Below are 72,089 nucleotides of genomic sequence, written 5' to 3' on the forward strand. Positions count from 1 at the left end.
AGAAAACTCTTCTCTTCGGTTCATTAGATATGTGGGATGTTTGAGTTTATATAGAACTCAAGCCACCCCTTTTGAAACATTGTGACTGTTGGCTAAAGTTCCAACGAACAAACGTAACTCATGAATTTGAATTCAACTATGACACATGACTCTTATTTTTCATTCATATAAAAATTAAATATTATAATATTAATTATAATATAACAAATAGGCTTTTGTTGGCTGTGTGAGAAGGTGAAAGTTTGTCGTGATTTAAATGTTTTTTCTTGGTAGGCTTACATCAAACAATATTAACAAATAGACGTTTGTCGTAGTCGTCGTGTCGGTACCCACATAATGACTTTGGACATTATTAAATGGGATGGTAGGTATTGGTCTCTCCGCCTTTTTTATTTGTGTATTTTATATTGGCAAATGGGAACAATGGGGTTGTACGAAGAAAAGATAGATGGTCAACATGGTAGTCCCGGTTTTATTATAGAAACAATAAATAAATATAAATATACACTTTTGTATTGTGTTATGATTTGTTGTATAGAGAATTGAGAAAAAAGTTAAAGACAATTCCGTGTTTTTGAGTTATAGCAATTAGTAAATATATAATGACATTGATTAGTTTACTTAAGAGTTTAACCTTTCGTTGGTTTATTTGTATTATGTGCTTGAGAATGAAAGCAATGGATACACTATAGAATTGATTTTCCTTATAATATTCATATAGATAAGGAATTGTTCATTTTATTAGCAATTATATGAAGTAGGCATATTATGCAATACAAGTTCTACATTCATTTAGTAAATATTGAGTTTATTTTTATCGAATAGTGACATTTGATTCAGGTATAAGTTTTTTAAATGTTTGTATTTTGAAAATTGATTTCAATGGCCTTTTATGATTTTTTTTTTTTTTTTTTTTTTTTGTGCTTACATAATTATGTGTTGCTTCAGGGACACCTACTGCAGTGGGCACAACTTATGAGACTTAGAAGGAATGACGACTGCTCCTTCCTCTTCCAGATGATCCCATGCTTAATGATTGTGAGTTTGAAAATCTTTGGCAATGATTTCAAAACAAAGAAAATTTTTGTTGTTAGTATTCCATCGACAGTTAACAAAGGTTTGTTGTAATTTTTTTTCCTCTGTTTGACGTGTTCTAATGCTATGTTTTCCATTGCACAATTGATGAATTGCTCTCTTATCTTTCAAACATAATCTTCCATACAATTTTCAATCCCGCAGCAGAGCGCAGATTGAAGTTTCAAGTTGAAACTAAATTTCAAAAACTAAAATCTATCGATCAGTTCTTCAAGTTTGAAATGTCGAAGTTTTTGGAGGAGGCATTGTGTCACGCCCCGATCCCGAGATAGGTCTAGTATCTACATGTGACGTCATCCATGCCCTTTCACCGGAATCATTGTGTCAATAGTAGTAATTTTTCTTTTATCATATGGTTGCATCTAACCTCTGTGTTAGATTGCATACGTACCCGAAGACGGGATCAAGCCATTCGTAATTCCCTAACATACCTCACTCTAATAAGAATTCCATCTCATATCAAAGCAAGCCATAATCACACCAATAGGCATCCAACAAAAGCATTAATTCAATTACCATTCATGTAATCCAATTATGTACACAAGTAATCAACCAATGAGATGAATAATAAGATAACATTCCACGAAGTTTACTATAATCAAACTCCGAAAATGTCTGTCGTATTTCCTCTACAAGAATTCCTAAGCATTGCTCTCAGTTACTAATACAAGGATCCACCAACATGGCCAAATCCATTTTCACAATATAAGACATTACTAAATGCGAGACATGAACTTTAACCCTAGTCAAAGTACTTGGAATACTAATTAAACAAACCCCAATTCAAATGCCATTTTGGTTGACCTAATATAGCTTCATCATTACCAATACGTTTGAATGGAAATAATTCTAGACTATAAGTGATTATGTGTTTCTGTAGGCATAAGTGCACCAATACATTAGGTCATTGAGCTTATAATTGTATAAGAAAATGGTTCTTTGAAACCCAATACATGCCATATAAAGTGATTTAATAAACTCAATATCGATAAGTAAATTAGAATTAAAATTTAGAGAAGAACGAACATTGCAAAGCCGCAACCTCTTCTCCACAAAAGTTGCAGAAAAGCAGTTTTAGTCAATCAAGATTAACCTGATTTTGAACACTCATAACTATACCGGTTGATGCAAACTTACATGGGTTTCGAAACTTGTTTTGTGTACTTCAAAAGCATAAAAGATTTTTAGAAAACGGTGTTCTAAGTTGAAAGTAATGCAAATTACAAAATAGAGTCTCGAAACTGGAAACCCAGTATTTGCTGCTATCTGTCAGTTTCAGGACTTAAGTTTGAATAAGATTTTGACATATCAATACTCAATGGAATTAAGTGAAATCAGATGGGTTTTGATCACGGACATGTCTAGTTTTAAACCACATAATATTGGCTCAAAAGGAATCCATGAGGACATAGAAATCAAGAGCCAAAATAGGCTACTTGAAACTTAGTTTTTCTGTGAAGAATTAATAAATTTTCTGCAATTTAGAACCTATACTCTTATAATCCAAATTACAATTTCAGAATGCTTCCACACAATTCAGAATTCATGTTTATAACTTCAATTTCAATTATATTCAACAATTAACAAGACTTGACCTTTTAATCCAAACCCTGAACAAGATATTTGATCACAACACCCAAAGTATAAAATTGAAAATAAAAAGAAAGATTGATACAAAGCAGCTATCGAGGGAATAAAGAGAGATAGGAATCGTTACCCATGCTGCGGTAACGATTAATTATTATACATGGATATGAAATTAGCAATTAGCAATTATTATACATGGGAATAAAAAAAAAAGGACTACTGTTTCTTCACAACCAATACAAACAGGGAGAACCAAAGGTATAAAAACCCTGTATACATCATGTCCTTTCGTTTTTGTATATGATGTACGGTTTTAAATCCAGATTAAATTTTCTAATTATTTTCAATTGTATTCATGTTATGTTTTCTATTTAGTTGATTGTGAATATAGTTATCAAATTGAATTACATATTCCAATCCAGTAATGAGTCGTGGCTTGATTTTGCAGAAATTCGTAGGGCTATGGTTTCAAAGTTTGGCATTTTTGAGGTAACCAGTTTAAACTTTTAAAATGCTAGCTTTAAATTTTTAATATTTGTTATTACTGTAATTTGGTTTTTAATACATCTTATAATTTTGTTTTTGTTGTAAGCCTATTTGATTGAACGATCTAGGGTTCAGAGAGAGAGAGGGGTTTGGCAATATTGAGAGAGAAGAAAGATTGATTTAATTGTGAGGTGTGTTTGATTCACCCCGTTGTGTCTTTATTTGTAGTAGTAGGATAGGTAAAAACCTTTCCCTTGAGGATTAAAACATTTAATAGGTAATCTACTCCTAATAGGAATATAAGATATATTCCCAGATTCCCTAGGATTTACACAATCATATTCCTATTCTAAATATGACTGCAACACTCCCCCTTGAGTGTGTAAATACTCAATAAACCATCGCATCAAATCTTTGGCAGATAAGATAGAATAGTTGATGAAGTCATCGGCATAACAACTTATCGCGAGTCTCAATTTTAAGTGAAGTATGCATTTATAGTAAAACTCACAAAACCTCGCTATGGTAAAACCCAAGGCGTGGGGAAAACTCATAGACTAAGGAGTGAGAAGTATGCATAATGTCTAAAAACAAACGTCAAATTGGATGAATGTAGTGAACTCAACGGAGTATGATCATCCCAGGATGGGTGCCTCATTAAAACCTTGTTAGGTAGCAAAAACCCAGTGGGAAAAATGCTCCTAATCGTAGGAAAAATAGTGCATTAAGATCATGTGAGTATGCTTCTAGATACTCCCCCTGAGTTAGACATAACTTCTAAATAAGAGAACTACAAGCGATTCAACTCAGATAATTTACGCATACCGATTCCTTGGACGAGCTTCTAAAATGTAGACTTGGGCAATGACTTGGTGAAGAGATCAGCCAGGTTGTCCTGGGAACGGATTTGCTTGACTTCAATGTTCTGATGCTGCTGTTGTTGGTGTGAGTAAAAGAACTTCGCCGCTATGTGCTTGGTGTTATCTCCCTTGATGTATCCCTTCTTTAATTGCTCGATACATGCTGCATTGTCTTCAAAGATCGTCGTAGGAAATTCAACAACTAATGTAAGACCACTAGTGCTTCAAATATGTTCCATAACTTCTCTCAGCCAAAAGCACTCACGCGATGCTTCATGTAGGGTGAGAATTTGAGCATGGTTAGACGAAGTCGCAACTAGCGTTTGCTTGGTAGACCTCCAAGATATAGCGGTGTCTCCAACGGTAAAGACATAGCCTGTTTGAGAACGTGCCTTATGTGGGTCAGACAGATATCCAGCATCTGCGTAACCAACAAGGCGAGAATCAATCCGAGGGCTATAGGGGGCGGCAACACTTGGAGATTCGCAAGTATAGAACAAGCCCAAATCCATAGTACCTTTGAGGTAGCTAAAAATGTCTTTAACACCATTCCAGTGCCTGCGTGTGGGCGCATTGCTGTATCTAGCCAATATATTCAGAGTGAATGAGATGTCAGGTCTAGTGCACTGAGCCAAGTATAATAAAGCCCCAATTGCACTTAGGTGAGGAACTTCGGGTTCCAAAATATCTTCCTCATCCTCCTTTGGACGGAAGGGATCTCGTTTAGCATCTAGAGTCCAAACGACCATGGGTGTACTCGAAGGCTTTGTTTTATCCTCATTAAAACGACGTAACATATTTTGGGTGTAGTTCAATTGATGTACTAGGATTCCATCCGAACAATGTTCGATCTCCAGGCCAAGACAGTATCGAGTTTTCCTAAGATCCTTCATCTCAAATTCCGATTTCAAGTGTGCAGCAATTTCCTCAAGCTTTGCAGGAGTTCCAATGAGGTTCATGTCATCGACATAAACTGCAACGATTGCAAATCCAGAATGTGACTTCTTTATGAACACGCATGGGCATATTTCGTTGTTCACATAACCCTGACTTGTCAAATATTCACTCAGACGGTTATACCACATCCGCCCGGATTGTTTCAATCCGTAGAGTGACCTCTTCAACCTAATTAAGAGAGTGTTCTGTAGTCTAGAACTATTTGAACCAGTCAATGGAGACCTTTTAAGATAAAACTCAACTTTAATTAGACTAGCACTAGCAAGTGGTTAAGTTGAAGCGATGTTGGAACATTGACTCATGACAACTTATTTACAAACTCATGTACCTAAATTTAATACACACACACACACACACACACACACACACACACACATATATATATATATATATTTTACTAGAATTCTCAACAATGAATATAATTAAAAAATAATAATAAAATAGTTAATCAACTTGATCAATGATCGATGTTAATGTTCATAGTGTATGTATAAGTACTAAGAACACATATTTTTGTGTATATAATTGATTTGTTAAAGTCAAAGCTTCTAAAGTGCTTATGTATATAATTAAAGAATTAAATATAATCCCAACTTACGAAACTATAGTTCATCTCATCCTCTATAAAATTAAAAACAGAGCAGTTTTTTTTTTTTTTTTTCAATCCAAAGGCCTTTCAGTATACTAAGAACACGAGTGTCACAAAACAATTGGTTCAATACTTGAAAAAAAAACTTTCAATTAATTATTTTATGACACTTGGTGTTTCGAACTGTGTTTCTGAGTACACTAAAAAATTTCTCCTTTCCCAGACTCAAGTGATCGATGATGGCACGCGATGCGACTTTTCGCACTTTTATAAAAAATTTCCTTCAAATATTAAAAATGAGTGGGTGAGATGATGAGTGTCACATCCCGGTCCGGGCTCCCATCACATCCCGAACTCGACTTCACCGTAGTACGATATTGTCCACTTTGGGCCTCGACCACACCCTCACGGTTTTGTTTCTGGGAACTCACATGAGAACTTCCCAGTTGTCCCAGTGGGTCACCCATCCTGGTGGGATTGCTCTCACGCGCTACTCGCTTAACTTCAGAGTTCCTACGGAACCCGAAGCCAGTTAGCTCTTAAAAGGCCTCGTGCTAGGTAGAGATGAGAATATACATATAAGGCTTACAGGATCCACTTCTCTAGACGATGTGGGATGTTACAACGAGATCAAAGATTGTCCATCTTTCCAATTAGAAGTGCGTTGAAATTTTTACTAAAAATTTAAAGTGTTTCTTCAAAACCAATTTATGCTCAAAAATACTTTTAGTAAAAGTACTTCTAGTAGAAGTATATTGAAACTTTTACTAAAAATGCAAATGGCTTTTTAACTCTACTTCTAGTATAGTTAGAATTGTCTTTGGTAATCTGCAAACGTTTTTAGTTATTAAAAGCACATTTAAACATATCCTTAACTCCATGTATAATTTACCTAGAAAAACTATATAACCAAATATTTGCATGATCAAATTTATGACCTAAATTAGCAAAGTCGTCTATCTATTGTTCATCGTTCATATTTTCTATTTTGTGGTTTTTTTTTTAATTTTAATTTTTATCTATGACCTTTCGCTCACGTCACCATCACCTAGGCATAAACCTGCTGGGAGCTGGAGTCAACTGTTCACATTAATATGTTGATATTGACCAGGAAGAAAATGACCACAACAATTAAGCTTTGCTATAACAATTGGATAGCTTTCATTTTCAACAAACGTAAGGGGGAAGTTAGGGCTCGTTTAGAAATGTTTTTACAATGACTGAAAATGTTTCTTAGTGAAAATAAATCTGAAACTAATCTCAGTAAAAATCTAAGTAGATTCTAGAAAAACACTTAAAGTGTTTTTCTGCAAGAAGCACATATCTGGTGCTTCCTAAAAAAACAATTGAAGTGCTTTTGACAGCCAAAATCAATTTACAAAAACACTTTCAATTATTCAAAAAGTAGTTTCAACGAGCGCAATTCAGACGCTCTTGACAAATTGAAAAAAAATATACAAAATCCTTGTATTTGGTTTTCTAGTCCTCCTCATATAGTGACCCTTGTATTTGGTTTTCTAATCCTCCTCATGGAGCGACTTCGAAAGTGTTCTTTGACTTAGTTCACTAGGAATCCCAAGTGAATCCAAGTTGTAATTTCTTATGTTTCTTAAAAAAAAAAAAAAAAAAAAAAAAAAAAAAAAATGATCGCAATTCAGCACAATCCCTAATGGGCTAATTTATTAATTAACACTTTGGGTCAAAAAGCCCAAAACGAGCTTGAACTTTATGGGCTTTAACAGAAATTGGACTGCCGAATCAGCCCCGAATTATATCGTAGACTAAAACCATGTGCAAAACCTCTTTATTTGTACTCATTTAGTCATTCTTGGCTTCAGCTATACTTCCGGAATTTCCAAAATTTGGAATTAGCTTAAAGCAATACATAGAACTTGGGTGTGAATATTTTTCACCATGACCAGCATTTGGAAATTCTGCTGAAAGTGTTGCCAAAGAAATGATGTGAAATCGAAGGTAGCTTGCTACTTGTTATTTTCTTTCAAGAATATACCAGACTTTTGCTCTCAGAAGTTTTGGCTTAGACTGGGCCTTAGGCATGCTGGGAGTTTATTCTTGACAAATATTCGCGAGTCTATTGGTTGATAGTCTAGATGAACTGATGATCCTAAATCTATAGGAAGCTAGAAGTGATGAACCATTGACAAACAAAAACAACTGGACTTATTTTCTCCATTGTTTCCAACAGTTAGACTTATTTTCTCCTTTCCATTTGCAGGTTTATTGATGATACATACAAGGAAGGGATACCTGTGGTTGTACTGACAACTTATAGTAAGAGTGGGGATCGAATTGCCAGGTAATAACAACCATTTTATCCTTTGTTTTTATGCCCTTTTTTTTGTTGAGTTTCCAGACAGTTATGAACAGTAGCTATGACTATAATTGGACAGTAGTTTCTTTTGATGTGGTCATAAAGGACTCAGCCACTGACATAGCTGCAACTTTATATTTTATTTTTTCATTCCAAATTTCTGCAATAGCACAGATTCTAGTGTCACTTGACAGCATATGCGATTTCCATTGTGGAAAATAGTACATAGAATTATGATAAGTTTTAATGCGACTGATTGATCTATTAATCATTCTTAAGCAACTTGTCATTAGCTCTTTGTTTGCAAGTTAAATACAATAAAAGTATGCTAAAAAATGTAGTTAAGTACACAGAAAAGCACATATACACATACATATTTGTGTGCATATAATATTGAGCCAAAAGCTGCAGTTAAGTACTCTCTATTAATCCTTACCACCACATACCAGTTTTAGTTCATTATGTTCCTTATGGATGGTATAGGACTGTGCTAATACTCCATTTAACACTTTATAAATGTCAGATCAGTTGTTGGAAAGCTTGGCGAGGAAAGAATTTCAAAGCTAAAGATTGTCGGAGATAAGGAAATTGAACAGAGTTTGTATACCCAACTAGTAAATGATACAGGATTATCGTCTGGTATGGATGAGCAACTAGCTAAGGAGGCAATAAAAGCAGGTAGACTCTTCATCTTGGGTTGATAGTCATGTATATTTTTTGTGATATACATTTTTCCAGTGCAGAAGGTTGGGTACTAAGGGGCTCTGTTATTGGTTTATGGATCAGTTTCTGCTGAGAAACAAAGGATTGCAGAGGAGGTTGCATCTATGCTAAAGCTGAGTGTAGATATTGATACTAGCCCGTCTGAAAGGTTGGCACGTTTCATTGATTTTTATTGTTTGTTAATGTTAATTCGGTGCTTTCAGGGTTTGTGTGTGTCCACTGATTATTTTTGTTTTGTGGGTTTTCTGAAGTTCAGGGTTTAAGAGACTTATGATTTTATCATGTTTATATATGATTCTGCTTACATTAGACTAGGAAGAGATTATATGCCAATTTTGAACCGTTTGTGCGATTATGTATGATTCAGCGCTGAACTTAAAGAGTGATTTCATATATCTGGTATTTAATTCTTTGCTCTTATGGTCGGCAAACGCTGTGCAAGTTCTTGTCCTTGTTTTCTTTGCTACGGTATTTACTTTTCTTGATCGCAATTTAATATTTCAGCGTCATATTAGTTGTCTTAATAACTGAGTAGAGTACTAGGCTGTCTATTCTATGACCGAATTTCTTGTTCGCTTGGGCTGATTCCAACTTTTGACTTGACGTGTTAGTTGTTTTGTGCCAGCTTAGAGAAGATAATTGCTGCATTGAGAGCTGTATGCGATTGTGTTCTTGTTGCAGGAAGCCAGTCTGGTGTGGCTGGAGCTGAGCGAGTGGGCATGCCGTGTGTTGTTTTAAGAAGCAGGTGAAGGCTCTTTTTGCTTCATTAATATGTTCCTGCTGCAGATTCTCACCTACATTTTACGTGCTTCATTTTTGAATTGCTCAAAACAAATCTCTCAAACAATTTTTATCCGTGTTGTTTACAATTGCTTTTTCCTGTGTTCATGTAGTTTGACAGCTTAGAGCTGTTTTAAAATTGTAAAAGTTCTCAAGAAAGAAGGAAATACATTAAAACTTTTTGTACCTTCAACAAGAAGCAAACTATTTTATTTTTACACAAATGATATTGGAGAGGTGGATTCAAATTCATGTTCTTAACCAATTTAACTACAAGTCAAACAAATTTAACGGACATAAAACAAAAATATCGTGTACAAGAAATAAAATCCGGCATTAAACTAGTATTGATCAAGGACTAGGTGATAATCCTAAAATTGCGAGACCCACATTAAACGCAGTCGCTGCCGTACCAAGTGCTAATTTTGTAGCTATTTTCCTTTTACGGTGCTTACAAGCCTCCTGAAAATACAAAGTAGCAAAGAATTATAAAAGCTTCACGATATAATCTAGGAATTAAATTAAATTAAATGTAAGATAAGAGGTGATCCGTTATAAAATATACCACGTCTGAAGTAGCTTTCTTGATATGTTTCTGAGTCTTTTCTTTGAACTTGTCCCACAATTGTTGGCATTGTGCCGATGTGAATAAAGCATCCTTCAATGAAACCTAGTTCGGAGTTAATTCAGTTATATATATATATATATATATATCTATAATTCTTGTTTTATCTGATCTATATCTATACTTCTAACTATCTATTAATAGAATGTCTTTGCCAATTAAAAATCAATAAAAATATTATTATACCCTTCCATGCATAATTAAAAGAAAACCAACGAAATTACTATTACCTTATACATAAACTACATATTAATAAAACCAGATTTGTCAAACAAAAAGCAATAAAATTACTATTATACCCTTTATGCATAACTGAAAATAATAAAAAATAAAAAATATGGGCATTAAAGTAATTTCGCACGAACAGGTTTTTGCTGTATTTTTTTTCCTTCCTCACCCACATATGACCATAGTTTTACTCCTCTACTTCTCTCTCCCGCTTCCTACTTTTTTCTTTTTTTAATTTTAATTCCAATTTCTTAATTTTTTTAAATTGTCATATATTTAAACACACAGATAATACTAGGGAGACTAAATTTGTAAAATTTGCAAATTAAATGATGTGTTACCAATAAGAATGAGCACGTTTATCAACGCTTAAGTAATAATCAAATAATCAAATTTCATGTCTTTTGTTTAAAAAATTTTGTTTATAAATTTAGTCTTCCTAACATTATCCTTAAACACATACATAGTGTATGACTTTTATCTAGAGGGGATACCAAATTTGAAGACTAAATTTCGTAAACTAAATGATATAGAAGTTGATTAGATTATTACTTAAGTCTTGATTAACGTGCATTTTTTTTTTATTAATAACATATAATTTAGTTTGCAAATTTAGTTAACCTAACATTACTTATTATATAAATTAAGCAAAACACATTAAATGAGTAAATACCTTTTGCCAGCTCGAGGGAAGAGCGTCTTCAGTCTCTTTCATTAAACAAGAAAAGAGAATTTCTTCAACATAATTCGGCTTCTCGTCCAAGTCAATGGCAGACATAACCGCCAAAATCTTAAGACACTGCACAAAAAAGAGATGAAAAAAAAGGTTACAAATTAAACAAAAACACAATAATGTAATGTTAATGTTAATCTTCCGTTGATTAACATTAAATTAAGTTGTTCTCAGTGATTACAGCAGAGCGGGCTTCTTTTGTAGCAGCTGTGATTTGCTTCGTCTTTTTCCAAATCCTAGGCTGTGAATGGCTATCGTAACAGAAGACGCTTGCAAACCTGAAAATTGTTAACCAATTAAATTAGGCAACCAGAAAATGACAAGAGTATTATATACAGTGACAAATTTGCTTTACCTCAGTTTCATTTGGGTCAAAACTTTATCAGCAACAATATTGTCTCTTGCTTTTTGCTCCACCACGTTTCTGGCAAAGTGGCGTAAATCTTGCCCCATTGCGCTGAATTCTTTTTCGTTCAACTCAAAACGAACTTTTATAGTTGATAACCTTGCTATTGCATTTTCGGTCTCAAGCATAAGAATTCTTCTTATTGAAACCCACATGTCTTCTCCACCATGCCCAAACGCTGGGTCTGCTTGACTAGTTAAACATGCAACAAGTTGTTCCTACAGTCAACATTATACAAAGTTTCCCAAATAAGTAATTTTCTTTTATTCTTAATACAACGATATGATTTACGTTGAGGGGTGGGGAGATTTTTCGGCTAAGCCTAAGCCCCACAATGACGAAGTCATGATAAATTGATAACGAACTTGTCATTCAAGGGAGTCTAACCTAAGAATTTCCATTTATAAACGAAGAGAAAATAGCATTATAACGTAGTACTAGGTGCTCCTAATTAAGTAATTTAAGTAATAATATATAATCAACATATAATTTATTTAATAATTCTATATATTGAATGAAGCACATATAACTGACTACATTGAGTTTAGTCTCTAAGACGTTAACCCTATCATTGCTCATACACTATCTATTAGTCTCTAAGAAATCAACAAGTTACTGGTATACGGTCTCTAATATGGAGATTAACTCTATCATTGTATGTGCGACTAACATATATTAGACAGTGTGGAACGAAATTAGTTTTGTGTAGAAATATTACCTCATATTTGTCCTTCAATTCTGACAACTTTGCACTACGGACACATAATGCATGTCATTTATATCACGTTGAAGCTTTTCTACAATGCTTGAGAAACTCCAATTACTATGTTGTACGGCAGCATCTGCACGGATAGCTTGCATGGTTAATTCAGGAGAGTTTTAACGAAAAACTTACGATATTGTTCATTTTAACGAAAAATTATATTTTTATACTAAAAAGTCATATCTGGTACTGTTCACTTTACCCTTTATTTTGTCCTTATCGTTAAAACTCCAAGTTGTCAAGTCATTTTCATTAGTTTTCCTTTAATTCAATTCATCCAATTAAGTAGATGAAATGCCAACAATGATGTAAGTTTAAAGAAATTTGTGTCTTGAGAAACAATTAACAGAATGACAAAGGATATTATATATACCAGCACATCCTCGGCGAAATTCATGCATGGAAGAAAGAATACAGGCACGAAGAGACGCAGCAAATCCTTTTTCTGGGTCCAGTGACGTCACCCCCGCTTTAAACCCTTCAAATGCATTAGAGCTTAAGTGTCCCAACATGGTATTGCACACAGCCTGGGCACACTGTACAGTCCAGAAGAAAGCAAGATTACGAATAGGAATGGTAATAAATAAAAATAAAATAAAAGGGTGATTGACATGGAATTATGGTTCGGTTGAATATTTCATATATACATATATTATATAGGCGAAACTCTTATTTTTCAAATAACGACCTACCTAAATTTAAACATTCAAATAAAACCCAAATTTCAAATACCCTGTCATGTAGACAAATTTATGACCAACTATTACAATACATTTACAACTTATGCCACAAAATCCTAATTTGGTCAATAAATGTTATTGCTCATCCTAATTATGATGAGCAATTAAATCCATATGGATATTTTACCTTTCTTGCATCATAAAATTAGCAACATGTATAAATTAATTTACCAAATTAAAAAAAAGGCATATCTTGTACGGAAAAAATAATATTGTTTGAATTATGTAATTACCTATATACAAATTAATTTACCTACTTATAAAATATTATACTAATTTTCCTGCATTTTGAATCATGTAATTACCTACACACAAATATTATACTAATTACCTACATTTAAATTAATTTACCTATTCCAAAAAAAAAAAAAATAGTGATATTAGATAATGTTCGAATGTTGTGGGTTTGTGCTTGTACGCAATCAAATAAACTTTTAATCTAATTTACATAAATCATGTAGGTAAATTAGACCATTTTGGAATTAAATTAGACCCTTTAAATTTGGTTTGATGGAATAGGTAAATTAGACTATTTTGTAGGTAAAAATTGTGCGGAACATATAGCTTTTGTTTTGTGTATTAGGGATTGGAGTATTAGCCGAAGTTGTTTAGGTTTAATGTTGTGTTGGTAGGTAAATTAACTTATATATTTAATGCACAAAATTATGAAATTAGTATTATTATTTTTCAATTGGCACGTTAAAACAATTTGAAAGTTAATACATTGAATATAGTCAATATACAATGAATGGCATGAATTATTTTGTAAAATATAATATAACAAGTCACTGATCCAAAAATCCCATCCAAGTATTAATAGGGGTAGTTTAGGTATTCGGAAAATACACAATTTGAAAAGTCAAACTTAATTAAAGAAATTGTTTAGTTGGAGGCTAATCAATGTGCTTTATTCAAGAAAACAAAAGGAGATGGATTTTAGTAGAGGAAAATATAGTTTCAAGGGGTAATATCAAATTTTCAGTATTATATATCGTATCTCTTGAACATGCATTCCTCATACATAGAACTGCGTAAGAAACTGAACCTGTATATTTACCAAGAACATGAACTTACAAGCACAAATATCATACTGCTGTGCCCCTATTTTCTTGAACTGCAGTATGCAGACCTAACTAAAATTTTTGTTAACTACACTATTAGAAAAATACTCGTAGAGCACAAACTTACAAGCACAAATATCATACTGTGCCCCTATTTTCTAACATTAAGAACAATTTAGTTCTATTCGTATTCTTTTGTTTTGAGGCAAAAATACTTACTCAGTACAAGTTTACATTGGGCACAAAGAACCGTCCTAACCTGTAAACAATAAGTCTTTGACACAAAACAATTAGCCAGAGAGGAAGATAAAGTAGCCATACCTGCAATGCTCTCGACTCCAACATGTGTCGTTTCGTCTTCCTTACACCTTCGTCATAGTACACGACCTCCTTGTCATATCTGTATGTGATGCACAAATAAGCAAGATATATATTTCTCAAGGCATACAAATAAAGTCATAAGCAGTAAAGCTAGAGTGGAACTTACTCAGAAAGATAGTTGTATAGAATTGAGCTGACCCTTCTACCGAAATCTGGTACAGGACCAGTTTCAGCAGCTTTTTGCAATGCCAACCAGCCCTAAATTATGTTCATGTAAGACTTTGTTCATGGTATAGAATTAAGTAGAAGAATTTCAAAGCATCAAATGGATTATAGTTAAGTATAAGATACATACTTTATTTTCCATCAACTGTTTGAATATATCGGTGGAAATCTCTTCACACCGCAAAGTGGCAACCATAACCTAATTAAGGTACAGTGTATGCATAAGAGAGGTGATGGCCACAAATGAATTAAATTCTTTAACTGGGAATTGAGGAAACTAATAAACCTTGTGAGCAGGAAGGTCCAGGTCCTTGTTCAGTTTGATTACTCTCCACATCTCCTGTGTACTAAGAGAAAATCCTGAGGCAGGGACAACGCTCCTTTTATCACCAACAAGGCCTCCTGGAGAAATAGAATTGACAAAGCGCTGCCTCAGTTGAGCAACCTGCATGATATATGCAGGCCATACTTGTAAGTATCTATCTACTAAACTCTAACAATGAATGAATTTACTTAAGGCTGTTTGACAACAGTTTTCGGCTTTCAATTTAACAAAAATAAAAACATATATACTATTCGTTTGGTAACTAATTAATTCAAAATTTCGGGGAGGTGAAATTTTGAACCCATGCATGGGTACAACCCTACACCCTATGTGGATTCATACTCTCAGCACGCCCCCTCACATATGGTAAATTTCTTAGCCTAATGCAGGGGCGGCTTTCGAACAGATGCTAAAACACACCCCAGGAATTAAAACCCAAGAAAAAAGAAAATGGAATGGGCAATATTATGATTTTAGGACATGGTGAATTGCTTCTGATATATATAGTGTAAGGGTTACCTCCTCCTTGAACTTCTCCTCCTTCTCTTGATAGTTGGACAAAGCAACTACTTGTACCTTTATTTCAAAAATGTTAAAATCAGAGACAAAGAACACACAGGCTGTCAGACTGTCAGCGAGCAGTGGAAGGTGTAAGAGATCGAACTCACATTAAAAAACACAGTGAGCGGGGAATTTTTATGGGCTTGGGGCTTTGAAACTGCATTCCACATCTGCAGAGTGTAGAATATAGATATATATGAGCAGATACAAAAGAGGAAAAAAAAAAAAAAAAAAAAAAAAGAATAAAAAGGGAACCGACAAAACTACCTTCTCTGCGTCTTCCCTTAAGCGCTTCTCCAGCAGTACAAAAGGGGCCTAAACGAACACCGGCAAACAAGACAGTTAATATGTAAACAAATGTAGAATTTTTCCCACGCACTCTTTTTATCCTCTTACACACTTTTCTTTTATTTCTGACTATCAAACTGAAACAACTAACAAAAATTAATCAAAGGTGTCTAAAGGAAAGAAAATTGACGTGCATTTTCTATCATTTCTCTATATTTTCTATTTAAAAAACATCATCCTTTTGATATGTTTCTCAGTACCTTTGATGGCTTGTCACGCACAACAAACATTAGCGTCGTTTTCTTAGGGGGATCGCTGAATAAGCGCATCATAACCTTTTACATATTCACAAACATTGACAAAAACCAAAAAGAAGATTCAAAAACCAGAAAATGTCAAATAATAACAATGAATGTTGAGATATAAGTACATGGTTACAGTTAAGATGAGCACCTGAAAAATAGTTTTTAGTAAAGGTTTGCTCGCAGCATGCTCCCGACCAATATCATGGTACCACCTGTATATATATAATATCCAAATAAGTACAAAAGATTTGATCTCTGTATATGGCTAAGATTGTCCATCAGTCAAGTAATTCCTGGGTTATCTAGTTAATGAGCTTACATATTTATGAGCAAAATGTCTGAAACTGCCAGCGCAAATAGGGCGATCCGTTTCTCGAATGTATTGTCATCCTGATTAAACCAAATTGCAGAGGAAGAAGTACGAAGAGTGAATATATACGAGGATTTGAGCTGTATTTGCCATATATATTGTGATCACTTATAATTACATGAATTTGTTCCAAATTAATTTCGTTTAAAATGTTGCTTTTTTTTATTTTTTTTATTTTAGAGTAATGTTAGGTATATCAACTTTTTAGATCCAATTTATAAACTATGTCTCAGTGTCACTAATAAAAAATAAGGACTTTAATCAATATTAAACCCTATACTTAAATAATAAGTCAATCATCAACAATCATGTCATATCCCTAGATTTGATATTTGATGTGCTCTTTGAAGTTCTGCAAGCACATGAAATCGAATGAAGATTCTCTGTGGATCCTCTTTATGAGGATATCCTCTACGGATTCTCTTTGTAAGGATCCTTGGGATCTGTAAATCGTGTCCGTTCATCATACATCGTGTGGTTAGAAATCATTTTAAGTTTTATTATTCAAAATTGAACACAAATAGTACCTAAAGAAAATTGACCACATAATGTACGATGAACGGATACGATTCACATATTTCCGAAATTCTCACAAAGAGGATTTAGAGAGGATTTGGATTCGATGAAATCAGCCTCATTTTTGTGCGGCTACATTAATTATGGTTAGTGTCCATATATGGTGAAACGGGTGACCTGATATGTGACCACGTTAATAGTGTACGACAATTTAGCGTTTTAAATAGTGGGAATTATTTAGAAAAACGCCCATGAGTTTTTCTTCTGCTTTCCAAAAATAACATTAGTATAAGGGTTTAAATTATTTTCAAAAAAATAAAAAGAGAAATTTTATTTGAACCCATATAATCTCTTTCTACATTCAACTTATTCTTTATACCCATATAGTTTTTAATTAAATTATCAATATCTCTTTAAACCCAATTTTACTACCTAAACTACCCTCACAAACCTAATATAATATGCAAATTTATCTTTACACCCATTTTAAAAATAAAAATCCAAAATCAGTGTTCTACAACTACTTTTCCACAACTCGTTGATTGAGAGTGTAATGTCCATACATATATGGAGTCGTGTTTGATGAATTGGTCAAACAAGCAATTTGGAATCGTGAAGTTATATGAGCAGACAAGATTAGATGAAGTAATGTTATGGTGTTCTTGTGCTTATTTGAGATTGAAATGTTAAAACAATATGCTTATTTCTCTTACAATAGAAATCGAGTTGGTTTTAATCCTTGTGTGCTTTATCTGAATTGCATTCCCATTGTTTTTATCCCATAGCCGCTTCATAAACAAATGCAGTAGCGTTTTTCAAATGCTTTAATCTCAAGTTTTTACCTTGGTTTTAAGATTAGTTGTATTGGGTGGTGGAATTGTAATCTGTAAATCCATATTCTTAGGCATCACTTGGGTTTTAGCCACAATAATTCAAATCTGCATGAATTATAGGACTCAAAATCATTTTATACATACACATACACTAGTAATAATAATTAACTTAGGCCCTCAGTTGTCATTGGAACTGGAAGTGGGTATATTGATTAGTGGGTTTATTGATAAATTTTAGTTTGATTTCTGATTTCATCTTGTATTTGATGGTAATTATAGAATAGGGTAAAACTGACAACTCACATTTTATTTTAAGTTAGGTGTAGAGTGAGGTTATATGGGTTCAAATAAAATTTCTCAAAAAAAAATCATTGTGTTAGTTTTTCCATCTAAAAACTGAGATGTCATGATAAATTTTCACCAAATGATAAATTTTAGGGAGTTTTACTGATAGGGGGTGGGTGGGAGAGAGAGGGGGTGGTGACAATCGGGTAGAGAGGGAGAAAAGGCTGGTTTTCACATGAATCGTTTTTAATCTTATATATATTTTCTAAATTCGATTTTAATCGCTCATCAAAAGTCATATATATAGCCATGTGATTATGTGAAGATGGTAAAAGTATGGTGGGAAATAATGCCACAGAAGCAAAGACCAGAACAGCAAGCCCTGGATTACTGAATGTTTTTGTTTCCCATTTTGCAGAAACCCCAGCCATCAACCCTAAGCACATGACCAGCAATACCAGCCTAACCCAATACCACAAAGACGCTAACTTTCTTGGAGAAAAGGGCTCAGCCACCGCCCCAAACCCCTCCGCCCCCTTTCCTTTTAATTTTTATACTATGCTACAAAATTTATTTTCTTTATTTAATCCACATGGCATTACACAATTGGTTTTATCCTCACATGAATGCCACGTCAGCATCCTAACAGACTTTCTAATGGAAGTGGACGGCAAGGACAATTTTAATGACCAAGCCAATACATAAATGACTAAACTGAAGAGCTTGAAACATAAAAAACTACGCTGATGAGTTGCAAAAATATAAAGGCCATTTTTGATAGTCCGACTAAACATAAGAGTAATGCTAGAGAGATTAAAGTTGTAGATTAAATTTTGTAAACTAAATGACATGGAAGTTAATTATTGGATTATTATTTAAACGTTGATAAACGTGCTCATTTTTTATTAGTGACACATAATTTAGTTTGCAAATTTAATCTTCTTAACATTACTTTAAACATAAAGATGATTACCTCGCCTCTCTCGCTGCTATCGCTACCCTCCAAATCCATGGCGATGGTGCAAGGCTCAATGTCGACACACTTGGCTATCCAAATGCCCTTCGTTGTTTGGCTCCTGAATATTTAATTAATTATACACAAATACTGATTACATATATATAAACTAGCATATGTTTACACACTTTATGTGTATTAACACTTTTTATTTTTGTTTTTAAAATGGAAAATAGAGAGGCAGAGAGAGAACGTAGGTGGGAGTGGGAATGAGAGGATTTTGTTTTTTTATTTTTTAATTTCTAATATTCGATATATCTTAACGTCACCCATAGGTGATGCTTCTATAAAAAACAGTAAAATATGGTTAAGTGAAATTACATTATACTCATCATTTTTTGTGAGAGAGAGAGAGAGCGAGAGAGAGAGTAGTGCACATATGAGTGATCATGTGGAAACAAAGCATGCATGCTAAATGCAAAGTCAAAACTAACTAACTTTCCGCATTCTATTTTCATCTCCTGAAAGCCGGTGGCGAAAAGATGGTTCATCAAAGTGCTTTTCCCTGTGAGCCAAGCCAGCCAATTTCAGAAAACTATATATCATTTGTATTCAACAAATTAAAATTTAATTGATTGAAGTAAAAGGCTTTAGTACCTCCACTTTGAGGACCCATGATGGCAACAACAGCATAGGAGTTCCCGCACTTTTCAAACTTAACTTTCTGTAAGAAGCTATTGAGCCCATCAACATTGAATTCGTTGTTGCCACAGATGAGTTGTGTGGCGCAGATATCTTCCTTCATCATGACTTTGAGAGTCCAATCTAGCTTCTAAGAGAGAGAGAGAGAGAGAGAGAGAGAGAGAGAGAGAGAGAGAGAGATGATAGAAGCTGTAATAAACCTTGATTATCTATGATGTATGAATATGAAATTAGCAATTAGCAAGGTTTACAAAGTTACATACATACATACATATATATATATAGGCTTACGTTACCCTTGCCAATTCTTAATTTGTTATGATTTAAATTCATAATTGATATCGTGAATAAATTTAATCTTTGTAGTTTGTATTGTTGCTAAAAAAGATTATGACTAAAAAGTTGGTAGTTTATTGTGTAATTTTTATTTTCGTCTAATTTTTTGGGGTTTTTATATTGGGACCAACTGACGCTAAAATCCTGGATTTGCCAATTGATGCATATGCAAGACTAGCTCAACTCAAACCGATCTAATTAGCCAAAATCGAAGACTAAGAGCATCTCCAAAGGAGATGTCAAATTTTAAACATAAAATTTGAATTTGACAGCCTATGTGGCATTTTGACATCTTTCAAAATTTTGCTCTCCACCTAATATGTCAAATTAAATATTATTTTATTACACTATTTCTTTTTCTTTTATTTTATTAAACTATTATTTTATTACACATTTTGACATCTTTCAAAACCCAATTTCTTCACTTCACACCTTCATGGAAGCTCTGCAAGCTTCCCTCCCGCAAGTCTCTCAAGAAAGCCATATAAACTTTTTTCCGGTCAACACTTTCATAAAAGCAAAAAAAACTTCAGCCATGAAAGCTCTGCAGGCTTCTCTCCTGCAAGCTTTCTGCTTTTCTTCTCTCTTTTCTCTCTCTGGTTTTCCAAAATTCAAGCTTCGATCTTTCGGCTTCTTCGTTTGCTTCAGTTTCAGCGTTTCCCATAAAAAATATTAATAAAAAAAATATTTGAAGCTGCTATCAAATTTGACAGCAACTTCTTTGCTGCCAATCCACATTAGCGCCACATAGGAATTGATATTTCGGTTGAAGAATATTAGTGTAGTCTTTTATAACTGTTATAGCTGGAGATGTCAAATTTTAAACTTAAAATTTAAATTTGAAGGGTTACGTGGTACTTTGGCATTTTTTAAACTTTTGATCTCCAACCGATATATCAAATTTTAAACATAAAATAATAATTCATATGTATTTTCTTTGCATTGGGAATGAAAAGAAACAAAAGGATAATGGTTTAAACTAATAAAAAACTAATAAAAAGCATTTAATAATTAATTAAAAAAATCTGAATGTGCTGTCAAATTTGGCAGTAAGGAGGAGAGATGTCAATCCATGTCATGCCACATCAGATTTGACTTCTCGGTTGGAAAACATTAATGTTGTCTTTTGTTACTGTTATTGATGATTTGGACATTTTGACATCTCCTTTGGGAGAAAAACTTATGTGGGGCTTAGATTGCCACTAGACTTTGCTGAGTGACACTACAATCCACTCAAAACTTGGCATGTGGCTAATCTTAAATATAATCTTTTATTATTCTTTTATATTTAAAATTTTCATAATTATTTTTTCTACTAATAATATATATTAATCTAATGTTTCCTCTTTTTTTCTTCTTTCCCCCTATTTTTTCTATTCCCAAATTCCCCTCCACTTTGTTTTGCCATAGGTCTTCAGTACGCTCTCCCAGTTCTTTCTCTTCCAATTTTGTTTCTTGCTTTCCTTGAAAAAAAATTTGCACCCACTCCAATTTTATCATGGAAAGCAACTAAGAATCTGTACGTTTCTTTTCGTTCTTTATAGAACTTGACATGAATAACCCATATATAAAGGTTTTTTTTCTTAAATATATTTGGTAAATATGTACTTTCTTGCAAATAGAAAGCTACTACAATAAAAAAAAAAAGTGAAAGATAACAAATAGGTTATGAAAAAACTAACTCGATAATCTGGAGTGTGCACTTTTGTATTTATGGAGAGAAGGGAAACAATGGGGGAATAAGAAAGATTTGTATTAGAGAGAAACAATGGGGGGAAAGAAAGCAAAGAAGTTTTGTGAAGAAAAAAGTGCAGAATTTCATAAAAAGCAAGAACCACAACCGGGAGAGAGAGAAGGACAAAACAAAGTGGAGGGAAATTTGGGAAGAAAAAAAAGAGGAAAGGAGAAAAAAAAAAGGTGAAAGAAGAAAAAAAAAACATTAGATTGATATACATGTGTGTGTATATATATAATTAATTAGTAAAAAAATAATTATAAGAATTTTAAATATAAAAGAATAATAAAAGATTATATATTTAAGACTTACCATGTGACAAGTTTTGAATGGATTGTAGTGTCACAGTGTCACTCAACAAAGTTCAGTTGCAAGTCAAGCCTCACACAAGTTTTTCTCCTTCTTTAGAGATGCTCTAACACATTATTAATGTTAATTATGTACCCTTATCGCATTTAACAATTCTGTCAATTGGAAATTGTATATGATGGTTAGTTGCATATATATATATATATACACACACACACACACTCAGCAGTTGGCACGTAGTTGCCTATAATATATATACTCAGATATATATATATAGATATACACACACACACTCAGCTGCCTATAATATATGTACTCAGCAATTGGCTCGCAGTTGCCTATAATATATATACTCAGCACCTATAATATATGTACTCAGCAATTGGCTCGCAGTTGCCTATAATATATATACTCAGCAATTGGCTCGTAGTTGCCTATAATATATGTACTCAGCAATTGGCTCGCAGTTGCCTATAATATATATACTCAGCAATTGGCTCGCAGTTGCTGTTGGAGCAATATTAAAAAAAATATGAAAATAACAGCAAGAATTATAATAATTATTATTATAAAAAGATTCACAACATCACATGTGTATAAAATTAATATAAACAACTAGACAGAAAGTTTGAAAAATTGACAAACTTAGAGATTGAGGCTTGCATAAATGCAATGTCCTAAAGACAAAATTTAATCCCTACTCTTGTGCTTGTAGTTCGGTAGACGTCCATCTCCTAGGATTCAACAATCTATAATCCGAAGTCAAAGTACTTCAATCTTTGAACTCTGACGAACTTCATATATTCTGTACTTTCAAGACACGACTCGTATTTTTACTAAGACATTGGAGAAAACTCTTCTCTTCGGTTCATTAGATATGTGGGATGTTTGAGTTTATATAGAACTCAAGCCACCCCTTTTGAAACATTGTGACTGTTGGCTAAAGTTCCAACGAACAAACGTAACTCATGAATTTGAATTCAACTATGACACATGACTCTTATTTTTCATTCATATAAAAATTAAATATTATAATATTAATTATAATATAACAAATAGGCTTTTGTTGGCTGTGTGAGAAGGTGAAAGTTTGTCGTGATTTAAATGTTTTCTTGGTAGGCTTACATCAAACAATATTAACAAATAGACGTTTGTCGTAGTCGTCGTGTCGGTACCCACATAATGACTTTGGACATTATTAAATGGGATGGTAGGTATTGGTCTCTCGGCCTTTTTTATTTGTGTATTTTATATTGGCAAATGGGAACAATGGGGTTGTACGAAGAAAAGATAGATGGTCAACATGGTAGTCCCGGTTTTATTATAGAAACAATAAATAAATATAAATATACACTTTTGTATTGTGTTATGATTTGTTGTATAGAGAATTGAGAAAAAAGTTAAAGACAATTCCGTGTTTTTGAGTTATAGCAATTAGTAAATATATAATGACATTGATTAGTTTACTTAAGAGTTTAATCTTTCGTTGGTTTATTTGTATTATGTGCTTGAGAATGAAAGCAATGGATACACTATAGAATTGATTTTCCTTATAATATTCATATAGATAAGGAATTGTTCATTTTATTAGCAATTATATGAAGTAGGCATATTATGCAATACAAGTTCTACATTCATTTAGTAAATATTGAGTTTATTTTTATCGAATAGTGACATTTGATTCAGGTATAAGTTTTTTAAATGTTTGTATTTTGAAAATTGATTTCAATGGCCTTTTATGATTTTTTTTTTTTTTTTTTTTGTGCTTACATAATTATGTGTTGCTTCAGGGACACCTACTGCAGTGGGCACAACTTATGAGACTTAGAAGGAATGACGACTGCTCCTTCCTCTTCCAGATGATCCCATGCTTAATGATTGTGAGTTTGAAAATCTTTGGCAATGATTTCAAAACAAAGAAAATTTTTGTTGTTAGTATTCCATCGACAGTTAACAAAGGTTTGTTGTAATTTTTTTCCTCTGTTTGATGTGTTCTAATGCTATGTTTTCCATTGCACAATTGATGAATTGCTCTCTTATCTTTCAAACATAATCTTCCATACAATTTTCAATCCCGCAGCAGAGCGCAGATTGAAGTTTCAAGTTGAAACTAAATTTCAAAAACTAAAATCTATCGATCAGTTCTTCAAGTTTGAAATGTCGAAGCTTTTGGAGGAGGCATTGTGTCACGCCCCGATCCCGAGATAGGTCTAGTATCTACATGTGACGTCATCCATGCCCTTTCATCGGAATCATTGTGTCAATAGTAGTAATTTTTCTTTTATCATATGGTTGCATCTAACCTCTGTGTTAGATTGCATACGTACCCCAAGACGGGATCAAGCCATTCGTAATTCCCTAACATACCTCACTCTAATAAGAATTCCATCTCATATTAAAGCAAGCCATAATCACACCAATAGGCATCCAACAAAAGCATTAATTCAATTACCATTCATGTAATCCAATTATGTACACAAGTAATCAACCAATGAGATGAATAATAAGATAACATTCCACGAAGTTTACTATAATCAAACTCCGAAAATGTCTGTCGTATTTCCTCTACAAGAATTCCTAAGCATTGCTCTCAGTTACTAATACAAGGATCCACCAACATGGCCAAATCCATTTTCACAATATAAGACATTACTAAATGCGAGACATGAACTTTAATCCTAGTCAAAGTACTTGGAATACTAATTAAACAAACCCCAATTCAAATGCCATTTTGGTTGACCTAATATAGCTTCATCATTACCAATACGTTTGAATGGAAATAATTCTAGACTATAAGTGATTATGTGTTTCTGTAGGCATAAGTGCACCAATACATTAGGTCATTGAGCTTATAATTGTATAAGAAAATGGTTCTTTGAAACCCAATACATGCCATATAAAGTGATTTAATAAACTCAATATCGATAAGTAAATTAGAATTAAAATTTAGAGAAGAACGAACATTGCAAAGCCGCAACCTCTTCTCCACAAAAGTTGCAGAAAAGCAGTTTTAGTCAATCAAGATTAACCTGATTTTGAACACTCATAACTATACCGGTTGATGCAAACTTACATGGGTTTCGAAACTTGTTTTGTGTACTTCAAAAGCATAAAAGATTTTTAGAAAACGGTGTTCTAAGTTGAAAGTAATGCAAGTTACAAAATAGAGTCTCGAAACTGGAAACCCAGTATTTGCTGCTATCTGGCAGTTTCAGGACTTAAGTTTGAATAAGATTTTGACATATCAATACTCAATGGAATTAAGTGAAATCAGATGGGTTTTGATCACGGACATGTCTAGTTTTAAACCACATAATATTGGCTCAAAAGGAATCCATGAGGACATAGAAATCAAGAGCCAAAATAGGCTACTTGAAACTTAGTTTTTCTGTGAAGAATTAATAAATTTTCTGCAATTTAGAACCTATACTCTTATAATCCAAATTACAATTTCAGAATGCTTCCACACAATTCAGAATTCATGTTTATAACTTCAATTTCAATTATATTCAACAATTAACAAGACTTGACCTTTTAATCCAAACCCTGAACAAGATATTTGATCACAACACCCAAAGTATAAAATTGAAAATAAAAAGAAAGATTGATACAAAGCAGCTATCGAGGGAATAAAGAGAGATGGGAATCGTTACCCATGCTGCGGTAACGATTAATTATTATACATGGATATGAAATTAGCAATTAGCAATTATTATACATGGGAATAAAAAAAAAAGGACTACTGTTTCTTCACAACCAATACAAACAGGGAGAACCAAAGGTATAAAAACCCTGTATACATCATGTCCTTTCGTTTTTGTATATGATGTACGGTTTTAAATCCAGATTAAATTTTCTAATTATTTTCAATTGTATTCATGTTATGTTTTCTATTTAGTTGATTGTGAATATAGTTATCAAATTGAATTACATATTCCAATCCAGTAATGAGTCGTGGCTTGATTTTGCAGAAATTCGTAGGGCTATGGTTTCAAAGTTTGGCATTTTTGAGGTAACCAGTTTAAACTTTTAAAATGCTAGCTTTAAATTTTTAATATTTGTTATTACTGTAATTTGGTTTTTAATACATCTTATAATTTTGTTTTTGTTGTAAGCCTATTTGATTGAACGATCTAGGGTTCAGAGAGAGAGAGGGGTTTGGCAATATTGAGAGAGAAGAAAGATTGATTTAATTGTGAGGTGTGTTTGATTCACCCCGTTGTGTCTTTATTTGTAGTAGTAGGATAGGTAAAAACCTTTCCCTTGAGGATTAAAACATTTAATAGGTAATCTACTCCTAATAGGAATATAAGATATATTCCCAGATTCCCTAGGATTTACACAATCATATTCCTATTCTAAATATGACTGCAACACTCCCCCTTGAGTGTGTAAATACTCAATAAACCATCGCATCAAATCTTTGGCAGATAAGATAGAATAGTTGATGAAGTCATCGGCATAACAACTTATCGCGAGTCTCAATTTTAAGTGAAGTATGCATTTATAGTAAAACTCACAAAACCTCGCTATGGTAAAACCCAAGGCGTGGGGAAAACTCATAGACTAAGGAGTGAGAAGTATGCATAATGTCTAAAAACAAACGTCAAATTGGATGAATGTAGTGAACTCAACGGAGTATGATCATCCCAGGATGGGTGCCTCATTAAAACCTTGTTAGGTAGCAAAAACCCAGTGGGAAAAATGCTCCTAATCGTAGGAAAAATAGTGCATTAAGATCATGTGAGTATGCTTCTAGATACTCCCCCTGAGTTAGACATAACTTCTAAATAAGAGAACTACAAGCGATTCAACTCAGATAATTTACGCATACCGATTCCTTGGACGAGCTTCTAAAATGTAGACTTGGGCAATGACTTGGTGAAGAGATCAGCCAGGTTGTCCTGGGAACGGATTTGCTTGACTTCAATGTTCTGATGCTGCTGTTGTTGGTGTGAGTAAAAGAACTTCGCCGCTATGTGCTTGGTGTTATCTCCCTTGATGTATCCCTTCTTTAATTGCTCGATACATGCTGCATTGTCTTCAAAGATCGTCGTAGGAAATTCAACAACTGATGTAAGACCACTAGTGCTTCAAATATGTTCCATAACTTCTCTCAGCCAAAAGCACTCACGCGATGCTTCATGTAGGGTGAGAATCTGAGCATGGTTAGACGAAGTCGCAACTAGCGTTTGCTTGGTAGACCTCCAAGATATAGCGGTGTCTCCAACGGTAAAGACATAGCCTGTTTGAGAACGTGCCTTATGTGGGTCAGACAGATATCCAGCATCTGCGTAACCAACAAGGCGAGAATCAATCCGAGGGCTATAGGGGGCGGCAACACTTGGAGATTCGCAAGTATAGAACAAGCCCAAATCCATAGTACCTTTGAGGTAGCTAAAAATGTCTTTAACACCATTCCAGTGCCTGCGTGTGGGCGCATTGCTGTATCTAGCCAATATATTCAGAGTGAATGAGATGTCAGGTCTAGTGCACTGAGCCAAGTATAATAAAGCCCCAATTGCACTTAGGTGAGGAACTTCGGGTTCCAAAATATCTTCCTCATCCTCCTTTGGACGGAAGGGATCTCGTTTAGCATCTAGAGTCCAAACGACCATGGGTGTACTCGAAGGCTTCGTTTTATCCTCATTAAAACGACGTAACATATTTTGGGTGTAGTTCAATTGATGTACTAGGATTCCATCCGAACAATGTTCGATCTCCAGGCCAAGACAGTATCGAGTTTTCCTAAGATCCTTCATCTCAAATTCCGATTTCAAGTGTGCAGCAATTTCCTCAAGCTTTGCAGGAGTTCCAATGAGGTTCATGTCATCGACATAAACTGCAACGATTGCAAATCCAGAATGTGACTTCTTTATGAACACGCATGGGCATATTTCGTTGTTCACATAACCCTGACTTGTCAAATATTCACTCAGACGGTTATACCACATCCGCCCGCATTGTTTCAATCCGTAGAGTGACCTCTTCAACCTAATTAAGAGAGTGTTCTGTAGTCTAGAACTATTTGAACCAGTCAATGGAGACCTTTTAAGATAAAACTCAACTTTAATTAGACTAGCACTAGCAAGTGGTTAAGTTGAAGCGATGTTGGAACATTGACTCATGACAACTTATTTACAAACTCATGTACCTAAATTTAATACACACACACACACACACACACACACACACACACACAGATATATATATATATATATATATATTTTACTAGAATTCTCAACAATGAATATAATTAAAAAATAATAATAAAATAGTTAATCAACTTGATCAATGATCGATGTTAATGTTCATAGTGTATGTATAAGTACTAAGAACACATATTTTTGTGTATATAATTGATTTGTTAAAGTCAAAGCTTCTAAAGTGCTTATGTATATAATTAAAGAATTAAATATAATCCCAACTTACGAAACTATAGTTCATCTCATCCTCTATAAAATTAAAAACAGAGCAGTTTTTTTTTTTTTTTTTCAATCCAAAGGCCTTTCAGTATACTAAGAACATGAGTGTCACAAAACAATTGGTTCAATACTTGAAAAAAAAACTTTCAATTAATTATTTTCTGACGGAATATTCCTGACGCCGTTAACGGAATCTGTCAGTTTTGACGGAATATTCCTAGCGGCGTCAGTTGACGCCGTCCGTGTGCACCGCACGTGCCTGCGCGTGGCCGGCGCGTGTGGCCATGCCTTGGCCGGCGCGTGGCAGCGCGTGCGGCGGAGGAAAATTTTTCTAAAAATATGGTTGTGATCCTGAGGTTGTGTAGAGCACGTTGGTATATTCATTTGTCCATTTTGAGCAATGTATGAGAAGTTATTACGAAAGGAAGGTTATGTGCTTTATAATTAATGTTTTTATAGTTATTTCGCATATAGGTGATTCCTATCCCGAGGACAAGCGTGCGCACTCGAGACAGGGGGGCTACGACCCTTCCACATACCAGTGAGTGGGCTTTTGGTTTTCCGTTTATACCTATATACATTTATATTCCCAGAAATTGTTAAAAAGGGTTATTTGTTTTATGCCATGCACCATATCCTTATTGTTTATGCATTATCATATGCATTAGTAGTGGCATACATATACATATTTATATTTGGTGCTGCGGAGGCCTAGGTAAGTGCCAGGTAAGCGTTGTTTAACATTTGCATTAAATAGTGATTAGAGGTGCTTAGAGAGCTCATAACCTGCACCCCCGGTGTTAGTGCTCCCGCCCAGAGTAGGGCACAGTCCTTCACGTGTCGTTCACCTCCCGCACCATACGCTCAGCTTGGATCCAAGTTAGGTGCACAGTCTTGTCGTACAGACCACTATAGGTGGTTCCGACTCGTAGGTGACCCGCGATTATTCGCACAGCCTTCACGTGATCATAGCACTAGAGCGTTTATATGTATTACACCCAGGCCTGTCGTACAGACCACTATAGGTGGTTCCGACTCGTGGGCAGGTTTAGTTATTGAGATTGAGATTTGAGCTCTAGATTCAGCCGTACAGGTCACTTTAGGTGACTCCGGCTGCGAGTCATATGTTATTGATGTGATTTATACCTGAGCACTTGCATATCTTTACGAGGCTTTAAGATGGCATACCTTTGAGCATGATTGGCATACTCTTGAGCATGATTGGCATATTTGTACATACGTATATATGTTTATGTTCTGGGAAGTATACAGGTTTTACGGCAAGGGGTTAGAATGTATTTTATGAAATGGTTTTCAAAGAGCTTTGTTTTTGCCCACTCACGCTTTTGTTTTGCGCCCCTCCAGGTTCTAGTAGCCAGCATTTTCGGTGGTTTTCCCAGAGGGCGTCCCGGCATTTCTGACAGACACTTATCGATGTAGGGTCACCTTCGGGTGTACTAATGTCGTATCATTTTCTTTGGACTGCTGTAGTCTTTATGCTCTGAATTCAGCGTCTCACTTATGCTAGCACTTATCTTATCACTTGTTGTATGCTAGTTTTTTTAAATTATTCGTACTTTTATATTACTTCTTTTAGCTTCCGCACTGTGCACATGGCTACGTCACTTCCACGTGACGGCCAGCATGCCCTGATCTCGGTCGGGGTGTGTCAGTTTGGTATCAGAGCCTAGGTTTGGCAGTCCTGTGTCTATGTGAGTATTCTAATGGTTTTGGTGTCTCCTGTCAGAATTATGCCGCCTCGTCGGGAACCACGTCGCTCCGATGAGTCTAGTTTCCCCGATATCACTCAGCTGGGGGAAGCTATTGCTACCGCTATCCAGTCAGCTATCCGCCCTCCCCAGAGGACTCCTCTGGAGACTATGTACAATCTGAAATTGGATAAGTTCCACGGTCACGAGGGGCACGAGGGCGCAGAGCATTGGTTAGAGCATATTGAGAAGACTTTCCGAGTATTGAATAATCAGGGGAATCTTCTTGTTGAGAGATGGGTCGAGACGACCTCATGGTTTCTGGGTACGGAGTCTGCGTCCTAGTGGGAGCAGGAGCTTCGTCGTTTGACTCCAGTAGAGAAGACTGACTGGAATGTTTTCGTTAGGTTATTCAAGAGAAGGTTTGTGCCCCCAGAGTACATCGACCGCAAGAAGCAGGAATTCACTGAGCTGAAACAGCGAAAGATGACAGCGAACGAGTATTATCGGAAGTTCACCGACTTGTCTCGCTACCACCCTGAGATTGCTGGTAATCCAGCAGAGATGCTTCGTCGATTTCGCGTAGGCACTAAGAAGAAGTGGCGTTCGATGGCGACCTCTACACATTGTGATACCTATCAGGAGTTCTACGAGGTTTTGCTGAGAGTTGAGGACTCTGAGAACATGACGAGCGAGAGTGATGAGGATGAGAAGAATGGTAACCAGAAGAAGGATGTCAAGGGTAAAGGTCAAGCGTCGCTCGGGCCTCGTCAGACTTAAAACTTCAAGAGGGGTGGTAATAGCTCTAGCTCTTCTAGTGGTGGTTTCAGTGCCACTGGCCAGGGACGAGGAGGTAGATTTACTGGTGGCGCTCGAGGCCAGAGACAGGGTGATGGTGGCCGAGGTAGGGCCCCATTTTGCCGAAGGTGTAATAATCGGCACACTGGCGAGTGTAGGCGGGGCAGTAGTGGTTGTTTTACTTGCGGGCAGATGGGACATCGAGCCGCGCAATGCCCCCAGAGTCAGCAGCAGAAGCCGCAGCAGACTTTCCTGCCACCACCTGCCCCTATCCAGCAGATTCAGGGTCCGAGTAGTTATGGGCAGGCAGGTCGGGGTGGTGCCTACCACTATCAGGGTGATGCTGTTCCTTATGCCCCGGGACAATATCAGTATCCCCAGGACCCCTATTCCCAGGGTCGTTACCCTCAGTATTCTGGCGGCTATATGCCGTACCCTCCAGCTCCAGCAGGCGGTTCTCAGTGGTATCAGGGAGGACAGTTTCAGCTAGGAGAGATCGCTACCAGTAGTGCAGGGTCTTCGAGACAGACCGGTCAGCCCAGTCAGGGGCGTGGTACGCAGGGCCGCGGTGTTCAGGCGAGCAGAGGTCGCGGCGGACGACAGCAGGGCTAGGGGCGTATTCACAACATTTCTCTGCAGGATGCTCAGAACAACCCGGATCTGATCATGGGTACGTTAAACATTCTTGGTTATTTTGCTAGAGTTTTAATTGATTGTGGAGCTACACATTCTGTGATTTCTCATACATTTGCTCAAGTGACGCAACCTCGCCCCACACCTCTAGGGTATGATTTAGAGTTCGCTATGCCTAGAGGGGAGAGATGTACGGTAGATTGTGTGTACCCAGGATGTCTAGTGATAGTTGAGGGTGTTGTTATGCCAGCTGATCTTATCCCGTTAGATATTGTTGATTTCGATGTGATTTTGGGCGCGGATTGGTTGCACCCCAATCGTGCCAATATTGATTGTTACGGGAAAATAGTTACGTTTCGCCGTCCTGGACTACCTGTGGGTGAGCAGAGTGGGGTGAGACATGGCGTTATTTCGGCTTTACGAGCGAAAAAGTTGTTGTCTAAAGGTTGTCAGGGGTACTTAGCCCATGTGGTGTTGGATGAGGCTCTTCCTAGCAGTGTTGAGGATGTGAGGGTAGTCCGACACTTTCCAGATGTTTTCCCCGAGGATTTTCCTGGATTACCACCAGATCGAGATTTGGAGTTCACTATTGAGTTGCTTCCAGGTACTAATCCTATTTCTTTGACTCCTTATCGTATGGCACCTGCTGAATTAAGGGAATTGAAGGTACAGCTGCAGGAATTAGTGGATAAGGGTTTCATTCAGCCTAGTACTTCTCCGTGGGGAGCTCCAGTATTGTTTGTGAGGAAGAAAGACGGAACTTTGAGGCTGTGTATTGATTACAGGCAATTGAATCGGGTAACGATTAAAAACCGTTATCCGTTGCCACATATCGATGATTTGTTTGATCAGCTTAGAGGTGCTTGTGTATTCTCCAAGATTGACTTGAGGTCTGGGTATTATCAGTTGAAGATTAATAGGGATGACGTTCCTAAGACGGCGTTCAGGACTCATTATGGTCATTACGAGTTTCTGGTTATGCCGTTTGGGTTAACGAATGCACCAGCTGCTTTCATGGATTTAATGAATCGGGTGCTAATCCCCGGCAACGGCACCAAAATTTGATGCGAACATTATACGCACACAAATTAAACCCTCTTTTTGTCAATTGTAGTGAAGAATGTAAGTAGGGATCGTTCTGGACCGGGGATTAGGAGGGATTGTTAATCACTTGGATTCGACTCAAAAACGTAAAAATAAGTTTAAAACACTATATTAGACTCAAAGAATGCAAAACTCAAAATAAGATAGATTAAGACTAAGACTAAACAAAATATGGGGGGGATTGAGGTTTTGACGACGTTAAACTAAAATGCACACTTTGTAATTAAGGGCAAAATGTAAATATGAATGCGATGAAAATATGGATGAATGCTAGCTAGAAGGTTCTTCTCCACACATGTTACACTTGCATACAAGATGATTTTCGGTTGGTCTTTCGATGAATTATGAAACTCAACACCCCGGGTTAATTAGGTCCGCTTAAATTAACCGTCAAGTTTTCCTTAAGTTAATGAATTGGATGATTGCATACGACAACCCAAAGCATTCCCCACAAGTTCCCTACATGAATTGCATAATAGAGATACAAGCAAGAATCATTAAGCATCATGAAAACTATAAGTGTTGACGAGACATTCGTTACTATGATTGCATGAAACTTATACCAAGAATTTATTTAACGCGATTGTTTATAAGCAACCTCCACTACTTGTGAATATAAGTTCATAACTATTAGGTGAAACTCACTTATATTCTAGCGTCATATTCATGCATGAAAATTAAGCGTGCACTCTCAATAAACATACATAAATAGGTTATCAATCAAATAGTTAAACAAATTGAATCCACAACTCATGAAATTCCAACCAAAGGTAATCAATTCATATTGCAAGCATAAACATGTATTTCGAATCCCCCACTAGCCAAGGGGGTTTAGTTCCTCATACGTACAAAACAACGATAAGTAAATTTAACCATTGAAATCGAGGAAAAGAAACACCTAAACATTCCAACAACTCAAACTTGAATTGTATGAACGTTTAGGCACTCTTCTCCTCCTCTTTGTTGTAGCATAAGGTCTAAGGGATGTTGGTGTGTATTGTGTATGAATGGGAATGGTTGGGTAGTGTTTTGGAGGGATGGGGAGTGGTGGAAATGAAAGGGGGAATTGCTGGAATTGGAAGGAAGTGCACGGCAATGGATGAATGGATGTGTTTTTGTGTTGGTTTGAGGTGTATGAATGGAGGTGAGGAATGAATGAATTGTGTGATGGAATTGCATGGTTTTATAGGGAGAGAATGGGTGAGAATGTGAGAGAATGTGGCTGCAATGATGAAGGGAATGCATGTGAAAAACAGCTAGGTTGGTTGGTGGAAAGCTGGAATTGCATGTGGGAGTGCATGTGCACGGCAAAGGGGAAGTTTTGGGTGATGGGTGCATGTGTTGGCTGATTTATTTGTTGGGAACGCATGTGAGGGAAGGATTATGATGATGAATGCATGTGGAAGTGTGGCTGAAATGATGGAATGGGAAGCTAGAAATGCATGTGATGCAAGGCAATGAATGTGTTTTGGTGTTGGTATGGGAATTTCTGGTTCTAAGGCTTTGTTTGATTGGGCTAGGCCCTTTGTTTTATGTCCTAAAGTGCATACAAGGCTTCAATTTTGTCCAACACTTTGGCTCCAAGCATAAGCTATCCATTCTAAGCCCAATTTTGCTCCAAAATGCTCCAAAATGCACCTTATTGCTTCCTTAGCCATATGAACCTAGAAACACACGAAAATGGCATAAAGGACTAAAATAACTAAAGAAACACAACGTAAATGCACGAGAACAAGCCAATTAAGTCGCATAAATATGCTCCTATCAAATTCCCCCACACTTAGCTTTTGCTAGTCCTCGAGCAAAACAGAAAAACAAAACAAAACGAAACAAAACACAACCTATACCTTCCAACATTTGCCTCAGGGATTTCCAATGCACATGACATGTTAAAAATCATCATTCCCACAGATTTTAGTCATCTTCATACTTAAGTACATTCTTAATCATAGTCACCACATACTAGTTCACAATTAAGCATTTAAAACCATGTTTTGAATGTAGTAACATGCTTTAGAGAATTTGCTCAATTCCTTACAAGATATGCACTCAATTTTCACTCAGATTTTCTGACTACATACCCTACAGTAGTTATATGTGAGAAGATTGATGTAAACATGAAAGACTAGTACTCACATATGTTATACAAAGAACGCAATTTCTGGAGTAATTAAACGTGTTTAGATATGATCTCATGAATGGAATGCTACTACTTAGATGCGAGAACCAGTGACACCATATGCTCATACCAAATTCAAACTCCACAATTGAAATGCACAACACTCAAGATAGAAGTCAAGGGTTGTAACGGGGCTTGGGGTATTGGCTCACAAGGAAAGGTAGGGATAAACAAAAGTTCTTTAAACAATAGCAAGCAAAGTAATGAAATTAAGACTTAGAATTCACTTGGCATGCAGAAATCAACTTTTAGACATAAGGGGGAGATTTAACAACTCTTAGGGCCTAATTCATTGTTTTGGGCCCTTACTTCAACAAACAATACTTTTCAACTCTTTTTTTTCATTTTTCTTTTCTTTCTTTCTTTTTTTTTTTTTATTTCTTTTTAGCCGTGCCTATGGCACATCACTCACATAAATACTCTTTCCCCCACACTTATTTTCTGCAACACCATAATCAAAAGGAATTCATTCATGCTTACTATGCTTCAAGAACAAGGGTACGGATGGTCCTAATCTAGGCTAGGTGAGGATGATATGGGTTAACAAGGAACATGGCTAACACGGCTCAATGGGGTTAAACTTAAACACAAAATGAGTTAAGGGCACATGGCTATTTGGCTTTTGGTGGTGGTCACTACACAACTTTATCTTGAATACGTGTTATGCAAATCAATGACATGCTTTGAATGAAATGGGCATGAGTTCTAGCATTTGGAACTAAGTGATGAAACGCCTTCTAAGTAGTAACCTTGAAAGAATAATGAGATCATGCAACGACTTTAGAAACAATAATGCACAAATTTTAACTCTCCAAATAACGTTTAGGCTCAAGTCTCACAAGGTTGTAGCGTTTGTTTGAGTTCCTTCCTTCAAGCATGTTACAAAAACTAATTTTTCTTTTATGATTGCATGTGAAGTCATACATTATAACCATAACCAAGCATATACCAAGAGTAAATCAAACTTTTCTCCATGTTTATAACTCTTTTTAACAGTCATGCAATTAAAAACCAAATCCGTATTATTGTGTTGGAAGGTGACCTACGACACAAACACACAAAAACGACTCAAAACACTCTTTTTAGGCTTTTCAAAACATGTTTTTCAAATTTTTATGTGATTTTCGGAGTTATAAAACAAAACACACTAAAACACTCCAAATCAGCTTAAAAACATTTTAAAACAGCAAGGAACAACACTTGCAGTTATGGGTGATAAAATCCAACGAATTTGCATCAACATACTTAGTTACCCCCCCACACTTCAATTAAACATTGTCCTCAATGTTTTAAGCTTTAAAACACACCAAACAAAAGTAAACACATAAACAGCAACTAAACATACTAAACATGGCAGAATGTATCTAATAAAGAGAAGAGTTTAGGGATGCAAATCTGGTTATGGAGTGTAAATTCCATCTTCTTCTTGGTGATTGCATTGAGGCTTGATCGTGAGTTTTTCTTGGTGATTGCATTGAGGCTTGATCGTGAGTTTTTCCACAGGCTAATCTTGAACTGGGCTGGAGGGTTCTGACACATGGCAGGCAAACACGAGGTGGAGGTGATGACCTGTTTCTTTGTTCAATCTTTCTAATTCGTACTGAAGAGCACGAATTAGAAAGATTGATTTTTCATTGTCACTCGTCTTTCTCCAAGCAGATGTGGTCCCTTCTCTGGAAGTGTATCAACCTTTGAAGATGACTACTCGAGAGCAACGCTAGGTAAGCAACTAGGGAATAGATTCCAGGTTGCTTACTTCACTTTGCCATGCGAGTAATAACAAGGACAAAGGAAAAGTCAGGGAAAGATCATGATATGAGATACCTTTGCTTTCGCCCTTGATGATATGAGATACTTTTGCTTTTGAAGAAGCAGCGAATGAATCAGCACATATATTTGTTGCGCTTGTCTCCACATGCTTCGATCCACTGTTTCCTCTTGCCTCATCTGTACTCCAGGCATCTGGTATCGTCTTTGGGGGATACATCAATGGTTGAATATGTGTTCTCAAGAGAAGAAGAAAACTGAGCATGTTTGAGAGGTCTTGGTTGGAGCTACATTCTCGGCCGAGAAGGAAAGTTATGCGTTTTTGGGTGTATGCCTTGCCATGAATGTTGATGTATATAGGATTTGTAATGGCAAGTAGTAGTGCGGATGCGGCTTTGTCAGAGCTCTTTTGACAAAGTTGCACGCGTTTTCTGAAAAGCCAGGATTTCGGCTTTGTCACCCACGCTTGTCGGCAAAAGTGTGCAACTGCTTTCTCGGCCTCCACGCGTCTTCAACTTTGTCAGAAATCTTTTGACAAAGTTGCACGCTTTATCTGAAAAGCCAGGATTTCGGCTGAAGATTTGGCGAACTTTACGCAGGAAAATCCGGCTTTGGAGAGTGGTGTCTCTTCAATTCTGAATCGGTGATTGTGTCGCCTCTCCTTTTATAGAGGTGATCGATCACCTCTAACATGCACACTTTGAAGATTGCCCATTCGTGAAATCGTCTCCGGCCCTTTGAGATTTTACTCCATCCAACCCTTCTCTTTTAACTTCTTGAAAATGGCTAACTCTTCTAACCCATCTAACCTTTGCTTAGATTTGAGTCTCAGCAGTGATCCGGTCGCGCCGCGTCAGGCTAAGGTATGGTGCCCGTCTTTCTTATCTTCTAATGGCCCTCTTACAGGTGAGGACTCTGTGATGACGGATGCAACAACAGCTACGATAGTAGCTCGAAACCTCCTCACTCCTAAAGATAGTCAGCTGCTTTCAGGACGGTCCGATGAGTTGGCCGTTCAAGAGTCCCTAGCTCTCAGTGTTCAGTGCGCGGGCTCTGTGTCCAACATGGGCCAACGCCTACTTGCTCGCTCCCGTCAGGTTGAATCATTGATGGCGGAGGTGGAGAATCTCAAGCAAGAGATCAAACAACTTAAGCACGAGAATAGAAGTTTGCACGTGCTTGCAAATAATTATTCCACAGGCATGAAGAGGAAGCTTGATGAGATGCAAGAATCTCAAGGTCGCATTCAAAGTGACCGTCAAAGGCTTGCGGCTTTCTTCCAGCGGCACCTTTTTCCTGTGTCATCTAGCGTTCCACCAAGTATTGAGGCCTCGAATGATCTATCTTCGATGCCTCCCGCTCCGATGCCTCTTGCTCCGATGTCTTCCGCTCCGATGCCTTCCGCTCCCAGAGTTTTGCCACGTAGTGGGGCTTCACGCAAACAAAAACAACCGTTGTGAAGGCTCCATCTTTCTCTTTCTTTGTTAGATACATTTTTTTTTTTTTTTTTTTTTTTTTTTTCGCACTTGTAATTCCTCGAAAATTAATAAACATGCTTTGTTTTATTCAGTGTATTGGGTTGCCTCCCAAGTAGCGCTTTCTTTTACGTCTTGCAGCCGGACGAAGAACTTCTTTTCTCACTTAGGACCCACGACATGGAATTGATCTTTGAATGGGGGGTGATACTTGAGATGATCCGGTAATGGTTTAAATTCTAGAGTGGGTGCCTGAATCATCAACAACCTGTTAGTATAAAAGGAAATTGAAATTCGGGGAAGTGGCTTACCTGTGTGCTCCAATAAGAACTCAAGGATAAACACATCTTCTTTGAACGTTTTAGGGACTTTACACTCGGCCAGATGTGGTGTGAGGATTGGTCCTTGTCCTGTGTCATAAAATTCAACTTCTTTGGGGTTGTTTGCCTCAAGAACATCCTCTTTGACGAATTCTTGATATTCCCCAGTCACATCTTGCTCTTGATTCTTTGGAAAGGATTCGAAGATGCCTTTCTCACCCTCTTCTTCCTTGGATTGCATGATTCTGCAAGGAACAGGGACATTCGGTGGAACGGGGTTAGAAATAATTAAATTTTGAACAACCTTACCTGAATTGGATGGCGTAGGAGCAATAGGTGTCTGCGGCAAAGGTGTTTCCACCCTTTCCGTGTGTTGGGTGTGTTCCTCTTCCTCAAATTGCAATCTTTCATCTTCCTTGTGGTTTGATTTTGATGGTTGAGGGTCCGTTCCAACCTCCTTGCTACTTCTCAAGATGATTTCCTTGGCAGTTTCAAATCCTTCCTTCGGATTTGCAATGGTTGAAATAGGGAGTTTGCCTTGGTCTTGAAATTGTCCTACGAACTCCGCTATCTGCCTAATTTGCTTCTCCAAGTTGTCCAACCTTTTGTCTTGATTTTGCCTTGCTTTGTTTTGATCTTTTTGCCCCTGAGACAAATTGGTGAGTAACTTACTAACCGTATCATTATACAAAGACTTACTTGAATTTGTTTGGGCAGGTTGTGGTGGCTGCATAGGTGTTGTATAGAACTCCTCATATGGTTGCCAATATTCTCCTTGTTGAGCCTCCTCGATTTGGTTTTGTGAGCCCTGCACCAAAGAAATTAATTCATTAAGAACTTGATTATAATCTATTGACAAACTTGAGTTTGGTTGGGCATATTGTATATGAGGTTGTGGTGGATGCATAGACGTTGAATAGAACTCCTCATATGGCTGCCAATATCCTTCTTGTTGAATATGTTGAGGTTCCCATGATAGGAGCATATTTAGGCGACTTACTTAGCTTGTTCTCGTACATTTACGTTATGTTTCTTTAGTTATTTTAGTTCTTTATGCTTCTTTTGTGTGTTTTCAGGATTATAAGACATGTTTGACGAAAGGATGCATTGTGGAGTGTTTTGGGGCCTTTTTGGAGTACTATTGGGCTAAGGATGGATAGCTTATTCTTGGAGCCCAAGTGTTGGATGAAATTGAAGGCCTTGTATGCACTTGAGGACACAAAACAATGGCCCTAACCCAATTACAATCACATTGCCATGGGCTTAACACAAAACACCATCCATGCCGTGCACTCCTTGAAATTCCACATGCATTCACTTCATCATTACACCACCACTCATTCTTTAAATCCACATGCACATTCAATCATTCACTCAAGCACCCTTGTGCCATGTTTCCCCCTTTGTTTCCACCCATCACATGCATCATCATCAAACAAACACTCCATGCCGTGGCCTACTCATATTCCCAATTCCTTTCCAACATTTCACATGCATTTCCACCTTGGTCATGCTTTCCCATTTCATTATTCATTCACTTTGCATTCATTCAATTCCACCCCACATGCACCCTTTATTCTTCATCATTACACCACCATTCATTCTTTAATTCACACACACTTCACACAATCACACAAATCAGCCAACACATGCACCAAAACTGTCCATGCCGTGCATCCCTTCCACTTTCCAGCTTTCCCTTGCATTTCCACCACTCATTCTTCATCATTTCAGCCACCTACATGCATTATTTATCTAACTCTTCATCATGCATGCAGAAAATGAGCAAGAAAGCTTCCTAAACACATGCAAGTCCAACATCAAAACTGTCCATGCCGTGCATCCCTTCCACTTTCCAGCTTTCCTAGCTATTTTCCACCACATTCAAGCACATGCATGCTTAAACAAACAGCCATATGTTCCCTCCACTACTCCTATAAATACCCTAGCATTCATTCATTCATGGGCATCTCATTCACAACACAACACACCACAAACACTTCCATTTTCTTCCTTAGCCGTGAGTGTCTCTCTATTTTCTGCACCATTTTCTCCACCACTCCTCATCCATTTCCATAATCCCCCAATCCATTCAACACACCAACAACATCCCTTAGTCCTTATGCCACAATAAAGAGGAAGATAAGAGGGCCTAAACGTTCGTACAATTCACGTTAGAGTTGTTGGAATGTTTACGCGTTTCTTTGATTTCAATGTTTAAATTCAATTCTCTTTGTTTTGTAATATGAGGAATGGAAGATAAGAGGGCCTAAACGTTCATACAATTCAAGTTTGAGTTGTTGGAATGTTTAGGTGTTTCTTTGATTTCAAAGTTATGAGGAACTAAACCCTTTTTGGCTAGGGGTGATTTCAATACCATGATTATTTATGTGATATGAATTGATGAATTCCGGTTATGAACTCTTGATTCGTGAATGCAATTGGCTTAACTATTTGATGATTAACTTATTTGTGTTTGTTGATTGAGGGTCGACACTTAATTAGCATGCATGAATATGTGGCTAAAAGTTTAAGAAGGTTTCACATAATCGTTACTAACTTCTACTTGAAAGTAGTGAAGGTCGCTTGTCACGATCGCGTTAAGTTTAATTCTTAGCATGAGTAACATGATGTCATAGTTGCAAATGCTTTGTCAATGCTTATGGTTTTCATTATTCTTAATGATCTTCGATTGTATCTCTATTATGATGACATGTAGGGAACTTTTGAGAATGTTTTGGGTTGTCGAATGATGCCATCCAATCCAATAATATAAGGAAAATCTGAGGGTTAACTAGTGATGTCACGGTTAATTTGGGGCATTGTCGTTCATAATTCAATGAAGGAATAACTGGAAATTGATTCATATGCATAAATATCAAGTGTGGAGAAAGAACCTCTAGCTAATTCACCAACCATCTTGTTTCACAACACTTGTTTACAATCTGTCCATTTTTGCATTTTGTTTGTTTATTTCAACTTCGTCAAAAACTAAAACCCCCCTTTTTATTTCCTTGTTCCCAAGTGTCTTAAATCTGTTTTAATTTAGTTTTTATGTTTTTAAGTCAATTTAGAAGGTTTTAGCAAGCCCTCCTAATCCCCGGTCTAGAACGATCCCTCACTTATCCATTCTACTACAATTGTCAAACGAGGGTTTAATTTGAGTGTCAAGTAATTCTCACATCATCCCACCACATAGAGTTTGAGTGATCACTCCAATCTGAATTGTAAGTATTGGAAAACACGTCATTCCTTGATTGATTATGATCAAATGTACCAACTCTTTGCATTTGGGACCTTTCCATGAGCTGTGACAAAAGAGAAGCACTATCAAGTGCCATGTCTTGCTTCTCTAGTACCTAAAATCAACAAAACAAAACTAAAATATATACACAGAAACAAAATAAAACTAAACAGGACGTAATAATCCAAGGGATTAGCAAAGTTGCTAATCCCCGGCAACGGCGCCAAAATTTGATGCGAACATTATACGCACACAAATTAAACCCTCTTTTTGTCAATTGTAGTGAAGAATGTAAGTAGGGATCGTTCTGGACCGGGGATTAGGAGGGATTGTTAATCACTTGGATTCGACTCAAAAACGTAAAAATAAGTTTAAAACACTATATTAGACTCAAAGAATGCAAAACTCAAAATAAGATAGATTAAGACTAAGACTAAACAAAATATGGGGGGGATTGAGGTTTTGACGACGTTAAACTAAAATGCACACTTTGTAATTAAGGGCAAAATGTAAATATGAATGCGATGAAAATATGGGTGAATGCTAGCTAGAAGGTTCTTCTCCACACATGTTACACTTGCATACAAGATGATTTTCGGTTGGTCTTTCGATGAATTATGAAACTCAACACCCCGGGTTAATTAGGTCCGCTTAAATTAACCGTCAAGTTTTCCTTAAGTTAATGAATTGGATGATTGCATACGACAACCCAAAGCATTCCCCACAAGTTCCCTACATGAATTGCATAATAGAGATACAAGCAAGAATCATTAAGCATCATGAAAACTATAAGTGTTGACGAGGCATTCGTTACTATGATTGCATGAAACTTATGCCAAGAATTTATTTAACGCGATTGTTTATAAGCAACCTCCACTACTTGTGAATATAAGTTCATAACTATTAGGTGAAACTCACTTATATTCTAGCGTCATATTCATGCATGAAAATTAAGCGTGCACTCTCAATAAACATACATAAATAGGTTATCAATCAAATAGTTAAACAAATTGAATCCACAACTCATGAAATTCCAACCAAAGGTAATCAATTCATATTGCAAGCATAAACATGTATTTCGAATCCCCCACTAGCCAAGGGGGTTTAGTTCCTCATACGTACAAAACAACGATAAGTAAATTTAACCATTGAAATCGAGGAAAAGAAACACCTAAACATTCCAACAACTCAAACTTGAATTGTATGAACGTTTAGGCACTCTTCTCCTCCTCTTTGTTGTAGCATAAGGTCTAAGGGATGTTGGTGTGTATTGTGTATGAATGGGAATGGTTGGGTAGTGTTTTGGAGGGATGGGGAGTGGTGGAAATGAAAGGGGGAATTGCTGGAATTGGAAGGAAGTGCACGGCAATGGATGAATGGATGTGTTTTTGTGTTGGTTTGAGGTGTATGAATGGAGGTGAGGAATGAATGAATTGTGTGATGGAATTGCATGGTTTTATAGGGAGAGAATGGGTGAGAATGTGAGAGAATGTGGCTGCAATGATGAAGGGAATGCATGTGAAAAACAGTTAGGTTGGTTGGTGGAAAGCTGGAATTGCATGTGGGAGTGCATGTGCACGCAAAGGGGAAGTTTTGGGTGATGGGTGCATGTGTTGGCTGATTTATTTGTTGGGAAAGCATGTGAGGGAAGGATTATGATGATGAATGCATGTGGAAGTGTGGCTGAAATGATGGAATGGGAAGCTAGAAATGCATGTGATGCAAGGCAATGAATGTGTTTTGGTGTTGGTATGGGAATTTCTGGTTCTAAGGCTTTGTTTGATTGGGCTAGGCCCTTTGTTTTATGTCCTAAAGTGCATACAAGGCTTCAATTTTGTCCAACACTTTGGCTCCAAGCATAAGCTATCCATTCTAAGCCCAATTTTGCTCCAAAATGCTCCAAAATGCACCTTATTGCTTCCTTAGCCATATGAACCTAGAAACACACGAAAATGGCATAAAGGACTAAAATAACTAAAGAAACACAACGTAAATGCACGAGAACAAGCCAATTAAGTCGCATAAATATGCTCCTATCAGGTTGTTGCAGCCGCTTCCCGTTCCCGAGTGGAAATGGGTAAATATTACCATGGATTTCGTGTACAAGCTCCCGCGTACACATAACGGTTTTGACGGCATTTGGGTGATCGTTGATCGACTCACTAAGTCCGGACATTTTATTCCAGTGAGAGAGAAGTATTCTTTGAGTCGTTTAGCGGAGTTGTTCATCTCAAAGGTGGTGAAGTATCATGGTGTCCCGGTGAGTATTGTCTCGGATTGTGATCCATGATTCACATCTAAGTTTTGGGTAGCTTTTCAGGAAGCTTTGGGTACGAGACTACTTTACAGTACGGCGTATCATCCTCAGACGGATGGACAGTCAGAGAGAACTATTCAGACTTTGGAGGATATGTTGCGAACTTCGGTGTTGCAGTTTGGTGATGCTTGGCACCAGTGGTTGGATTTGATGGAATTTGCCTATAATAATAGTTTTCATTCGAGTATTGGCATGGCGCCATTTGAGGCATTGTATGGTAGAGCTTGTCGCACACCGTTGTGTTGGTCAGAGGTTGGAGAAAAAGTCTTAGTGGGTCCGGAGATTGTTGAGGAGACTACTCAAAACGTCCAAGTAATCAAGTTTAACCTGAAAGCAGCCCAGGACAGGCAGAAGAGCTTAGCAGATCGACATGCTACGGACAGAGTGTACGAGGTCGGAGATTGGGTATTTCTGAAGCTTTCACTGTGGAGAGGTGTAGTGAGATTTGGGAAGAAAGGCAAGTTGAGTCCCAGGTACATCGGACCATACATGGTCACGGAGCGGGTTGGTGAGGTAGCTTACAGGTTGGAGTTGCCTCCAGAGCTAGCCAGGGTGCATAACGTTTTTCACGTGTCTATGCTCCGACATTATGTTGCTGATCCATCTCATGTAATACCTCCGCAACCTTTGGAGATTAACCCAGATTTGACGTATGACGAGGAACCAGTGACGATCATCGATTGAAAGGAGAAGGTTCTGAGAAACAAGACGGTTAGTTTAGTGAAAGTTTTGTGGAGGAATCATTCGGTCGAGGAAGCGACATGGGAGACAGAAGATCGGATGAGGGATTTGTATCCTAGATTGTTCTTTGGTCACTAGGGGTGGTTTTTGGTTGTTTTGAATTTCGGGACGAAATTCTATTAAGGTGGGTAGGTTGTGACATCCCGTCCCGAAATTATCTAAAACGTGCTTGGGAAATGACATTTTTACCCCTAGTTGTTTACGTTATGTTGTTTGGTTGTTTGTGTGGTGTTGGCAAGTGTTGGGCCACACACACACACACTGTCTCACTCTCCCTTTCCCTCTGTCATTTTCCCTGTCTCTCTCTCTCTCCCGAGTTCCCTTTCTTCTTCCTCTTCCTTCTGAAAACGTACGGACACACACAAACACACTCAAACCTTAGCAGATCGAAGGAACCAAGGACATTTTCGAGCTTGTGAGGCTCGTGCGAGTGCAACCATACCATTTTCAGGTGAGAACTCCGTTGTTTTCACGTCGATTCGACGATGTCAGTTTTGAGTACTATTCATGCAAGATTAACCTAGCTAGTTTTTGGGATTTTGAAGCTTGTAGTTGTGTTTGTGAGGTCCCAAGGAACCTCGGAGTGTATCGTTGGACGGAAGTGGACGTCAGAATAGCCTGGTTCGAGGTTGGCCGGTTTTGGAGTTTGTGGACAGGTATGATTTAGTAGTTTTTAGGCCTTAAAACTTGTAGGATCGTGTTCTACTAGTCCTAAGCTTTAATTTGGTGCAAGAATCATGAAAAACGGTTGAAAAATGAACGAGAAAACCCAAGTTGCAGGTTTTCCCAGTTTCCGGCGCCGGCGACGTCGCCGGAGATTGAACGGAGAAGGTGACGGAATATTCCTAACGCCGTTAATGGAATCTGTCAGTTTTGACGGAATATTCCTAACGGCGTCAGTTGACGCCGTCCGTGTGCACCGCACGTGCCTGCGCGTGGCCGGCGCGTGTAGCCGTGCCTTGGCCGGCGCGTGGCAGCGCGTGCGGCGGAGGAAAATTTTTCTAAAAATATGGTTGTGATCCTGAGGTTGTGTAGAGCACGTTGGTATATTCATTTGTCCATTTTGAGCAATGTATGAGAAGTTATTACGAAAGGAAGGTTATGTGCTTTATAATTAATGTTTTTATAGTTATTTCGCATATAGGTGATTCCTATCCCGAGGACGAGCGTGCGCACTCAAGACAGGGGGGCTACGACCCTTCCACATACCAGTGAGTGGGCTTTTGGTTTTCCGTTTATACCTATATACATTTATATTCCCAGAAAGTGTTAAAAAGGGTTATTTGTTTTATGCCATGCACCATATCCTTATTGTTTATGCATTATCATATGCATTAGTAGTGGCATACATATACATATTTATATTTGGTGCTGTGGAGGCCTAGGTAAGTGCCAGGTAAGCGTTGTTTAACATTTGCATTAAATAGTGATTAGAGGTGCTTAGAGAGCTCATAACCTGCACCCCCGGTGTTAGTGCTCCCGCCCAGAGTAGGGCACAGTCCTTCACGTGTCGTTCACCTCCCGCACCATACGCTCAGCTTGGATCCAAGTTAGGTGCACAGTCTTGTCGTACAGACCACTATAGGTGGTTCCGACTCGTAGGTGACCCGCGATTATTCGCACAGCCTTCACGTGATCGTAGCACTAGAGCGTTTATATGTATTACGCCCAGGCCTGTCGTACAGACCACTATAGGTGGTTCCGACTCGTGGGCAGGTTTAGTTATTGAGATTGAGATTTGAGCTCTAGATTCAGCCGTACAGGTCACTTTAGGTGACTCCGGCTGCGAGTCATATGTTATTGATGTGATTTATACCTGAGCACTTGCATATCTTTATGAGGCTTTAAGATGGCATACCTTTGAGCATGATTGGCATACTCTTGAGCATGATTGGCATATTTGTACATACGTATATATGTTTATGTTCTGGGAAGTATACAGGTTTTACGGCGAGGGGTTAGAATGTATTTTATGAAATGGTTTTCAAAGAGCTTTGTTTTTGCCCACTCACGCTTTTGTTTTGCGCCCCTCCAGGTTCTAGTAGCCAGCATTTTCGGTGGTTTTCCCAGAGGGCGTCCCGGCATTTCTGACAGACACTTATCGATGTAGGGTCACCTTCGGGTGTACTAATGTCGTATCATTTTCTTTGGATTGCTGTAGTCTTTATGCTCTGAATTCAGCGTCTCACTTCCGCACTGTGCACATGGCTACGTCACTTCCACGTGACGGCCAGCATGCCCTGATCTCGGTCGGGGTGTGTCAGAATATATACGAGTATTTGAGCTGTATTTTCCATATATATTGTGATCACTTATAATTACATGAATTTGTTCCAAATTAATTTCATTTAAAATGTTGCTTTTTTTTTTTATTTTTTTATATTTTAGAGTAATGTTAGGTAGATCAACTTTTTAGATCCAATTTATAAACTATGTCTCAGTGTCACTAATAAAAAATAAGGACTTTAATCAATATTAAACCCTATACTTAAATAATAAGTCAATCATCAACAATCATGTCATATCCCTAGATTTGATATTTGATGTGCTCTTTGAAGTTCTGCAAGCACATGAAATCGAATGAAGATTCTCTGTGGATCCTCTTTATGAGGATATCCTCTTCGGATTCTCTTTGTAAGGATCTCTGGGATCCGTGAATCGTGTCTGTTCATCATACATCGTGTGATCAGAAATCATTTTAAGTTTTATTATTCAAAATTGAACACAAATAATACCTAAAGAAAATTGACCACATAATGTATGATGAACGGATACGATTCACATATTTCCGAAATTCTCACAAAGAGGATTTAGAGAGGATTTGGATTCGATAAAATCAGCCTCATTTTTGTACGGCTACATTAATTATGGTTAGTGTCCATATATGGTGAAACGGGTGACCTGATATGTGACCACGTTAATAGTGTACGACAATTTAGCGTTTTAAATAGTGGGAATTATTTAGAAAAACGCCCATGAGTTTTTCTTCTGCTTTCCAAAAATAAGTGACCACGTTTATATGAGCAGACATATTTATGAGCAAAATGTCTGAAACTGCCAGCGCAAATAGGGCGATCCGTTTCTCGAATGTATTGTCATCCTGATTAAACCAAATTGCAGAGGAAGAAGTACGAAGAGTGAATATATACGAGGATTTGAGCTGTATTTGCCATATATATTGTGATCACTTATAATTACATGAATTTGTTCCAAATTAATTTCGTTTAAAATGTTGCTTTTTTTTATTTTTTTTATTTTAGAGTAATGTTAGGTATATCAACTTTTTAGATCCAATTTATAAACTATGTCTCAGTGTCACTAATAAAAAATAAGGACTTTAATCAATATTAAACCCTATACTTAAATAATAAGTCAATCATAAACAATCATGTCATATCCCTAGATTTGATATTTGATGTGCTCTTTGAAGTTCTGCAAGCACATGAAATCGAATGAAGATTCTCTGTGGATCCTCTTTATGAGGATATCCTCTACGGATTCTCTTTGTAAGGATCCTTGGGATCTGTAAATCGTGTCCGTTCATCATACATCGTGTGGTTAGAAATCATTTTAAGTTTTATTATTCAAAATTGAACACAAATAGTACCTAAAGAAAATTGACCACATAATGTACGATGAACGGATACGATTCACATATTTCCGAAATTCTCACAAAGAGGATTTAGAGAGGATTTGGATTCGATGAAATCAGCCTCATTTTTGTGCGGCTACATTAATTATGGTTAGTGTCCATATATGGTGAAACGGGTGACCTGATATGTGACCACGTTAATAGTGTACGACAATTTAGCGTTTTAAATAGTGGGAATTATTTAGAAAAATGCCCATGAGTTTTTCTTCTGCTTTCCAAAAATAACATTAGTATAAGGGTTTAAATTATTTTCAAAAAAATAAAAAGAGAAATTTTATTTGAACCCATATAATCTCTTTCTACATTCAACTTATTCTTTATACCCATATAGTTTTTAATTAAATTATCAATATCTCTTTAAACCCAATTTTACTACCTAAACTACCCTCACAAACCTAATATAATATGCAAATTTATCTTTACACCCATTTTAAAAATAAAAATCCAAAATCAGTGTTCTACAACTACTTTTCCACAACTCGTTGATTGAGAGTGTAATGTCCATACATATATGGAGTCGTGTTTGATGAATTGGTCAAACAAGCAATTTGGAATCGTGAAGTTATATGAGCAGACAAGATTAGATGAAGTAATGTTATGGTGTTCTTGTGCTTATTTGAGATTGAAATGTTAAAACAATATGCTTATTTCTCTTACAATAGAAATCGAGTTGGTTTTAATCCTTGTGTGCTTTATCTGAATTGCATTCCCATTGTTTTTATCCCATAGCCGCTTCATAAACAAATGCAGTAGCGTTTTTCAAATGCTTTAATCTCAAGTTTTTACCTTGGTTTTAAGATTAGGTGTATTGGGTGGTGGAATTGTAATCTGTAAATCCATATTCTTAGGCATCACTTGGGTTTTAGCCACAATAATTCAAATCTGCATGAATTATAGGACTCAAAATCATTTTATGCATACACATACACTAGTAATAATAATTAACTTAGGCCCTCAGTTGTCATTGGAACTGGAAGTGGGTATATTGATTAGTGGGTTTATTGATAAATTTTAGTTTGATTTCTGATTTCATCTTGTATTTGATGGTAATTATAGAATAGGGTAAAACTGACAATTCACATTTTAAATTTAAGTTGGGTGTAGAGTGAGGTTATATGGGTTCAAATAAAATTTCTCAAAAAAAAATCATTGTGTTAGTTTTTCCATCTAAAAACTGAGATGTCATGATAAATTTTCACCAAATGATAAATTTTAGGGAGTTTTACTGATAGGGGGTGGGTGGGAGAGAGAGGGGGTGGTGACAATCGGGTAGAGAGGGAGAAAAGGCTGGTTTCACATGAATCGTTTTTAATCTTATATATATTTTCTAAATTCGATTTTAATCGCTCATCAAAAGTCATATATATAGCCATGTGATTATGTGAAGATGGTAAAAGTATGGTGGGAAATAATGCCACAGAAGCACAGACCAGAACAGCAAGCATTGGATTACTGAATGTTTTTGTTTCCCATTTTGCAGAAACCCCAGCCATCAACCCTAAGCACATGACCAGCACTACCAGCCTAACCCAATACCACAAAGACGCTAACTTTCTTGGCGAAAAGGGCTCCGCCACCGCCCCAAACCCCTCCGCCCCCTTTCCTTTTAATTTTTATACTATGCTACAAAATTTATTTTCTTTATTTAATCCACATGGCATTACACAATTGGTTTTATCCTCACATGAATGCCACGTCAGCATCCTAACAGACTTTCTAATGGAAGTGGACGGCAAGGACAATTTTAATGACCAAGCCAATACATAAATGACTAAACTGAAGAGCTTGAAACATAAAAAACTACGCTGATGAGTTGCAAAAATATAAAGGCCATTTTTGATAGTCCGACTAAACATAAGAGTAATGCTAGAGAGACTAAAGTTGTAGATTAAATTTTGTAAACTAAATGACATGGAAGTTAATTATTGGATTATTATTTAAACGTTGATAAACGTGCTTATTTTTTATTAGTGACACATAATTTAGTTTGCAAATTTAATCTTCTTAACATTACTTTAAACATAAAGATGATTACCTCACCTCTCTCGCTGCTATCGCTACCCTCCAAATCCATGGCGATGGTGCAAGGCTCAATGTCGACACACTTGGCTATCCAAATGCCCTTCGTTGTTTGGCTCCTGAATATTTAATTAATTATACACAAATATTGATTACATATATATAAACTAGCATATGCTTACACACTTTGTGTGTATTAACACTTTTTATTTTTGTTTTTAAAATGGAAAATAGAGAGGCAAAGAGAGAACGTAGGTGGGAGTGGGAATGAGAGGATTTTGTTTTTTTATTTTTTAGTTTCTAATATTCGATATATCTTAACATCACCTGTAGTTGATGCTTCTATAAAAAACAGTAAAATATGGTTAAGTGAAATTACATTATACTCATCATTTTTTGAGAGAGAGAGAGAGAGAGAGTAGTGCACATATGAGTGATCATGTGGAAACAAAGCATGCATGCTAAATGCAAAGTCAAAACTAACTAACTTTCCGCGTTCTATTTTCATCTCCTGAAAGCCGGTGGCGAAAAGATGGTTCATCAAAGTGCTTTTCCCTGTGAGCCAAGCCAGCCAATTTCAGAAAACTATATATCATTTGTATTCAACAAATTAAAATTTAATTGATTGAAGTAAAAGGCTTTAGTACCTCCACTCTGAGGACCCATGATGGCAACAACAGCATAGGAGTTCCCGCACTTATCAAACTTAACTTTCTGTAAGAAGCTATTGAGCCCAGCAACATTGAATTCGTTGTTGCCACAGATGAGTTGTGTGGCGCAGATATCTTCCTTCATCATGACTTTGAGAGTCCAATCTAGCCTCTGAGAGAGAGAGAGAGAGAGAGATGATAGAAGCTGTAATAAACCTTGATTATCTATGATGCATGAATATGAAATTAGCAATTAGCATGGTTTACAGAGTTTACATACATATGTATATATATATAGGCTTACGTTACCCTTGCCAATTCTTAATTTGTTATGATTTAAATTCATAATTGATATCGTGAATAAATTTAATCTTTGTAGTTTGTATTGTTGCTAAAAAAGATTATGATTAAAAAGTTGGTAGTTTATTGTGTAATTTTTATTTTCGTTTAATTTTTTGGGATTTTTATATTGGGACCAACTGACGCTAAAATCTTGGATTCGCCAATTGATGCATATGCAAGACTAGCTCAACTCAAACCGATCTAATTAGACAAAATCGAAGACTAAGAGCATCTCCAAAGGAGATGTCAAATTTTAAACATAAAATTTGAATTTGACAGCCTATGTGGCATTTTGACATCTTTCAAAATTTTGCTCTCCACCTAGTATGTCAAATTAAATATTATTTTATTACACTATTTCTTTTTCTTTTATTTTATTAAACTATTATTTTATTACGCATTTTGACATCTTTCAAAACCCAATTTCTTCACTTCACACCTTCAGCCATGGAAGCTCTACAAGCTAGGGTTGGGCAAACGGATCCTGGACCCGCGGGTAGGGGCGGGTACCCGTTGTTTGGGGCGGGTAAGGGCCGGGTCCAAAATTTCTAAACACAAAATGGGGCGGGACGGTTCGGGTATACCATATTAGCGGGTCGGGGCGAATCTTGAAATAGAAGTGGACGGGCCCCCGGCCCGGCCCATTTCTAGAATGAATAATAGAAGAAAATCAAGAAATTGTTTCCTCCTGGTCCTCCCGAGTCCCGACTCCTCTCATTTCACAGTTCACTCAGACCCCTCTCCTCCTAACTATCTCCGATCGTCCTAGCTCCATACATCGCTACCCTCTGTCCACTGCCATCATCATCAGGCTTCGATCTTCTTTTCCTGACTCACTCTCTGGAAATCAGTTTCTCTTCCTCCGACGAACAACGAAGTCGAACAACTCGTGTACCCAGCAAGGTAAATATTTTCTTCTGCTTCCTTTCATTTGCTGCGATTTTCACATGGATCTTGCTTGTTTTTTGGTTGTGATTTGATTGAAATGGTCATCTGGGTCTGTTTTTATTTGATTTTTGGAGCTGGGTTTTTGTTCTTTTGGGATTTAGTTTGGTTTCTCTGTTGAAATGTGTTGGGGGTGAGCTGGATTTGCGGTGAGTGAGTTCTCTGGGGTGAAGGTTGATTGAATAGGGCAATGTTATTGGTGTGCTGGGTTTACATTTTTATGTTCAAAATGAAATTAGGGTTTTCTAGATTTAGGGGTTTTGTTGAGTTCTTAAATTAGGGTGCTCATAGTCCTCTGATTCCAGGTCCCAGACCATCATCGATTCACCATCGAGAACATTGCTACCATTATCATGCTAAAATTTAGGAAATTCTGAATTAGGGTATTTTTATTTATGTGAATTTTTGGTTTAGGAATTTAGGATTTTTTAATTAGATTTGTAGATGCTATTCTGGGTTCTCAAAGTGAGCAAGACCCCAATTGAAAATTCATGTGGGTTCTGTGACTGTGTGCTTTTCCCAGTCTGCGTTTTGACCCCAATTGAAAATTCATGCTAAAATTCGTTTTTTCTTGTCCATTTTTGTATGATTGTTAGGTTGATATGGAGGGTTTTGGGATTTTTGGTTGATTGTTTGAGATATTGGAGTTTTGGGGATTTTTTGGTTTATTGCCTTAACCTTTCTTCCTCTATATATACATAATCTGCCGCACTTATGGGGGAGGAGAGAGAGCCATACAGATCCATACGAATTTTCTCTCATTCTCTACATTCATTCAGCCATCATCCACCCCCTACCACCATCCAACCTATCCATCCATCACCATAATTCATACTCAAACACCCTTGTGCCGCAACAAAGAAGGAGAAAGAAGAGAGGAGAAGCCTTGGACGTTTTGGCCATTCAAGCTTGGATTGTTGGAGCGTTTCTAGGTGTATTCAATCTTTGTTTTCAATGTTTAATTTATATTCTCTTTGTTTTGTTGTAAACATGAGGAGCTAAACTTGTTTTAGCTAGGGGAGACTTTGAAACCATGATTATATTTGCAATATGAATTGATTAATTCCGGTTGTGATTTCATAAATTGTGAATGCAATTTACTTAACCGTTTGATGGATCACTTATTCTTGTTTGTTGATTAAGGGTGCACACTTAGTTTGCATGCATGAATTTGGGGCTAGAATATAAGGGAGTTTCACATAATCGTTACAAACTTATATTCACAAGTAGTTAAGGTTGTTTTCACAATCATGTTAAGTAAATTCCTAGCATGAGTATCATGATGTCATAGTTACAAGTGCTTTGTCAATACTTATGATTTTCATAGAACGTAATGATCTTTGATTGTATCTCTATTATGATGTCATGTAGGGGACTTTTGAAGAATGCTTTGGGTTGTCGTATGATGTCATCCAATCCAATAACTTAAGGAAAATCTGAGGGTTAATTAGTGATGTCACGGTTAATCTGGGGTGTTGAGGTTCATGGTTTATCAAAAAGCAACTGGAAATCAATTTGTATGCAAGTGTGTCATGTGTGGAGAAGGACCCTCTAGCTAGCTATCTAATCATCCATCGTTTTTCCCAAATTCGTCCAAATTGCATTTAAGTCTTTTAGTTACTTATTTTTGTCCTAAATTCGTCCAAAACCCAATCCCTATACTTAATTGTTTCAAATCTGTCCTAAAGTGTGTTTTTGAGTATTTTGAGTCAAAACCAATCCTATTTTCGTCCAAATTAAGTCCTAGAGTCTAAATTGAGTCTTTTGGATTGTTTTGTGTTGTTTTGAGTCTTTTGAGTTTGTTTTGACTCATATAAGTTTAGTTAAGAGTCTTTGAGCTTGTTTAAGTGTTTTTAAGCATATTTTTGTATCTTTGAGTCAGTTTTCATTAGATTAGCAATCCCTCCTAATCCCCGGCCTAGAACGATCCCTACTTATATCTATACTACAATTGTCAAAAAGAGGGTTTAATTTGTGTGCTATCTTCTAACACATCAGAGGCTAGGGTGTTACGGCAAGGTGTTTTCTGTATAGCATCAGGGTTGGTACGAATTTGTGGCCGAAAATATGTATATATAGTCCTAGGGTTAATTAGATTAGGGTTACAACTTAGCAGATTTTACGGATTAGGGCCCTAGGGTTCGGCACAAGCAAGTTAAATCCACTTAGGAGAGCATTTGGCCCAATTAGTTTCCTAAAAGGATTTGTATACCCAAATCCACAAGGATTAAAGCCTAACAAATCAGAATCCAAAAGGAAAAAGGTTTAGGAAATTCGTCCAAAATTGGGCCTTCTAGAAACTAAGTGTTTTGTGGCTGATTTTGGGTTTTCTAGAAGAAATAAAAAGGGGAAGGGTGTGGCACCCTTTTAGGGTCAGATAAGGCTTCTAGAAATTAGTTTTTTAGGTCCACTTGCAGCTAGGATTAAGGTGGAACAAGATTAGGTTAGGATAAGATAGGATAAGGTTGGATAAGGTTAGATAAGGTTTTGGATAATGTTTCCTCTTTTGAGCTGATTCCTTATCCTCTTTGTCTTGACTTTAATTTCTTCCTCTTCTTATCAGATTCCTAGCCTTCTGAACTCCAAATTCGTCCATCCATCTTGGCCCATACATGTGCTATCCATTTAGTGCCCAAAACTGCTCCAAAATGCACCAAAATGCAGTTTCTTGGTACCTTAACCCTGTGGACCTACAAACACACGAAAATGAGTTGAAATACTACATTAACTAAGAAATAATAACACAAATGCACAAGAATAAGCTAGCTATGTCGCCTAAATATGCTCCTATCACTAAGATTGATGTGTTTAATGGGACGTTGACAATGGAATTTGATGGGGAAGTTATTAATTTCAATCTTTCTGAATGTATCAAGTACCCTAGTGATGATCATTCATGTTTTTCTATTGATGTAATTGATTCCTTGGCGCAGGACCATTTTGAACAATTGAACGAAGATGCACTTGAATTGGTCATAACAAGAGGAACGGAAGTCAAAAACAAGGAACCAGCCCCATTGACCACCCACGGCATGCTTGGAGAACACCATGCCGTGCCTGATGTGAAAATTAACTTGACACACAAATTAAACCCTATTTGTGACAATTGTAGTAGATTTGTAAGTAGGGATCGTTCTAGACCGGGGATTAACTAGGGATGCTAATCTATATAAATAAGACTCAAAAACACTAAACTAGACTCTATAGACTCAAAACTAACTTTAGACACTTAAAACAGCAACCAATACTCAAAAAGACTGAATTTTAGACTCAATAAGGGTTTTGGACGAAAATAGGACTTGACTTGACTCAAAAGACTCAAGGAAAACAAGTTTTGACTCAAATATGAAGACTAAGTGAAATGGGGATTGTTTTTGACGAATTTTAAACTTAAAACAAAGACTTTATAGAAAACACTTTTGAAAAATGAATTTAGGTGAAATAAATGGGTGAAAGGCCAGTTAGAGGGTCCTTCTCCACACATGATATATGCATACGAACCAATTTCCAGTTATTACTCCTTTAGACTATGAATGACAACGCCCCAAATTAGTTGCATCGCACAACTAACCCTCAAGTTTTCCTTATTTCATTGAATTGAATGAAAACGCATTACAACCAAACTTGGTAATCCCTTGTGTTTGTGTAGTGTCAAAGTGTTTCTTAAGGTCAAGAGTGTCGTGTGTTTATTTGTTCTTTCTTTTTGTTTTTTCCGTGACTGATTTCTTAGTGTTTGGTTGTGTGCCGTGCCTTCTAAGAGAGTTGCTGATTTGTTTTGTTTCCTTGTTCTAGGTACAAGTGTATGACTCGTAGTTCTCATCCCGTTCATGAGAATATCTTGGAGTTTGACGACAATTTTGAACGAACTTTGAGAAGAAAGAGGAAGCAACCAGAACCTAATCCACCTAGTTCTAGTTCTGAGGCCGAATCTGAAGAAGAAGAAGTGGAGGAAGAAGAACAAGCCATGGCTGCGGATAATCGAACAATCAAGGAGCTTTCTACCTCGGGATTAGATAATGCCATGCCATTATGCATTCAATACCCTAGGGCGGTTCAAGGCAAGACCGATGAGTTCGAATTGAAGTCAAGCTTGCTGCATCATATTCCTAAGTACCATGGGCTATCCATGGAAGATCCAAACAAGCATTTGAAGGAGTTTGAAGTTGTATGCTCAAGCATGACACCCATTAACGTCGATGGGAATATTTTGAAAATGAAAGCTTTTCCATTCTCTCTTGTGGAAAAGGCTAAGGATTGGCTTTATGAATTGGCACCCGGGATCGTTACTTCTTGGGAAAGCATGAAGAGAGCGTTCTTGGAGAAGTTCTTCCCTACTTCAAGAGTCATTCTCTTGAGGAAGAAAATTAGCGGAATCCAACAAAGTCAAGGAGAATCTTTTCCAGCGTACTATGAGCGTTTTAAAGCCCTTGTTGCATCATGTCCTCAACATCAAATGAAGGAGGAGCTTCTACTTCCATACTTCTATGAGGGCCTTCTTCCCATTGAAAGGCAAATGCTCGATGCTTCGGCGGGAGGTGCATTGGTGGACAAAACTCCTATGGCAACCAAGACCCTAATTGCAAACCGTGCTCTAAATGCACAACAATATGAAGGAATTGGGCAAAGGGACCCCCCACGGCAACAAGTGAATGAGGTAAGTGCAATTTCTGAAATTCAATCTCAATTAGCTAATCTCACTATGCTTGTGTCTCAGGTGGTCGATGGATCCAAAGTGCAAGGTGCGGCCATTTGTGGAGATCAATGTCCTCAATTGATAGAGAATGGAGGATGGGAAAGCGCCAATGCCATAGGTTATCAAGGCCAAAATCAGCAAAGAAATGATCCATACTCGAATATATACAATCCAGGTTGGAGAGATCATCCAAACTTCATGTGGAGGGAGCCTCAACAACCTCAACAACAAGGAGGATATAGACAACCACCCCCTGGGCTCTATCAAAAGCCATACGCACCACCACAACTTCCACCACAATTTGCCCAACCAAACTCAGGTACGTCTTTGGACAATGATACACTTATTAAGTTACTTACCAATTTGTCTCAGGGGCAAGAGAATCAAAACAAAGCGATGCAAAATTAAGACAAAAGGGTGGACCAGTTGGAGAAACAAAGTGGGCAGATAGTGGAGTTTGTAGGACAATTCCGAGACCAAGGCAAATTGCCTAGTTCAACAATTGTCAATCCGAAGGGAGGCTTTGAAACCGCCAATGCAATCACCTTAAGAAGTGGCAAGGAAGTTGGAACCACCCCCACAATGATGTGAACTAAATAAGCACACAAATTAAAACCCTCTTGTGACAATTATAGTATATGTATAAGTAGGGATCATTCTTAACCGGGGATTAGGAGGGATTGCAAAATCACTTGGAAACTGACTCAAAAACGTAAAATAAAGTTTAAAACACTAAACTAGACTCAAAGAATGCAAAACTAACACTTAAAACACTAAAACAAATCAAAAGACTCAAAACAGCCCCAAAACACTCAAAACTGCCTTAAAAACACTTTCTGGGCAGTTTTGAACACTTTGGTGAATTTGGACGAATTTGTGTAACAAATTGAATCAAAACACTTATAAACACAAACTAAGACACTTTCTAACTAAATTGGACACTAAAGTAAAGGGGGATTGAGGTTTTGACGAATTTAAACTAAATGCACAAATTGTAATTAAAGGCAGATTCTAAGTATGAATTTGATGAAAATATGGATGAATGCTAGCTAGAAGGTTCTTCTCCACACATGTTACACTTGCATACAAGATGATTTTCAGTTGGTCTTTCGATAAATTATGAAACTCAACACCCCGGGTTAATTAGGTCCGCTTAAATTAACCGTCAAGTTCTCCTTAAGTTAATGAATTGGATGGGTTAGCGCAACGCAATTCAAAACATTCTCCAAAAGTCCTTTACGTGAAAAGCACAATAAAGATACAATCAAAGATCATTAAGCATCATGAAAACTATAAGTGTTGACGAGGCATTCGTTACTATGATGAGCATGAAACTAGTGCCAAGAATTCATTTAACGCGATTGTTTATAAGCAACCTCCACTACTTGTGAATATAAGTTCATAACTATTAGGTGAAACTCACTTATATTCTAGCGTCATATTCATGCATAAAAATTAAGCGTGCACTCTCAATAAACATACATAAATAAGTTATCAATCAAACAGTTAAACAAATTGAATCCACAATTCAGGAAATTCCAACCAAAGGTAATCAATTCATATTGCAAGCATAAACATGGTTTCAAATCACCCCCTAGCTAATTAGGGATTTAGCCTCTCATGTTCACAGAAATAGAAATAAAATTGAATTTAAACATAACGAACAAAAGATTGATTACACCTAGAACGCACAACGAATCCACTTGAATTTCTGCGCGTCCAAGCTCCTCTTTCTCCTTTCCTTGCTGCGGCAGAGAGGTTTTATGGTGTTTTTGGATGGTTTTCTGGGTTAGGGATGGATTTAGGGAGGTTTGGTGGTGCGGCAATGGTGGTGGAAGGTGTGTGGATGTGTGGAATGGAGTGGGAAATGGTGGAGAGGCTGCGGCAATGGTGGGAAGTGTGTGGAAGATGGCTGGAATGGAAGGGGAATGCACGGGTTGAATGGTTCTTGGGTGATGGTGGCTGCGGCTTATGGGAGAAGATGGGAGAGAACGGTGGCTGAATGAAAATATGTGAATGAATGAGAATAATAGGGTGAATGGTTGATGAGTGACAGCTTAAGCTTAGGGTTTATGAGTGAATGGCTGAGATGGTTTGATGAATGAATGGATGGCATGAATTAGGTCGGCTAGGGTGAAATAAAGGGTGAAAATCTGAGATGGAATGAATAATAGAGCTAGGGTGCGGCTGGAAGTTAGTTTATATAGGGTTATAGAAAATAAAACCCTAGCTTATTAAATCAAAGGCTCACAAAATTAGGGAATTAAAATCAGAAATTTAAAGGTGCGGCTAGGATTGAATTTGGGAGAGAAATAGGTTTAATTCAGAAATAAAAGGGCAAGGTGCGGCTAGGGTTTAGAAGCATGTGTTTTAAATGCTAACCTAGGACAAAATTGCCCTCCCTTGCACGGCAAGGGAAGGGGAGAAGATACAAGGGCACGGCAAGGGCTTTAAAGTGGCCTAATGCCTTTGTTTTGTGTCCTAAAGTGCATACAAGGCCTTCAAAGTGGCTAGAAAATACGGACGTTTCAAATTAGGAAAGGTTACCAAAACGGGAAACCTAGGGTTAACTTTCCTACTTCAAGTAGGAATCCTTGTTTGAGTAGGAATCCATCGTTGGAGTAGGAATTCGTCGTTTCTTCAAGTCTTCAACTCATTCATTCCTCTTTTGCTCCAAAAGGCTCCAATTTGCATCTTCTTGCACACTTTGGCCTTATAATCTGAAAATACACAAAAGTGGCCTTAAACACTAAAATAACTAAGTAAACACAACATAAATGCACGAGAACAAGCTAATTAAGTCGCATGAATATGCTCCTATCACACAACCACCAAAATCAAGCCAAGAAGAGGATGAAAGGCTGCTGCAAGACGAAGAGAGCAAGGGCAAAGCCACGACAAGGGTGGAGCAACCTTTGCCGCAACCACTTCAAGCTCCTAAGCCGTCCAACAAATGTAAGGTAGGTCCAAACTCAATTGTTTCTAATGTGATTCCACCAAATGTGCCTTTCCCTAGCAGGTTTAGGCAATCAAAGATAGAGGAGGATGAAAACGACATCCTGGAGATGTTTAGGAAGGTGCATGTCAATATCCCGCTCCTTGATGCAATAAAGCAAATTCCAAAGTACGCTAAGTTTTTGAAGAAGATTTGTACAACAAGGAAACGGATTCGGGAGAAAGAGGTGGTACATGTAAGTGAGAATGTCTCTGCAATATTGCAAAGAAAGCTGCCACCTAAATGCAAAGATCCAGGTAGTTTCACTATCCCTTGTGTAATTGGTAATATAAGGTTCGAACATGCTATGCTAGATTTAGGTGCATCAATTAATGTCATGCCATACTCTGTTTATGCATCTATGAATCTAGGAGAGCTTAAAAATGATGGTGTTATTATTCAATTAGCGATCGATCTAATGCATACCCGAGAGGAGTTTTGGAAGATGTTTTGGTGCAGGTAGACCACTTGATTTTTCCTGCAGATTTCTATGTGCTTGACATGGAGGATTCAACCCACTCTCCACCATCGCCACTCTTACTTGGACGACCTTTCATGAAAACAGCCCACACGAAGATTGACGTGGCCAAATGAGCCTTAATTTTGGAGTTTGGTGGTAATATGATTAACTTTAAAGTTTCTGAATCCATTAAGAATACTAATGATGTTTGTTCTTGTTTTGCCATTGGTATAATTACAAATTTAGGGCAGGAACGTTCAGCACCAATCAAGAAGGATGCATCTAGAACCACCATCGAGGAAGGAATTGGAGTGGAGCACAAGGAGCATGCCACTACCCTAAAAACACCCAATATGGCCGTGCCTAGTGATAAAATTGGCGAGATGGTGGCTGCTCTAGGGGCATTGCCACAACATCCTAGTAAGTCTCCAATCCCAATTCCAATTCCCATTTCAACTAATAGGTTGTTACCTTCTTTGGTGCAGGTACCCAATCAATTTCAAGGTGGTGGGAGCATTTACATGGACTTTAGGAACCCAAACACCACAATCAGGGAGGATCACTATCCCCTCCCATTCATTGAGCCATACTATGAGCACTTTGAGGAGCATGGAGTGGAGGATATATCCCTCCATGCCATGAGCCCTATTGAAGATTAAAATGAGTTTTCGTCCTGCTGGAAGACGTTAAAGCAAGCGCTTCTTGGGAGGCAACCCATGTGTTCAAACGAGTTGATGATGGAACTCTAGCTCCACAACCAGATTTGCGTTCTTAAACCCTACTCTTTATTGCTTTTACTTTGCCATGCTTGTCATGTTGTTAGTTGTGTTATTTGTTTGTTTGCTTGTGAGTCTATGCTTAAAACATTGAGGACAATGTTTGGTTTAAGTGTGGGGGGGTAAACATGTTATTTTTGCATGATTTTCGTGGGATTTTATCACCTATCACTTCTAAAGTTGTTTCTCACTGTTTTTAAGTGTTTTTAGTGTGTTTCGAAGTGTTTTAATGTATTTTGATCAGAAAATACCAAAATTTTGAAAAAAAAAATCGAAAAAAAGTGTTTTAAAAACCCAAAAAAGAGTTGTTTTTGTTTTTTATGTTTGTTTGTGTCTTAGGGTACCTTCCAACACAATGATGAGGATTTGGTTTTTAATTGCATGACTATTAAAGAAAGTTACAAACATGGATGGAAGTTTGATTTACTCTTTGGTTTATGCTTAGTTGTAGTTGACATTTACGAATTCACTTGTATTCACAAAAGAAAAAAAATCAGTTTTTGTAACATGCTTGAAGGAAGAACTCAAACTAACGCTACAACCCTGAGAGACTTGAGCTTAAACATTCTTTGGAGAGTTATTAATCTCGATTACTTATTTTCTAAAGTCGTTGCATGATCTCATTATTCTTTGCTTGGTTGCTACTTAGAATGCATTTTATCACTATAGTTCCAAATACTAGAACTCATACCCGTTTCATTCAAAGCATGAAATTGATTATCATAACAGATAACAAGATGAAGTTGTTTAGTTTAAGCCCAGAGCCAAAAAGCCTTAACCCTTTGCATTTGTATTGTAGGATTAGCCCTTTGAGCCTTATTTAGCCTATTTTCTTTGTTAACAACATCCCCCTTACCTAGCCTAGAATAGGACTTTCCAAACCCTTGTTCTTGAAGTATAGTGGAGCATGACTTAGAATGAATTCCTTTTGTGTGACATTCTTGCAGAAAACAAGTGTGGGGGAAGGGATTTTTGTGTGTATGTGTGTGCCAAAGTCTTAAAGGAGGCACGAGAAAAAAAAAATTGTGAAAATGAAGAAAAAGAAGAAGAAAGAAAGAAAAGGAGTTAAAAATAAGTGAGAACGAACTCACAAGTGTTGATTGTTGAAGAAAGGGTCCAAAAAGTTAAATATGGCCCTAAGTTTTGTGTGACTTCCCCTTGGGTGTTCAAAGTTGATTTTTGCATTCTAAAGGGAATTCTAAGCGCCTAATTCATTACTTTGCTCACTATTGCTTTAGGAACGTTTGTTTCCTCTACCTTTCCTTGTTAGCTAATACCCTTAGCCCCTTACACACCCTAGGCAGCCATTCATCATTCAAATCATTCATTCATTCAACCCACACACCATCCATTCAGAAAATACAACCTTGTGCCGCAAATCCTAGGGAGAAGAAGGAGTGCCGTGGCTTCCATAGGAGAAGGAGACCCTTGTGCCGCAAGAATCTGCATCCATTGGAGACTTTGGGAGTTCTTTCTTCCTTTGTTTCGTTTCCATGTTTATTTTAATTTGCTTCTCAATTGTTATGAACATGTGTAACTAAGTTTTTCTTAGTTAGGGGGGAATTCGAAGCCATGGGCATATGTTTTATATGAATTGATTTCCTCCAGATTTTATTTCTTGAATTGTGGATGTGATTTCATTCTTGAGACGTTTAGGAAAGTTCAAGTCAATATCCCGCTCCTAGATGCCATAAAGCAAGTGCCCAAATACGCCAAGTTCTTGAAGGAATTATGCACTACAAAGAAGAGGGCTTCAAATAAAGAGGTAGTGAGGGTAAGTGAAAATGTTTCCGCTGTTTTACAAAGAAAGTTACCACCAAAGTGCAAAGATCTAGGTAGCTTTACAATTCCTTGTATTATTGGCCAAACTAAGTTCGAACATGCTATGTTAGACTTAGGAGCTTCAATTAACGTCATGCCATACTCTATTTATGCTTCAATGAACCTTGGTGAATTGAAAAATGATGGTGTGATTATTCAGTTGGCCGATAGATCTAATGCCTATCCAAAGGGCGTATTGGAAGATGTCTTAGTGCAGGTGAATAATTTGATCTTTCCGGCGGATTTCTACGTTCTTGAAATGGAAGAAACCACCCATGCTCCATCCTTGCCGCTTCTTCTTGGGAGGCCATTCATGAAGACAGCCCAAACTAAGATAGACATGTTCAAAGGCACTTTAACAATGGAATTTGATGGGGAAGTGATTGCTTTTAATATTTCTGAAACTATGAGATTTCCTAATGATGATCACTCATGTTTCTCTATTGATATTCTTGATTCTTTGGCGTAGGCACACCTTGATCAATTACATGGAGATGCACTTGAAACGGTCATTACAAATGGTATAGAATTGAAGGATCACATGGCTGCCACCATAGCAACCCACGGCACACAAGTGAAATCCCATGCCGTGGACTTTAATGAGGAAGTAATTGAGACCGTGGCAGCCCTAGAGTCATTGCCACGGGTCCAAGGTAAGTCCCCTAGTCCAATTTCAATTCCAATTTCGACTAACAAGTTGCTTCCTTCGATAGAACAACCACCTACCCTTGAGCTTAAACTGTTGCCAAATCACTTGAAGTATGTGTTCTTGGGCGAGCAAGACACACTGCCCGTCATTATAGCATCATCACTCACGGCACAAGAGGAGGAGAAATTGGTGAAGGTTCTCAAAGAGCACAAGACGGCCATTGGGTGGACTTTGGCTGATATCAAGGGCATAAGCCCTATCCCGTGCATGCATCGAATTCTCATGGAAGAAGGCGCCAAACCATGAAGGGAAGCCCAACGTCGACTCAACCCACCAATGATGGAAGTAGTGAAGAAGGAAATCATCAAACTACTTGATTGTGGCGTCATCTATCCTATCTCGGATAGTTGTTGGGTTTCACCGGTCCAAGTAGTTCCCAAGAAGTCCGGAGTCACGGTGGTAAAAAATGAGGAAGATGAACTTGTGCCTACACGCATTCAAACCGGTTGGAGAGTGTGCATTGACTATAGGAAGCTAAATGCCGCAACAAGGAAAGATCACTTCCCTTTGCCATTCATCGATCAAATGCTTGAAAGGTTAGCCGGTCATTCTTTTTATTGCTTTCTTGATGGTTACTCGGGTTATAATAAAATTGTCATAGCGCCGGATGATCAAGAAAAGACCACCTTTACTTGTCCATTTGGTACTTTTGCATATCATCGTATGCCATTTGGTTTATGCAATGCACCGGCCACTTTCCAACGATGCATGGTAAGTATATTCTCGGATTATGTTGAGAAGATAATTGAAGTGTTTATGGACGATTTTAGTGTGTTTGGAGACTCATTTGATGATTGTTTGCATAAAATAGGAAATAAGGACCCCCCCTTGCACGGCAAGGGATGGAGAGAAAGGGAAAGGTGCGGCAAAGGTCCCTAAGGGGTCTAGGGCCTTTGTTTTGTGTCCTAAAGTGCATACGAGGCCTTCAAAGTGGCTGGAAAATAAGGACTTTTAAGTTTAGGAAAGGTTACCAAAATGGGAAACCTTGGCTTAACTTTCCTACTTCAAGTAGGAATCCTTGTTGGAGTAGGAGTCCTTGTTCTTCTAGGAATCCTCATGTGAGTAGGAATCCATCTTCAATTAGAAATTCATATTTCTTCAAGTCTTCAACTCATTCATTCCTCTTTTGCTCCAAAAGACTCCAATTTGCATCTTCTTGCACACTTTGGCTTTATAATCTGAAAACATACAAAAGTGACTTTAAACACTAAAATAACTAAGGAAACACAACATAAATGCACGAGAACAAGCCAATTAAATCGCATAAATATGCTCCTATCAAATTCCCCCACACTTAGCTTTTGCTAGTCCTCGAGCAAAACAAAACAACTAAAGAAAACAAGACGAAACAAAACCAACACAACATAACCTAAACCTTCCAACGTTTGCCTCAGGGATTTCCAATGAAACATTGATGTGATATATAATAGCACACAAATTAAACCCTCTTTTTGACAATTGTAGTGTAGATATAAGTAGGGATCGTTCTAGGCCGGGGATTAGGAGGGATTGCTAATCTAATGATAACTGACTCAAAGATACAAAAATATGCTTCAAAACACTTAAACAAACTCAAAAGATTCTTAACTAAACTTATATGACTCAAAACAAACTTAAAAGACTCAAAACAACACAAAACAATCAAAAAGACTCAAACTAGACTCAAGGACTCAATTTGGACGAAAATATAATCGTTACAAACTTATGTTCACAAGTAGTTAAGGTTGTTTTCACAATCATGTTAAGTAAATTCCTAGCATGAGTATCATGATGTCATAGTTACAAGTGCTTTGTCAATGCTTATGATTTTCATTGAACGTAATGATCTTTGATTGTATCTCTATTATGATGTCATCTAGGGAACTTTTGAAGAATGCTTTGGGTTGTCGTATGATGTCATCCAATCCAATAACTTAAGGAAAATCTGAGGGTTAATTAGTGATGTCACGGTTAATCTGGGATGTTGAGGTTCATGGTTTATCGAAAAGCAACTGGAAATCAATTTGTATGCAAGTGTGTCATGTGTGGAGAAGGACCCTCTAGCTAGCTAATCACCCATCCATATCCCCAAATTCGTCCAAAGTTTATCTTAAATTCGTCAAAAACCCAATCCCCTTTATTTAGTTGTGTCAAATCTATCCTAATTAGTGTTTTTGAGTGTTTTGAAGTAAATTGCATTCACAATTTATGAAATCACAACTGGAATTAATCAATTCATATTGGAAATATAATCATGGTTTCAAAGTCTCCCCTAGCTAAAACAAGTTTAGCTCCTCATGTTTACAAAACAAAGATAATTAAACTTAAACATTAAAAACAAAGATAGAATACACCTAGAAACACTCCAGGTGGCTCGTCCTTCCTTCCTTGCTGCCAACAATGGGGATTTATGTGAATTAAGGCTCTTGAGGTGTGGTGGATGGTGTGGTGTGAATTTGTGGTAGAGGGTGGTGGTTTTTGAGTGTTGTGGCATCATGTATTTATAGGGTGAAGGGGAGGCACGAAATTTGGGGTGAAAAGGAGAGGAATTAGGACTCCAAATCACCAAAGAACAAGGACACTTTCAATTAGATTCCAAGGAGGACAAGGAATGGTCCTTGTGGCAGATTCTAGAACTTCTAGAAGGGTTACATGTGGCATAAACTTAATGCACAAAAATAGGGCTTCTAGAACTTGATATTTAGGTGATTTAATGTGAAAAGGAGTCCTCTTTGAAGTTGGAATTAAGGTAGGAAAAGATTAGGATATGATAAGATAAGGTTGGATAAGGTTTGGATAAGATAAGGAAATTTGGATAAGGTTCCTTATTTCTTGCTCTTTCCTTATCTTCTTTGCATTTGGACTTCTTTCTCCAGATTTTTAGCCTTTCCTAGCTTCTCTTGACTTCAATTTCGTCCATCCACATTGCTCCATAGTTAAGCTATCCAATTCATGCCCAAAACTGCTCCGAATAGCCTCAAAATGCACTTTCTTGCTCCTTTTGCCATTAGGACCTAAAAACATACGAAAATAGCTTAAAAGACTAAAATAGATAGTAGTTAAGTAACTAAATGCAAGGAAACAACATAACTAAGTAGCATAAACTTAATCACATAGCTTTTAGTCTTCCTTCCCCTCGAGCACATACTTAATCATAGTCACCATTCACTAGTTCGCATTTAATCAATTAAAACACATTTTGAATGTAGTAACATGCCTTAGAGAATTCCCTCAATTCCTCACTAGTTATGCACTCAATTTTCACTCAGATTTTCTGACTACACACCCTACAATAGTTATATGTGAGAAGATTGATGTAAACATGAAAAACTAGTACTCACATACGTTATAACAAAGAAAGCAATTTCTGGAGTAATTAAACATGTTTAGATATGATCTCATGAATGGAATGCTACTACTTAGATGCGAGAACCAGTGACACCATATGTTCATACCAAATTCAAACTCCACAAATTGGAATGCACAACACTCAAGATAGAAGTCAAGGTTTGTAACGGGGCTTGGGGTATTGGCTAACAAGGAAAGATAGGGATAAACAAAAGTTCCTTAAGCAATAGCAAGCAAAGTAATGAAATTGAGACTTAGAAACAACTCTTTTTGGGTTTTTCAAAACAATTTTTCAAATTTTTATGGGTTTTTCGGATTTTTAAGTCAACACACACTAAAACACTCTAAAATAGCTTAAAAACACTTAAAAACAGCAAGGAACAACATTGGAAGTTATGGGTGATAAAATCCCATGAATTTGCATCAACACACTTAGTTACCCCCCCACACTTAAATCAAACATTGTCCTCAATGTTTTAAGCCTAAAATCACACCAAACAAAAGCAAACACACAAACAACAACTAAACACACTAAGCATGGCAGAATGTAAATAACAAAGAGAAGAGGCTAGGGACGCAAATCTGGTTATGGAGTGTAAATGCCATCCTCTCCTTGGTGATTGCATGGGTTGCCTCCCACGAAGCGCTTGCTTTAACGTCTTGCAGCCGGACGAACATGCTTCTTAGCTTCACTTAGAGCCCACGGCATGGAGTGTTTTGTCCTCCACAATCTGCCCTTCAACATTTGCATAATATGGCTCAATGAATGGGAAGGGATAGTGATCCTCCATGATGGTGGTGTTTTGGTTCCGAAAGTCCATGTAAATGTTCCCACCACCTTTAAATCGGTTGGGCACCTGCACCAAAGAAGGTAACAACCTATTAGTTGAAATGGGAATTGACATTGGGATTGACGACTTACAAGCATATGGTGGTGAAAGCTCAAAATCCGCAGCCCTAGCAACAATGTCACCATGGCTACTTTCAGCCATATTGGGTGGTTGTAGGGGAATCACTCCAAGTTCCTCTCCAATGATGGTTCTTGATACATCCTTCTTGATAAGTGTGGATCCTTTTGGCCCTATATCCTTATGCACATCTATGGCAAAACAAGAATGACTATCATTAGGATTCTTAATAGAGTCATAAACATTGAATTTAATGATATCACCACCAAACTCCATTGTTAGGGCTCCTTTGGCCACATCAATCTTTGTTTGGGCTGTTTTCATGAACGGTCTTCCAAGTAGGAGTGGCAAGGGTGGAGAATGAACCGAGTCGTCCATTTCAAGCACATAAAAATCCGCCGGGAATATCAAGTTGTTCACCTGCACTAAAACATCTTCCAAAACTCCCTTTGGATAGGCGTTAGATCTATCGGCCAATTGAATAATCACGCCATCATTTTTCAATTCACCAAGGTTCATGGATGCATAAATAGAGTATGGCATGACATTAATTGAAGCTCCTAAGTCTAACATAGCATGTTCAAACTTAGTTTGGCCAATAATACAAGGAATTGTAAAGCTACCTGGATCTTTGCACTTTGGTGGTAACTTTCTTTGTAAAATAGCGGAAACGTTTTCACTTACCCTCACTACCTCTTTATGTGAAGCCCTCTTCCTTGTAGTGCATAATTCCTTCAAGAACTTGGCGTACTTGGGCACTTGCTTTATGGCATCTAGGAGCGGAATGTTGACTTGAACTTTCCTAAACGTCTCAAGAATGTCCTTCTCGGCTTCTTCTTTCTTTGTTTGCATGAACCTACTAGGAAAAGGCACATTCGAAGGAAAAACATTAGTACCCTTTTTGGACAAATTGGACATTTTTGGATCACTAGAAGCTTGCGGCAAAGGTGTTTCCACCTTTGCCGTGGGTTGGCTTGATTCCTCCTCTTCAATTCTCAGTTTTTCATCTTCATCAGGACCTGTTTTGGATGGTTTGGATTTAATGCCAACTTCTTTTCCACTTCTCAAGGTGATTGCGTTGGCCGTTTCGAATCCTCCCTTTGGGTTTGGAATGGTTGAGCTTGGGAGCTTGCTTGGTCTCGGAATTGCCCTACAAACTCCGCAATCTGCCCAATTTGCTTCTCCAATTGATCCACCCTCTTGTCTTGGTTTTGCATGGCTTTGGCTTGATTTTCTTGCCCCTGAGACAAATTAGTTAGTAACTTAAGAAGTGTATCATTGTCTAGGGACGTACCTGAAGCATTTGGGGCAGATTGTTATGGAGCATGTGTGGGTGCATATGGCTTAGTGAAGAACCCCGGGGGTTGTTGTCTAAAGCCTCCATGTTGTGGTGGATGTTGGGGCTCCCTCCACTTGAAGTTTGGGTGGTCTCTCCAACCTGGATTATATGTGTTAGAATATGGATCGTTCCGTGGTTGGTTTTGGCCTTGAAATCCAATTGCATTTGCGCTTTCCCATCCACAATTTTCGATGAGTTGTGGGGACTCCTCAGAAGCATGTCCTTGGATGGAACACACTCCGCATACAATTGGTCCTTGCATCCTCATTCCTTCGGCCATCTGAGACACAATGGAAGTAAGATTAGCTAATTGTGAATGAATGTCGGGTGTGGAACTTACCTCATGTACTTGCTGCCGTGGGGGTCCTCTTTGGCCTACTCCTTCGTATTGTTGAGCGTTGAACGCTCGGTTAGCAATTAAGACCTTGGCAGCCATGGGTGTCTTATCCACCAATGCTCCACCCGCCGAGGCATCGAGCATTTGACGTTCAATTGGTAGGAGCCCCTCGTAGAAGTATTGTAGAAGTAACTCCTCCTTCATCTGATGCTGTGGACAAGAAGCAACAAGGGATTTCAAAACGTTCATAATATGTAGGAAAAGACTCACCTTCTTTTTGCTGAATTCCACTTATCCTTTTACGTAAAAGGATGATGCGAGAAGTTGGGAAAAACTTCTCCAGAAATGCCCTCTTCTTACTCTCCCATGATGTGACAGTTCCGGGAGCTAATTCATACAACCAATCTTTGGCTTTGTCCATTAAAGAGAATGGAAAAGCCTTCATCTTCAAAATACTTCCATCGACGTTGACGGGAGTCATGCTTGAACACACCACCTCGAATTCTTTCAGATGCTTGTTCGGATCCTCCATGGACAACCCATGGTATTTTGGAATGTGGTGGAGCAAACTTGACTTCAACTCAAACTCTTCGGTCTTACCTTGGGCAGGTGGGGGATATTGGATACACAATGGTGCGGCATTATCCAATCCCGAAGCAGAAAGCTCCTTGAGTGTCCAGTTGTCCATGGCCATGCCTTGTGGTTCTTCAAAAATCCTTGCCGTGGCCCCTTCTTCCTCTTCTAGGACTTGTTCTTCAAGGTCAGGTTCCGGGCTTGGTGGATTTGATTCGTGTTGCTTCCTCTTTCGTCTCAAAGTCCTCTCAAAATCGCTGTCAAAGTCCAAGATATGCTCACGAATCGGTTGAGAACTCCGAGTCATACACTAGTACCTAAAACAAGAAAAACAAAACAAGGTCAGAAACTTTAACAAACTAAAATAAACAGAAAATACACAATCCAAGGGATTAGCAAAGTTGCTAATCCCTGGCAACGGCGCCAAAAATTTGATGCGAATTATATAAGCACACAAATTAAAACCCTCTTTTGACAATTGTAGTATATGTATAAGTAGGGATCGTTCTAAACCGGGGATTAGGAGGGATTGCTAAATCACTTGAAAACTGACTCAAAAACGTAAAACAAAGGTTAAAACACTAAACTAGACTCAAAGAATGCAAAACTAAACACTTAAAACACTAAAACAAACCAAAAGACTCAAAACAGTACCAAAACACTCAAAACTGCCTTAAAAACACAATATGGGCAGTTTTGAGCCCTTACACTAATTTGGACGAATTTGGGTGATAAATTGAATCAAAACACTTAGAAACACAAACTAAGACACTTTCTAACTAAATTGAACACTAAAGTAAAAGGGGATTTAGTTTTTGACGAAATTAAACAAAATGCACAGATTGTAATAAAGACAGAATGTAAATACGAATTTGATGAAAATATGGATGGAATGCTAGCTAGAAGGTTCTTCTCCACACATGTCACACTTGCATACAAGATGATTTTCAGTTGGTCTTTTGATGAATCATGAAACTCAACACCCCGGGTTAATTAGGTTCGCTTAAATTAACCTTCAAGTTCTCCTTAAGTTAATGAATTGGATGGGACAGCGCATACACAATTCAAAACATTCTCCAAAAGTCCTTTACGTGAAAAGCACATTAAAGATACAATCAAAGATCATTAAGCAACATGAAAACTATAAGTGTTGACGAGGCATTCGTTACTATGATGAGCATGAAACTAGTGCCAAGAATTTATTTAACGCGATCGTTTATAAGCGACCTCCACTACTTGTGAATATAAGATTGTAACTATTAGGTGAAACTCACTTATATGCTAGCATCATATTCATGCATGAAAACTAAGCGTGCACTCTCAATAAACATACACAAATAAGTTCTCAATCAAGCAGTTAAACGAATTGAATCCACAACTCATGAAATTCCAACCGAAGGTAATCAATTTATATTGCAAGCATAAACATGGTTTTGAATCACCCCCTAGCTAACTAGGGGTCTAGCCTCTCATGTTCACAGAAAGAGAAGAAAAATTGAAATTAAACATAGAGAACAAAAGATTGATTACACCTAAAACGCCCAACGAATCCACTTTGAATTTCTGCACGTTTCAAGCTCCTCTTTCTCCTTCTTCTTGCTGCGGCAGAGAAGATTTTATGGATTTTTGGATGTTTTTCTGGTTTGGGAATGGATTTAGGGAGGTGAAGGGTTGCGGCAAGGGTTGTGGAAGGTGTATGGAGGGTTGAATGGTGGCTGCAATGGTAGGAATGGTTGCGGCAGAGATGGGAGGTGGCTGGAATGGATGGAGGAGATGGAGAGGTGGCTGCGGTAGAGAGGG

At 37.4% G+C, this 72,089-nt stretch overlaps 1 pseudogene across 1 annotated transcript; it reads right to left on the bottom strand.

The window, feature by feature from the left end:
* Window positions 1–9,557: 9,557 nt before the first annotated feature.
* On the bottom strand, window positions 9,558–51,270 carry LOC148691683 (protein ROOT HAIR DEFECTIVE 3 homolog 2-like; annotated as a pseudogene). The gene is made up of 20 exons (XR_015955090.1): window positions 51,062–51,270; window positions 19,448–19,514; window positions 18,968–19,070; window positions 16,310–16,380; window positions 16,139–16,202; window positions 15,946–16,020; window positions 15,665–15,712; window positions 15,505–15,567; window positions 15,356–15,412; window positions 14,798–14,956; window positions 14,642–14,710; window positions 14,453–14,544; window positions 14,287–14,365; window positions 12,538–12,700; window positions 12,120–12,243; window positions 11,351–11,619; window positions 11,177–11,273; window positions 10,936–11,061; window positions 9,975–10,067; window positions 9,558–9,871 (listed from the first exon to the last, which is right to left on the bottom strand). The product of XR_015955090.1 is annotated as a protein ROOT HAIR DEFECTIVE 3 homolog 2-like (transcript).
* Between the last annotated feature and the right edge of the window lie 20,819 nt (window positions 51,271–72,089).

The sequence above is a fragment of the Pyrus communis genome, chromosome 13 (assembly GCF_041283825.1).
Source record: "Pyrus communis isolate YQ-2024b chromosome 13, ASM4128382v1, whole genome shotgun sequence".
NCBI classification, from domain to species: domain Eukaryota; kingdom Viridiplantae; phylum Streptophyta; class Magnoliopsida; order Rosales; family Rosaceae; genus Pyrus; species Pyrus communis.